Source organism: Podarcis tiliguerta (genome assembly GCF_965153285.1).
Source record: "Podarcis tiliguerta genome assembly, chromosome: 11".
Taxonomy (NCBI): Eukaryota; Metazoa; Chordata; class Lepidosauria; order Squamata; family Lacertidae; genus Podarcis; species Podarcis tiliguerta.
The window spans coordinates 9,381,216-9,444,199 of record NC_139544.1 but is presented as its reverse complement, the minus strand read 5'-3'; the positions used below and the strand labels follow the sequence as shown (position 1 = coordinate 9,444,199).

Here is a 62,984-nt window from a genome sequence, read left to right as displayed (position 1 = left end):
GCTTCATCTGCCATTCTTCTCAGGTGGGTAGATCTTGTGTCTTCCAATACTTTGCGATGAGTATTCTTGCTGCTGTTGTGGCATACATAAAAAGGTTCTATCCTTCTTTAACACCAATTGGCCGACCATGCCCAGGAGAAAGGCCTCTGGTTTCTTCAGGAAGGTATATTTAAATACCTTTTTCATTTCATTATATATCATTTCCCAGAAGGTCTTAATCCTTGGGCACGTCCACCAAAGGTGAAAGAAGGTACCTTCCGTCTCTTTACATTTCCAACATTTATTATCGGGCAAATGATAGATTTTTGCCAGCTTGACTGGTGTTATGTACCACCTGTAAATCATTTTCATTAAATTCTCCTTTAAGGCATTACATGCCGTAAACTTCATACCTGTGGTCCATAACTGTTCCCAGTCAACCATCATAATGTTATGCCCAACATCTTGTGCCCATTTGATCATAGCAGATTTCACCGTTTCATCTTGAGTATTCCATTTCAGCAGCAAGTTATACATTCTTGACAGATTCTTAACCTTAGGTTCTAACAATTCTGTTTCTAATTTTGATTTTTCCACCTGGAAGCCTAATTTTTTGTTCAAATTATATGCCTCCATTATTTGATAATAATGGAGCCAATCTCTCACTTTATTTTTCAATTTTTTAAAGCTCTGCAGTTTTAGCCTGTCTCCCTCTTGCTCCAGAATTTCCCAATACTTAGGCCATTTGGCCTCCATATTTAGTTTTTTTAATGCCTTCGCTTCCATTGGTGACAACCATCTTGGGGTTTTATTTTCTAGCAAGTCCTTATACCTTTTCCAAACATTAAACAATGCTTTTCTGATAATGTGATTCTTAAAGGCCCTATGAACTTTAACCTTGTCATACCACAAGTATGCATGCCAGCCAAATACATTATTAAAACCTTCCAAATCCAAAACACCAGTGTTTTCAATAAGCATCCATTCTTTCAGCCAGCAAAATGCTGCTGATTCATAATAGAGTTTAAGGTCTGGCAGGGCAAATCCACCTCTTTCTTTAGCATCTGTTAATATCTTGAATTTTATTCGAGGTTTCTTGCCCTGCCAGACAAATCTGGAGATATCTCTCTGCCACTTCTTGAAACAGTCCATTTTGTCCACTATTTGCAGTGTTTGAAACAAAAACAGCAACCTTGGCAATACATTCATCTTTATGACAGTGATTCTACCTAGCAGTGGTAATTTTAGATTTGACCATACATCTAAATCCTTTTTCATTTCAAACCAGCATTTTTCATAGTTGTCCTTAAACAAGTTCACATTTTTCGCAGTCATATTAACCCCCAAATATTTCACTTTCTTAGCCAATATTAATCCTGTCTCCTTTTGAAACTTTTCTCTCTCCATCGCAGTTAAGTTTTTCTCTAAAACCTTGGTTTTCATCTTATTTAACTTAAAGCCTGCTACCTGACCAAAATCTTGAATTAATTCCAATGCTCTTTTAGTATTGGCTTCTGGCTCCTGTAAAGTTAGTAGCAAATCATCAGCAAATGCTTTCAATTTGTACTGTTTAGCCCCAACTTGTATACCTTTAGCCAATTGGTCCCTTCTTATCTGCTTTTTTAGTAAGTTGTTCTAATGAGTCATTTATCTTCTTTGATGCAATAGTCACAGCTTCATCTGTTGCCATTTCTTTTAATTTGGGTTGAGATGGGACAGGTGGAGTAGAGGGCCCAGATGCCGAGGCTCTTCGCGGCCACAGTTTCCCAGACCTTGTTGTTGAAATATTTATTTTTTCTTTCCCATCTGCCATAACAATTCCACAGCTCAATGTTAGATTTCACAGTCCCAAAGTCAAAACATGCAGCTGGAAAATTCCAATACTTATAGCACTTGTAGCAGTTTCTAAAATTTCCTCTAGAGGGACAAAGTTACTAATTGAATTTATATTGAGTCAAGATATCCCTTTATTTTATTTTTTTAACTTAGCTGCAACAGTAGAATTAGTTTTGCAATTGTTTCTAGTCCCTTTGCCCTTTTTGTAGCAGAGAAAGACAGGTTAAAACAATGTATCACTCTTATTTAAGTAGCTGTCAGTGAACGTTTCCAATACAGCCAGTGCGCATTCCAATGGCAGCCCAATTCCAGGGTCTGAATGATGTCTCTTCGCAGGTCAATTCAGTCACAAGTTGTGGCCATATTTAGCCCATTAACCTTAAATATCTGTGTCGTGTGTCTTTATTTCCACTGGGGGGAGGCAGGAACTCACCACACAACCAGTTTCAACATCCACTCCCATAGAAGATTTGATTGTTATAACTCTTCCTTCTTGACTTGTACAGAAAGCAATCTTTCCAAAATGTGTTCATGAGAAATTGTGGGGAAACTGTCCTACTTCGAACAGTATTTGCATATCTTGTATTTGATCCACTGCAAGTAGATAGCTCCTTTTCATGAAGCTCCTCTTAGCTGTTCTGTGGAAGCAGATTTTCATCTTTCTTAAAACTATAATTAAGGAAAGAGCCCCTAAAATAAATAAGAAGAAAATGAGACTAGAAATGACTGGACATGTAGGTAAGTAAGTAAGTAAATAAAATTAATTTTATTATTTATACCCCACCCACCTGATTGGGTTTCCCCAGCTTCTCTGGGTGGCTTAGAGTACACTAAAAATTGTAAAACATTAGACATTAAAAATTTCCCAATAAAGGGTTGTCTTCTAAATTTGGTTAACCAAGGTGGTTCCCTTCAAATGTTGTTGGATTAACTGCCATCATACCTGACCATTGGCCATGATAACTGAGGCTGATAATCCAACATCATCTGGAGTGAACCACACTGGCTACCCCCATCCTATGTTGTATTTTGCTATGGTTATTGGGGGTGGGGGGAAAGGGCTGTTCTTATACCTTGAAATACTGTTAACTTTCACAATAGGTTTATACAGCTCTGGGATCTTCCTTTCAATCACTGGCCTAAGGTTCTCTTTCAACTTGTTATAGTTATTTTAGATAATCCCTTTGGTCAGCAGTAATCAGGCATTTATTTTTCACCACATCTGTTCCTAAAAAATGAAGAACAAAATTCATGTTGATTAATTTCACCACATAGTCTTGCACCATGTGCATCTTGTAATAAAGTTTCAGTTTTGGCTGGGACCGAGCTCTATAATCATCCCCATAAAGCCAAATTTAAAATTTTTAAATCATCCCCATAAAGCCAAATTTAGCACAAAACAGAAAACGTAGCAGAACAACTCAAAACAAATAAGAAACATCAGAATCATGAAAAACAATTGATGGGAAACAGAACCACCCTAAACCCTAACCATTGACCTCTTACCCATGACCCCTAATCAGTTGCCCATTACCCTTTACTCCAATCCCTTATCCCCAAGCACCCTTTACTCCAATCCCTTATCCCCAAGCATCCCTTATCCCCCAAGCACCCCATGTCTAACCCATAAGCACTTTCCCTTAACCCCATACCATTTACCACTAACTCCAATCCCTACCCATTTAACCTAAGCCCTTACCCTAACCCAGGCATAGGCGAACCTGGCCCTCCAGATGTTTTGAGGCTACAATTCCCATCATCCCTGACCACTGGTCCTGATGATGGGAGTTGTAGTCCCAAAACATCTGGAGGGCCAAGTTTGCCTATGCCTGCCCTAAACATTTACTCCAATCCCTTACCCCTTTTCCATAATCACTTACCCCAACCCTAAACCACTTACCCCTAATTGTCAGGAGTGCGTGCAGGAGCCAGGCCCTGTGACTGGTAGGGCCTCGCAGGACTGGGGCCTTCCTGAGTTTGGCCTGGAAGGGCAAGGTGCGGCGGCACAGGTGAGGCTTGACAGAAGATTTGTAGCATCTGGTGGCAAGCGCTGGGAGGGGTATATATGATCAGCATTTCCCTCTGGCTCTTTGCCACAGCAACACGCTACCCACCTAGTTGTGCTTTGGCTTCCTGACTCCTGGTTTCCTGATTTGTGGACTCTTGGCTTCCAGACCCCTGGACTGCTGATTCCTGCTTCCTGACCTCCACCCCGGTCCCGATGTACGGAGCCAGGACCCCGACTGCCTGTAACCCAGATTGTGACACTAATCACTTGCCCCTTACCCCTAATCACTTGCCCTTAATGCCTAAGCTCTTACCCCTTATCTCTTACCCCAACCCCTAAATGTGGTCACATACCCTCAATCCATTACCCCACACCACTTACCTCTAACCATTTGCCCTTCATTCCTATTCCCTAATTCCTAACCACTTACCCCTTACTTTAACACCTCACAGCTAATCCCCATTCCCTATACACTTACACCAAACCAATAATCGCTTACCCCAATCCCGTACCCATAAACCCTTAACACTTACCCCTGATCGCATACCCCTAACCCCAAATCCATAACCACTTACAGCTAAGAGAGATTTATTGCAAACAAACTGTGATAATAAATCTTGTGCCCACATGCTTCCTCTGGCGTGAGCTTTGCAGAATACGCAATGTTGTTGGAAGCTTATTGAAGTCTGAACGCTGTCCTTCTGGACAACGAAGGAAAGAATGGCTTGAAAGCTACAACTAGTGTTTATTGTAGTAAACAGTAATAAACACATAGGTTACTATATACAGATATAGAGTGTTAACAGCATGTACAGTCTCTCAGCAAACTGCCATTAACCAATCCCTCATACTCTAACCACCACAGACAGACAGAGGGACTCTCTCAGAACACAGGCATATATATATATATAAATATAATTTTTATTAAGTTTCATATTACCAAATTTTTGTGGGGGGTACCCATGCTTCTCGATCGGCAGGAGTCCAATCCTCAACTGTTTTCTGCTGCTTTCATATCAAGAATGATATTTCCAGTCCCCTCTTCTCAATCCTTGTCGTTACACATTTTCCTTTTCCTTCACCTCCGAATTACTCCACAAGTGGGTTGAAAAAAACAGTCTTATTTGTATTTCTGTGTGGACTTTATACTGCTCTCTCGTAAATCCCAATAATCCAGGCATTTCTGCTCGAGCAAGCAATCGCCATCTTGTTGTTCCGATGAAATACAGTCTAAAGCTTGCTGTCAGAGCTGGCTCCAGGTCCCAGCTCACAGAGGACCAACGCTAGCCGGCAGTAATGTACAAAAGTCTTTATTGAAGTACAGTTTCCATTTTCCAGCCGCAGCGCCCCAGCTCTACGTCTAGGGTTAGATCGGCGAAGCTCCATCTGAATCTCCGCCCCCTGTACACCAGTTTAAGACTCTAGCCTTACTCCACCTCTTCCGTCTCTCCTTTCTCCTCTGGGTCCTGTTACCCCCCGGGGTCCCTTCCTTCCTGGATTCTTCTGACGCTGACATTGACCCCCCTGACTCCTCCCGCTCTTTCCGGCGGGCTTTAGGACCTGGCTCCCTATCCGGGCTGCCAACTGTGCCGCCCTCCTGCACATTTGAACTTGGCGCGTGCGCGCAGCCTTCAACCTTCCTCTTGACCGTTTCCTCGCTCCCCGATGGAGGCGTGGCCAATCCTGCCTCATGTCCTCCCGCTGGCAGTGCGCCTCCTGATCCCGATGCCTGGGACTCCTCCCCCCTACTGCACTCTGGTGTGGATGCTGGTCCTGATTTCCAACTGCTGCTCTCTGAGTCCCCTCTGGCCCCTTCTTCCTGGGGTGTCCCCCTCGGCACCCCCCTTGCCCTGACCATGGGGGCCCCTTTCTGTGAATCTTCCGATTCGCTGGAAAGACTCGGAGACCTCGGACCGCTGTCATCGCTAACATTTCCTTCGGACTCCTCCCCCTCGCTCTCTATTTCCTCCCTTTCCTGTGCCTCTGCTCCTGAACCCCTGACACTTGCTCTTTAACTTTCCTGACCTGTTGCATCGTAAATTAGTCTTTTTCCAGGAGGGCTGCCCCTTCCAGTTCGCAATCTCATCGAAAGTAATAAATCTTCGGCTCGCCCTCCCCAAGACCAAACCTCCTGCAACACAGGTCTCGTAACCAATCTCCATTCTAACTGCATCGCAAAGAGAGCCCTTCTTCTTTCCAAATCCTTTACAGGAAATTTATATCATTCCCACACAGTTCATATTTAGTCCCATTTTCCAGTTGCTGTGACGGATCTTCTAAGAGGGAGGGTTATTAGTTAATCACATAGAGCAAAAAAAGATAAAAAGTCATTTCCACACACCCCCTTTGAGTTCCGTTGCACTCCAATCCACATACCAGCTTGTCTGTAGTACTTTGATGTAATCTTCCGTCTCAGTCTTCTTTATTTCGGTGGTAAAATTGTTAGCAGATAAAAACCTACTGCCTCTCTTGAAGCATGTGCGTTATCTTTCACCAATTTTTTTCTTTTAAGTAACGTAACTAGTTTCGCTCCTGGAAGTAGCTTCGGAGGAGTTCCGAGGCCCGCCGAGGGTTGTGCACCCAGTGCCTCACCCCCTCCTTATTCCGAACTTGGGGGTGATTTATGGCAACAGTGGGTGAAAACTGCATCTCTCCCCCCTGGAGAGATGTTAGGGAGACTGATTTACTCCCCATAATCAGCCTCTAATTACCTACTGTTAACCAACCAACAGGCTGTCTCTGGGCAGACTACTATCTCTGAGGCAGACTTATCTTTTCTGGGCAGGCTGCCAAGAATATCTCACACGGGCTTTTTGGGGGAAGGGGGCGAGTCTGTTGGTGCACCAACAGGCAGCTCCACAATCCAGACCCGGTCCTACAAATGCAAAGTGACGGCACCCCCCAAGGCAGGGTGGGGGCTCTGCTCCCTGGTGGCAGAAAGAATCCATTAGTATGTGCCTGTGTGTCTATGCATTGCAGGGGATTGGACTGGATGACCACCAGGGTCCCTTCTAGCTCTACCATTCTGGGTAGAGCTAGAAAGAAAAATTGGTATCATGATTATAATTATAATAACGATAGCAATTTTTCTTATTGTAATTTTGATTACTTTTCTTATTGTAATTGTAATTATTAAAATTAGAATATAGAATTAAATAATAATTATAATTATTATAATTATTGAGCCAGATAAAGCAGATAAATTTAATAAGTTATCTCTACTCTCAGGGTCACTTTTCTTTGCTCTGGCCGGAAAGAAGCTGTGCAAAAATACTGTCTCTCAAACCCCGGATCCACAAAGTCCTGGGCTTCTTATAGAATCATAGAATCATAGAGTTGGAATAGACCACAAGGGCCATCGAGTCCAACCCCCTGCCAAGCAGGAAACACCATCAGAGCACTCCTGACATATGGTTGTCAAGCCTCTGCTTAAAGACCTCCAAAGAAGGAGACTCCACCACACTCCTTGGCAGCAAATTCCACTGTCGAAGAGCTCTTACTGTCAGGAAGTTCTTCCTAATGTTTAGGTGGAATCTTCTTTCTTGTAGTTTGGATCCATTGCTCCGTGTCCGCTTCTCTGGAGCAGCAGAAAAAAACCTTTCTCCCTCCTCTATATGACATCCTTTTATATATTTGAACATGGCTATCATATCACCCCTTAACCTTCTTGAACTGTGGTGCCCAGAACTGGACACAGTACTCCAGGCGAGGTCTGACCAGAGCAGAATACAGTGGCACTATTACTTCCCTTGATCTAGATGCTATACTCCTATTGATGCAGCCCAGAATTGCATTGGCTTTTTTAGCTGCCGCGTCACACTGTTGGCTCATGTCAAGTTTGTGGTCAACCAAGACTCCTAGATCCTTTTCACATGCACTGCTCTCAAGCCAGGTGTCACCCATCTTGTATTTATGCTCTCATTTTTTTTGCCCAAGTGCAATACTTTACATTTCTCCCTGTTAAAGTTCATCTTGTTTGTTTTGGCCCAATTCTCTAATCTGTCAAGGTCGTTTTGAAGTGTGATCCTGTCCTCTGGGGTGTTAGCCACCCCTCCCAGTTTGGTGTCATCTGCAAATTTGATCAGGATGCCCTTGAGTCCATCATCCAAGTCATTGATAAAGATGTTGAATAAGACCGGGCCCAAGACAGAACCCTGTGGCACCCCACTAGTCACTCTTCTCCAGGATGAAGAGGAACCATTGATGAGCACCCTTTGGGTCCGGTCAGTCAGCCAGTTACAAATCCACTGAGTGGTAGCATAGTCAAGACCGCATTTTACCAGCTTCTTTACAAGAATATCATGGGGCACCTTGGCAAATGCCTTGCTGAAATCAAGGTAGGCTACATCCACTGCGTTCCCTTCATCTACCAGGCTTGTAATTCTGTCAAAAAACGAGATCAGGTTAGTCTGACATGACTTATTTTTCAGAAATCCATGCTGTGATCACAGCATTCCTTTCTAGGTGCTCACAGACTGTTTGCTTAATGATCTGCTCCAGAATCTTCCCTGGTATTGATGTCAGACTGACTGGGCGGTAATTATTTGGGTCCTCTCTTTTCCCCTTTTTGAAAATAGGGACAACATTTGCCCTCCTCCAGTCTGCCGGGACTTCGCCTGTTCTCCAGGAATTCTCAAAGATGACTGCCAGTGGTTCTGAGATCACATCTGCCAGTTCTTTTAATACTCTTGGATGCAGTTCATCTGGCCCTGGAGACTTGAATACATCTAAACTAGTCAAGTATTCTTGTACTATCTCCTTAGTTATTCTGGGCTGTGTTTCCTCTGCTGAATCATTTGCTCCAAATTCTTCAGGTCGGGCATTGTTTTCTTTATCGGAGAAGACTGAGGCAAAGAAGGCATTGAGGAATTAAGCCCTTTCTGTGTCCCCTGTTTGCATTTCACCATCTTCTCCTCTGAGTGACCCCACTGTTTCTTTGGTCTTCCTTTTGCTACGAACATACCCATAAAAGCCTTTTTTGTTGCTTTTAACCTCTCTAGCAAGCCCGAGTTCATTCTGTGCTTTAGCTTTTTCTGACTTTGTGTCTACACGTGCTGGCTATTTGTTTGAATTCCTCTTTGGTGGTTTCCCCCCTTTTCCATTTTTTGTACACATCCTTTTTTAATCTTAACTCAGTTAAAAGTTCTTTAGATAGCCACCCTGGCTTTTTTAGGCACCTTCCATGTTTCCGTCTCATTGGTATTGCCTGAAGTTGTGCTTTTACTATCTCCCTATTGGTATTGCCTGAAGTTTTGTTTTTACTATCTCCCTCTTAACAAACTCCCAGCCATCATGAACTCCCTTTCCTTTTAGTATTACTGTCCATGGGATCTCACCCAGCACTTCCCTAAGTTTTATGAAGTCGGCTTTCTTAAAGTCAAGAAATTGATGAGGAGATTTCACCCCTCCCATACCCAAGAATCTCCTCATCAGTCTCCTGACTCTGCAGAGAGGAAGAGGCGTGTTCTTATACCTACTTATTCCACTCCAGCACCAGACTCAGAGAGAGAGACTCAGAGAGTGAGTCGGCCAGAGAGAGAGAGAGTCGGTCAGGGAGTGAGTCAGTCAGCGTGTCGAAAAGACTGAGTGTTATCTCTGTGTAGATAAGGTTGCTGCATAAAGCAGCTGTAAGGCTCAGTGCACTCCAGCATCTCTATTTGTATATAGTGTATAGAACAGTAGCTGTTAGTGAATAAAAGAAGATATTCTTCAGCGCTGTCGTCCGAGTGATTTATGCTCTGCTGGACTCTGCTGTACAACGACTGTTTTCTTGGTGAAGTGGTTTGCGGTGCTCACAGCTCTGAGTTGTGAGTCCACGGCACTTGGACCTGTTCCACAGAGGAAGGTGGTCTCTGGAAGTGCCATCCAGCTCGCCTAGCCCAGTCGGGGCTGAGGTGGATGAGTCCAGTTGGTAACCCTGGCTCAAGGGCGATGCTGACATCGGTTATGGGCCCAGTCGTTGTTCCAGTCGCCTGACCAAGCGTTGTTCCAGTTGTACCAGTCATCCCAGTCATCCCAGTTGCCAGAGGTTTCTGTTGCTGATTGCCGGACGGTGGAACGGAGGCTGTATGCTGGACTGATTTGTGGTGCCCAGAAGCAGAGCTGTTTTGGAGCAGAGTGTTCAAGCTGCCGCTGTTGCTGTTGCTGCTGCTTGATTTATGGAGGTATGTTGCTGACTGCAAAAGAAAGAAGATAGCATCCCTGTTTGCCTGTTATTTGCGCTCTGAGTGGGAGAGAGAGTGGCTGAAGGAGTCAAGGCTTTATCTGTGTTGCACGAGGGAAGTGTCTTGCTCTAAGTAATAGCAGACATGGCCTGTGCACATTCTGGCCAGATGGCTCTGTCCTTTCCTCTCCTGACGCCTGAAACCTATGCAGTATGGCAAGTGAAGATGAAAGCGCTTTTACAGAGGGAAAAGCTATTTCACACGATAGAAGATGACCCTCCCAATAAGGATGATGATGAATGGCCTGAGTGGCACGCTGCAGACATGAGAGCCCGAGGGACAATTGTTTTGAGTGTTTCAGACCACTTGTTGGTAAACCTAGAGGGCCAAGAGACTGCACGAGCTGTTTGGCATAAGCTGAGAGATATGCATTTGAGGCAGAATGCTGGTTCCAGTGTGATTTTCTTCAAGAAGCTGTGCAGGCTGCAGTTGGAGAAAGGTGGTGATTTGCCTAGCCATCTATCTCAGTTAAAGCGTCTCAGACAAGACCTTGTTCAGCGAGACCTGGCTATTTCAGAGGCTGTGTTTGCAATGCTCATGATAAATAGCCTAGACGACTCTTACGATGGAGTAGCTGCCCAGATTTCTACCATGCCTTCTGACCGGCTAACCGAAGATTATGTTTCTAGCGTGCTCCTGAATGAGTGGGATCGCAGACAGGCTGTTAGAGAAAGCCGGGAAAATGGTGCTGTTAAAAATGTGCTTGAAAATGTGCCTAAGTCTCCAGCAGGGGAAAGTGAAAGTGAAACTGCTGCTGTTAAAGCACTAAAGGAGAAGCGGTGCTTTTCGTGTGGAGCACAAGGCCATTTGAGTTTTCAGTGCAGCAAGAAAACTTCAAAGAAGAAGGGAAACTTCAGAGGCAGAGGGGGAGGAGGACGAAACCCCCAAGCACCTGCTACTTCAAAGGCTTTGATCTCTCGCTGCTCCAATCAACGTGGGCGGAGTTTATTCGTGATCAACTCTGGCTGTACCAACCACGTAACCAAAGATAAGGATCTCTTTGTTCAGCTTGAGAAGCAAGAGAAAGAAATTAATCAAGCAGATGGGACTGTTCTCACGAGTGTGGCTAAGGGAACTGTGTTCTTAAAGAGCCTGAATGCAACAATTAAGAATGTCCTGTATGCGCCTGATATTCAGGACAATTTGTTAAGTGTTTCCCAGCTTGATCGTCAAGGGTTTAAGGTGGTGTTTGCTAAATCTCGCTGTGAAATTCGTCGAGATGGCAAGCTCATTCTGTATGCAAAATGTGTTAATGGTTTGTACCAATTGCCTTTTGTTTCAGGTACAGGTACTGCAGAAGCAACTAAGAAAGAGTGTTGCAATTTATCTGTTAATAAGAATGAGAAGTTGCATGACCAATGTATTCATTTTTACCACCATGTTTATGCTCATTTGAATTTCCAGGCTGTGGCAAAAATGCCTGATATGGTTCAGGGTATGAAGTTAAAAGAATGTCCCTACCACATGAAATGTGTTTCTTGTGCTGAGAGTAAGGCAAGGCAAGCTCCCAAAGGTACAAAGTCTGGGAAAGAGGCCAAGAAACCATATGAAGTCATTCATGCAGACTTAGTGGGGCCTCTAGCGCTTTCTAGAGGCAATTCAAGGTTTTTCATGGTTTTGATAGACTCCTATTCAAGATATGTTTGGGTCTATATGCTGCAGAAAAAGTCTGAAGCCTTTACCAAGTTTCGCCAGTTTTGTAAATGGCTCAGAAATGTACATAATGAGAACGTACATTGTCTTTTCACTGACAGGGGAGGTGAGTTTTGTTCAGAGGAGTTTGAGTGTTTTCTTTCTGAACAGGGCATTGAGCATAGGACAGCCACGCCCAGATCACCCTGGCAGAATGGTTTATGTGAGAGAGTAAACCAGACCCTGCAGCAAGGAATCAGAACACTGTTACATGATTCGGGGCTGCCCAATCCCTATTGGGCCGAAGCTCTTTCGTTTTTCTGTCACGTGTATAACAGGAGGTACCAGTCCGCAGTAAATTGCACCCCATATGAGATGTTTCACGGAAGGAAGCCATGTGTAAAGCATTTTAAAATTTTTGGATCAGAGGTTTGGGTGCACACCTCGCAGGGTGACAAACTGAGCAAGCGTGGAGAACATGGTGTTTTCCTAGGATATGAGAAAGGGTCTTATCGTGTCCTGATCACAGACACGTAAACCATCAGGCTGACCAGGAGTATTGAGGACAATCCACAATGGGACAGAGTTGGCGTTTTTCAGTGCCATCCCATTTGTGATGATGGTGCAAAAGGGGCAAAGACAGTTAAGAGGGAGGCAAGTTCTGATGTGATTGATAATCCTGATGCCAATGTAGTTCCGGGTAGTGGCACAGATTATCAGAGCCCAAAAGCCTCAGGAGAGTCTGACGCAGATGCAGACTTAGCAGCTTCATATACTTTAGCTCCCCATTCTCCCAAAGAGGAGGAAGCACCAGAACAAGAGGATCAGAGAGTTTTGCGCAGATCCGAGAGAACAACCAAGGGTGTACCACCGAAAAGGTTTGCTGAAGAGTTCGCCAAGACTGCGGTCACGAGCAACTCTGGTGCGGTTTTTAAACCAGGCATGAAGTGTGCTAAGAGTAATAGCACAAAACGCTTTATTTATTTCCTTACCTGACCTAAAATGGTTCATGTATAATATGCTGAAAGGATCAGGATTGAAGAAGCAAGCGTGTGTTTGAGTACAAAAAGTGGTTTGTTCAAATCTGCCTAAATGAGCAATGTTAATTTGCATGTGAGAAAGAGAAACGTGTATGAAGATTTTTCTAGAAGCTGCTTATTCATTTGAGTGTTCATAATGTGTGTTTTGTGTGAACTACAGATTGAGGTCTATGTTTTAACTCCTTCCTAATGGACACAGAGTGGTTACAGTTATTGTTTAATGGTATTGTTAAAGTGTCTTAAATAAAAGGGGGAGAGAGGTACCTGCAAATATGTTAACCAAGGTTGTAAGCAGAGAACAACTTTTGGTGTGTGTAAATTGCAGTTATGTTAAAGATTCTTGAGATGGTCGGATGAAATGGGGGAGGATGAGGAGATTTCACCCCTCCCATACCCAAGAATCTCCTCATCAGTCTCCTGACTCTGCAGAGAGGAGGAGGCGTGTTCTTATACCTACTTATTCCACTCCAGCACCAGACTCAGAGAGAGAGACTCAGAGAGTGAGTCGGCCAGAGAGAGAGAGAGTCGGTCAGGGAGTGAGTCAGTCAGCGTGTCGAAAAGACTGAGTGTTATCTCTGTGTAGATAAGGTTGCTGCAGAAAGCAGCTGTAAGGCTCAGTGCACTCCAGCATCTCCATTTGTATATAGTGTATAGAACAGTAGCTGTTAGTGAATAAAAGAAGATATTCTTCAGCGCTGTCGTCCGAGTGATTTATGCTCTGCTGGACTCTGCTGTACAACGACTGTTTTCTTGGTGAAGTGGTTTGCGGTGCTCACAGCTCTGAGTTGTGAGTCCACGGCACTTGGACCTGTTCCACAGAGGAAGGTGGTCTCTGGAAGTGCCATCCAGCTCGCCTAGCCCAGTCGGGGCTGAGGTGGATGAGTCCAGTTGGTAACACTGGCTCAAGGGCGATGCTGACAATTGAGTCCTAGTATGCTTGGCTGCTCCTTTCCGCTGTATAGTAAACTTCAGAAGAGCATGATCACTCGCGCCCAATGATCCTTCCACTTCTACCCCACTAACCAGGTCATCAACATTGGTTAGGACCAGATCTAAAATGGCTGTTCCTTTTGTTGCTTCTCCCACTTTCTGGACAATGAAGTTGTCTGCAAGGCCAGTGAGGAATCTGTTTGACCTTATACTCTTGGCTGAGTTTGACATCCAACAAATATCCGGGTAATTGAAGTCCCCCATTACTACTATCTCCCTTCCTTTTGCATGCTTGGCCATCTGTTCCAGGAAGGCATCATCTATGTCCTCCGTTTGGCTTGGGGATCTATAATAAACTCCCACAATGAGGTCACTGTTGTTCTTCTCTCCCTTAATTTTGACCCAAATGCTCTCACTTTGGCTTTGAGGTTCTAAATCTTGGATCTCTTCACAGGTATACACATCCCTGACATATAACACCACTCCTCCTCCTTTCTTGTCTGGTCTGTTTCTCTGAAATAGATTGTATCCCTCCATTATTACATTCCAATCATGGGACTTATCCCACCAGGTTTCAGTGATGCCTATTATGTCATATTTAGTTTGCTGAGCTCAAGCTCATCTTGTTTATTTCCCATGCTTTGCGCATTAGTGTACAGACATTGAAGTCCATTAATCATTTCCCTGTGTCTCCTATTTAAGGATTTTTTCCTCCCACCACTAGGTCTGCGTGCTGTTTGCTCCATTTGGTCTATGACATTTTGATGATCATCTTCATCAATTGATAGACTCCTACCTTCAGGAGCACTGTCTCCCTCCCCCACATTAGTCAGTTTAAAGCCCTCCTGATGAGGTTTCTGAGATTTTTGGCTAGAACATTCCTCCCAACCGTTGTGAGGTGCAGCCCATCACTTGCCAGAAGTCCATCTTCAAGAAACTGCAGTCCGTGATCTAAGAATCCAAACCGTTCCTGTTTACACCATTTGCGAAGCCAGCTGTTCACTTCCACTATTTTTCCCTCTCTCCCTGGGCCACGTCGTTCAACTGGGAGGACAGATGAGATAACAATTTGTGCATTTAATTGCTTCAATTTCCTGCCCAGAGCCTCGTAGTCTCTTTTGATCTTCTGGAGGCTATTGCTTGCAGTGTCATTGGTTCCCACATGAACCAAGAGGAAGGGGTATTTGTCAGTGGGTTTTATGATTCCTTGCAGTCGTTCAGTTACATCTTGGATCTTAGCCCCAGGGAGACAGCACACCTCCCGAGACATCTTGTCAGGCCCACAGATCACTGCTTCTGTTCCCCTCAGTAGGGAATCCCCTATCACCACTACACGCCTCCTCTTAGGTTTGGTCGGGGTTCTTCCGTGAGCTGTCCGTTCCAAGGTCGCCTGCACATTCCCTGAGGACTGACTTTGCTGCTTGTCTTCATATACCTGATTGAGTGTAATGAGGGAGAGATCCTCAAATGGAGTCTGTTCTTCATCTTCCATGCTAGGGGAAAGGACTTCAAAGTGATTGTGTATTTCTAAACAATCAGAGCGAACCCTGGGCCTCCTACTTCTTTGAGTCACGTTTCTCCATATGTCTGGCACCTGTGTTGGTGAACTAGCCTCCTTCTCAGGGGTGTCCCCTGTCTCCTCCTTGGTGGAGACGGTGTTCTCTGCTGCTTCCAAGAAGAGCTCCAGCTCTCTAATTCTTTGGAGCGTAGCTACACATTCCTCCAGTTGCTGGACTTTGTCTTCTAAGAGGGCAATCAACATACAATTGTTGCAGGTAAAGCTGCCTGCAACCTTTGGCAAGATGGCAAACATTGCGCAGGAACCGCAGGCGACTGCAGCTGTTCCCTCACCCTCCATCTTGAGAACGTGTCGTTGGGGGTGGCTACAGTGGTCCTCCATCTTAAAAAGCATGAAGACAGGGCAAATACCCCCCCCAAACCTAGGTCTCCCCCAACAAACGTTTGAGACTAGTTCCCCTAAATCTAAAAGATGGATTAAACTGCATGCGCCGCCAGGCGCGCGCCGCTGCCCTGCAAACTCTGATAAGCTCCTCCCACAGCTAATCACCTGACTCAACAGAAACCCTGCCCCCTCTGACCTTTGCACAGGGAGAGCAGCTAATCAGCCTTCTTCAGCTGCTGCCCTGCAAGCTTCTTCACCTTCCTTGCTGCTCCCCTGGCACTGCTCCTCGCACCCACCTCCGGCTGCGTACGCTATGTTGTCCACCACAAGACACGGGTTCAGACTAGAAGCTTTAAGTCTGCATTCCTGCCAGGGAGGAATTCGAACCCACCACCTGCTGAACGCCTCACCCAGAGAGGCATTCCAAAGTGGCAGGGAGTTCCAAAGCTCCCCGGCACTGTAGCAAGGAGTCCCAAAGGGGTCATTGGGATTTCTTTTTCATGCTGAAAAGCCCCATATCTTTATAGGGCATCCAGTGGCAGGCAGTCGCAAAAGTGGACGAACACTTCACCTTTAAAAGGAGTTTAACAGGAATAACATAAGCAAAATTCATTATTATAGCAACTCCAGTGGCAGTCAGTCATACACACCCCAAACTTTCTGAGAGGCTTGCCTGAAACTTGCCACCGCTGTCGACCAGAAGCTTCTCCTCTCGCCAGGCCCAACCAGAACTCGGTGCCGGCTGAGAGAAAAAGAAGAGTCAGGTGGGCAGTGGATTCAAGTGCCGGAGGCTCTTCCTTTGGCAGGGAGTTCCATTGGCCCAAGCAAACCCTGACTTGCCACTTTCTCCCTGGAAACCTGGTAGTGGTAGCGGAAGAGTCTCGCTTGCGAGGCGGGTGGCGCGGCGCCCGCCTGGACGGAGACTAGCACCCTAGAAAATTGAAAATACTAATTGGGAGAGAAAGAGAGGGCTGAATCAGCTCCTTTCACACCCAGCTTGGAGTAAATTGTTATTGGGATGATTCATTCCCATCCCCTCAGCCCACCACACAGGGTTGTGAGCTAGAGGCACTCAATGGTCATCCCTCCTGACCCGGACACTTAGGGGTGCCTTGTGTGAGCCCCACCTTCGGCACCTACCTCAGCCCAATCCCGGCTCCACCAATCGCCGTGGGGCAGATGCCAGATTCAGGTGCCAGATTCAAAATTGCACAAGCCTGAGCGGGGGGGACACAAGCCAGAGCAGTCTATTCTCCGTCCCCGTTTTGCACCTGGAACCCTTTGGTCTTGGGGTGGACACCCTCCATGGCTCTACAACTCCCAAGACTTACCTGCACCGAGGCAGCTCTCCGATGTCACCTTGAGGTTGTCGAGCACCATGTATGATGGCGCAGTCCCTGCCACCTGCACCGGGTGTGTGTGTGTGTCGGCATGCTGCAAACTCGAATCTGGTACTGTTGTCTGAACCTTGATGCGCACCAACACTTGCCACTGACCTCCACAGTGAAATTCCTTTAGTGCCAGCTCCCGCCCTGCCTCGAACCTGCCACCGGCACCTCAGCCTGCCGCTCACCTTCTTTCTCCACGCAAACATGCAGAGAGCCTGGCGAGGGAAAGCAGGGCATCATTTCACTGGGGTCCTCTAGCTTGGAGGCAAGAGGGAACTCTGTGGGCCATCCAGCCCACCCTGAGCTTTTACTGGAGTCTCCGCTGCTCAGGTAGTACCAGAAGCTGATGCAGTGGGTGCCCTCAAGTGGGTATATCCCCATCCACAGTGCCACTGCTTGACCTGCTGCCAGAGAGCCAGTGCTGGTGTCGGCAACCATGTAGTGCCCTGGGGAAAGGAAGAAATGTGTTCCAGTTGAATCTTCTTCTGGATTGGAAACCCTGGGGGTCATCCAGTCTAACCTGCCGCAAGGCGCCACTCACCCTCCAGGTGTGGTTGTCAAGCAGACCTTGTTCCAAGGCGCCACCCCGCCACGCCCACCTGGTGGGGCTGGCTCCTAGGAAAGGACAAGGGCTGATGGAATCTGGAGACGTTCCTTGCCTTGCAGCGCCCATCTGCAGGGTAGATGACCCAGGGTGTGCCCTCCAGCTCTACAATGCTATCATTCTGTGATGTTGTAAAGCAGGAAATGCTCAAAGCAGAGGGTGCTGGGTTTTAGTGCTGCACAGGGTGCTGCCCCTGGGTGGGCTCAGACCCAGCAGGGAATTTGGTTTCCGTGTAACATGGCCACCCCATTCCTGGCATGACAAGATACACGAGGAGAAAACACTTTCCTGTCTCCTGTGGCGGCCAGTTCCACAAGTTAACAAAGGCATGTGGCAAGCCTCAAATTCCCTGCAGATGCTCACCACACTGGCTCTCCTCTGTGCCGCCATGGCAGTCAGGCTCGAAATCGCACATTTGCTCTCTGCTGATGCAGAGCAAACTGGCCATCCTTGCGGGTGCCGGGGTGTGTGTGGCTTGCTGGGGGGAGCAGAGAACCGGCCTGGATGGGGAGGGAAGGAGGTGTCAATGTCCGGGACTGGTGGGAGGAATACCTATGAGATTCCTCATCTGTGGGTTTTGGATTCCAGCCAAAAAGATTGGGTTGGATGACCCTCAGTGTCCCTTCCCATTCTCCCATTCCCATAGGGCAGTTCACAAGACACACACTGTCAGGGCTGGCTCCGGGTCCCAGCTCACCAAGGACCAACGCTAGCCGATAGTACAGTATCAAAGTCTTTATTGAAGAATAGTCTCCATTTACAAGTCTCAGCGTCCCAGCCCTACGTCTGGACTTTAGACCGGCGAAGCTCTGTCTGGATCTCCACCCCCTGTGCACCAGTTCAAGACTCTAATCTTACTCCACCTCTTCCTTCTCTCTCTCTTCCTCTGGGTCTTACTACCCCCCGGGGTCTCATTCCTCCTGGACTCTTCCGACGCAGAGCTTGACCCCTCTGACTCCTCCCCCTCTCTTCGGCGGGCTTTAGGACCTGGCTCCCTACCCGGGCTGCCCACCTTGCCGCCCTCCTGTACATTTGAACTTGGCGCGCGCGCGCGTTTTACTTTCCGGATGACCGTTTCCTCGCTCCCTGACGAGGGTGTGGCCACTCCTGCCTCACGTTCTCCCTCTGCCTGCGCGCTCCCTGATCCCGATGCCTTGGACTCCTCCCCCCTACTGCACTCTGGGGGGGACGCTGGTCCGGATTTCCAGCTGCTACTCTCTGAGTCCCCTTCTTCCCGAGGTGTCCCCCTGGGCACTCCCCTTGCCCTGACCATGGGGGCCCCTTTCTGTGAATCCTCCGAGTCACTGGAGAGACTCAGAGACCTTGGACTACTGTCGCCGCTGACATTTCCTTCCGACTCCTCCCCCTCGCTCTCTGTTTCTTCCCTCTCCAGTGACTCTGCTCCTGAACCCCTGACACACACACAGAGAAACTCACTCACACATACATGGGTTCACACACATATACGACCCATGTAAAATATTTTTGAAGAAAGAACTGTTATAAAGAGAATTAGAGCCTTATTTCTACTCCTTTTTCCCTCGCTTTGTTGGATGCACCCGGGAGACAGGATCAGGTCATCCAGAGCTATGCTGCTTTGGGGATCCTTCCTGAAGGACAATCTCGAAGGAGGGAGCAAGGCAGATAGAAACCCATCACCAAAGGTATTAAGTAATAAATGTAAAATTTTATCGAAAATGTATAAATTACTGCTGGAATGGCATTTAAAGGATGAAGAGGTAAAGTCGGTTATGATTAATTGTGCTAAAGACTTTGGGTACAATATACAACTGAATGATTGGGGGAAATTATGGAAAGGAGGTTTAAAATTCACTGCATGCAATGCCTTAAAAGAAAATGTGATGAAAATGTTTTATAGATGGTATATTACGCCCGTTAAACTTGCAAAAATGTATAAGGTAACCAATAAATGTTGGAAATGCAAAGAAAAAGAAGGAACATTTTACCATATGTGGTGGGAATGTAAAAAGGTTAAAAACTTCTGGGAAATCATATAATGAAATGAAGAATATGTTGAAATATACATTTATCAAAAAACCAGAAGCATTTTTATTAGGCATTGTAGGAACTGATATAAATAGAAGTGATTGTAAGTTGTTTTTGTATGCAATGACAGCAGCACAAATTTTATTGGCACAAAAATGGAAGCAAGAAGAATTACCGGCGAAAGAAGAGTGGAGCATGAAACTGATGGACTATGCAGAACTGGACAAATTAATGGGAAGAATCCGAAACCGGCGGGACCAGAGATTCACAGAAGATTGGCGAAAATTTATGGACTATATGAAAAGTAATTGTGATGACTCGATTACATTTGTAGGTTTGCAGGAAGTTTTGTAAGGGGAATAATTTGAATTATTGCCTTATTGAATAAAAGGGATGATATCGGTTATGAGGTTAAAGGTAATATAAATTTAAGAAATGCAGGAGAAATATTAAAGACGGGAGATCATCAGAGGAGCTAGCGGAAGTCCAAAGATTGTATAAGAGAAAGGCAGGTGAGGACGAGGCGGGGGGCATCCTGGGAGAGCGGGGTCGAGAGAGAGTGGGCTGGAGAAAGGGAGAGGGCCAGCCTGGCTCGGCACGTCTCCGCTGGCCCAACGTCGCAGCGCCTCTTCCGCCCATTTCCCTCCCCTTCTTGTGCTCATGCCTCTCCTCCGGTGGCACGTCCTTCCGGTACCCCTGCCCTCGCCCAACATGGCGGCAGCACAGCCTCTTTTGCCCATTACCCTTCCCTTCCTGTGCTCATGCCTCTCCTCCGGTGGCACCTCCTTCCGGTACCCCTGCCCTCGCCCAACATGACGGCAGCACAGCCTCTTTTGCCCATTACCCTTCCCTTCCTGTGCTCATGCATCTCCTCCGGTGGCACGTCCTTCCGGTACCCCTGCCCTCGCCCAACATGGCGGCAGCACAGCCTCTTTTGCCCATTCCCCTACCCTTCCTGTGCTCATGCCTCTCCTCCGGTGGCACCTCCTTCCGGTACCCCTGCCCTCGCCCAACATGGCGGCAGCACAGCCTCTTCCGCCCATTACTCTACCCTTCCTGTGCTCATGCCTCTCCTCCGGTGGCACCTCCTTCCGGTACCCCTGCCCTCGCCCAACATGGCGGTAGCACAGCCTCTTCCGCCCTTCCGAGCTAGGAGTGCAGAAAAAGGCGAAACTGCCATGAAAAGGAGAGGAGGAGTGAGTGAGTGAGTGAGTGAGTGAGAAAGAGAGAGAGAGAGACAGGGAGCATCCTAGTAGAGAAGGAAGGGGAACCCAAGGGTCATCTAGTCCAACCCTCTGCAAAGAAGCTCAGAGCTACAATTCCCAGGTCTTCTTTGGGAATTCTATGGGAAGTAAGAATTTCTACAATCATGAGCATTCACTTAGATTGCGCTCATGTTTTTACCTTTTATTGAAAGCGGTCACAAGTGACTTGGGTGGAGTATAAATAATAAAATTATATTGCTCCTGCTGCTGTTCTTATCTTACCGTAACTCAACCCCAACTCTAACTCTAACTCCTAATCCTAATCCAACTCAAACTCAATTCTCACTGTAACCCTAACCTGTAACCAAACCTAATCCTAAACGCTTGGCTTCTTTTTGTGGTGTTTTGTGTTATTGCTTCATTTCGTAGGTTATGAGGCTTTCTTTGTTTCTTGTGGTGTTGCTTCATTTAGCAGTTTTTTAATTGGCTTTTGTGTTTCTTTTGGTATTGCATCATCTTCATAGGTTGTTTGGATTTCTGATTAATTTGCTTTGGATTTCTGGTAGCTCTGCTTCTTTATGATTTGTTTCTGTGTTTCTGGTGTTTTGGCTTGGTTATGTCATAAAATTGAAGAAATACCACCAGAAGCACAAAAACCAAGAAATATTCCCAAAATGAGGCAAAACCAGGAGACATGAAAACCAAGCCAAAAGAAACAATCTCACCCAAAACCGCAGAACCATTCAAAGTAAAAGAAGCAAAACAATTAAATTCAAAAAACAAGCAAAACCACTCCAAATTAAACAAATCAGCAGAAAACAAAAAAGAAGCAGTAAAGCCACCAATTACAAAGCAATGCCACAAGAAACTGGAAACCAGTTTTTAAAAAGCAAAACCAGAAACTCAACAAGCATGTGATACGGAAGGGGGGGGCATGTCTTCTTCACCTCCTTCTTCGCTACAATATATCCATTTATTTCCAACTGTCAATGACAGAAGGGACTAAAATCTATAAATCATAGAAAATCAACGTGCCAATTTGCTCAATTTCTCTAGAACTCCATGACACCTTCCCTGTCCTCCATAATCCCTCAAGCAAAGTGTTAAGACCCTAATCCTGTCAAATCACTCTGCCAAGCCTTGCCTCTGGGCAATGCCAGGTGGCAGACTATGCATACATGGACCATTGTCTTCTCATCACCTGGACTCAGGATGTGCTTATCTACGCATATCTCCAGCTCTGCATATTCCCCCCTCCCTCCTCCATATGTTAATCCTGTGGAACCCAACCTCTTCTTAATATATTCATGATGTAATCTGTGTAACCCAACCTCTTCTTAATGTATTCATGATGTAACTGGGATGTATTTTGCACTGTATTCTGGGACATGGAGGGAAATTTCAAAAGTTCATGTCACCCATTTCTCGCTGTTCAATCTCGCCTTGAACCTTATTGCGCAATAAACATGGATCTTCTGCAGTTTGCTCCTGTCTCCGGCTGAACTCATTTTCCTCTGCAGGGACCCGCGGACTTAGTCCGACGAGCTGGGTGGCAGAGCAGCCTCGCACCCAGATTTTGCCGTAACAGGATGGTGCCCAACGTGGGGCTGGAGGTTCTCCTGCGTTGCTGACCGGGGGCCCCGAAATCTTCAGCCGGCTCCAGGCCATTTTGCCTGGGAAGATCCTTTGGACCCCCGGCCATCTTCCAGGCGGTAATCGAAAGCCCCAGGAGCTCAGCCGGGGAGCAAAAAGGGATCCAGCCGGCTTATTCATCAATCCAGGGATCATAATTGAAGACGCGTGAGTATAAGGGAAATCAAGTGCACTGGTGGGAAGGGGGTGGAAGTCTCCTGGCAACCAAATTCTCTGCCCTCCTCTCTATCGTTCTTCTCACCTTTCTCTTGGTCCGGTTAGCGAGAGAGACCGTGGACCGCCGCTCAACCCGAAAAGGGGTTTCTGAGCTCTATCCCTTTTCCTTAAAATCTCCAGCCAGCCGCACCAATTGGGAGCCCGAACGTAAGACGGAGAGACCCGACTTGAAAGATAGGCGACTCTCCGCAACGGGTGTCCCCAGTTGAAAGCAAGGGGTTGGAGCTCTCTTTCCGATCTTCCCTAGCGTCCTAACAAGAGGCAGGAAGTGGTCTGGCTTTCTATCCCAATCCCAGCCGCACTGGTCGGTGCCACGTATCGTGCGTGAGCCCGCTTCCAAAAGCAAGGGGGATTTTCGGTTCGAAATTCTGTCCAGGGACCACCCGATCTGGCACCGCACGGCGCGGGCGTCCAGTAGGGCCCCTTTTCCTGAGATTGTGACGATAGGTAGGAGGTTGCCAGGAAGGATAGCCCAGAAGGATTGGGCGGGCAGAGTGGAAAGGAACCCCAGATTATGGAATAGTAAGTAAGGATAAGGAAAAGGAATAGAATAGTTAGAGCTCGTTAAAAAACCCCCATAGGAAGTTGCCAAGCAACAGGAGAAACCCCAGAATAAACCCCTATACAGGTTACCCCAAATCCTAATCAACCCCTCTCTTTCTCCCGTCCCTATCCCAGACACCCCCCCCCAAAAAAGGAGAAACAACAAAAAAGCAACAACAGCAACGCATGCATATATATAAAAAGGGGTACCCCAGACAACCAAGCGTTGTGAGCCCTGCCAGTTTGATTAACTGGTGGTGTGTTTGAAGAGGCAAGGAGGCTCATAAAACCATGTGGGACCTTCCTACTAATTTCACTTAATGAAGCCAAAGGAAGCGGCCCAACTCCTTGCAATAACCAACTAAAGGATGAGAATATATATGTTTACATGTTGTCTGTTATATGTGTTGTCTGTTAATTCATATATGAGAATATGTATGTTTACATGTTGTCTGTTACATGTTGTCTGTTACGTGTGTTGTCTGTTCCTCCTGTCTCTGACAGACTGCCTTTCTTAAGGCTGCATGGTTTAAACTACAAGTTTGCTCCAAAATTTTAAATCTAAGAAAGCCATTGTTGGGCCTTATCAATCTTAAACAAGACAAAAATGAGAATGAAGTGTGCAAATGTTTGTTATTTGAGAGAGGCTCTAAAAGAGAGTTTTCCTCCCAAGTGGTAAAATCCTGTATATGTGCTACTTGTGTTCTGAAAAGAGGATTACCCCACCTCCTTCCTAAGTGAGGAGGGTGATTTTAAGTCTAATGGTAAATTATGTTTTGTTGTAACTTTTGAGTTTGTGAGTACACCTGTGTTCCAGTCTATCTTGGAATGTGAAGTTAACCTAATGTTTCTGCTGCAAAAGCCTAGTTGAGCACAATTGCTCTCTCAAGTTAAAATGCAGTGTATGTATTAGATTAAGCATATTCCTATGAAAGTATGGTGTTCCTTCTAAGAAAATATCTGAGTCCAGTTTTAACTTTGATTTGGTTGGACAGAAGAGTTATTGTAAGGCTCCTGATATCAGTCTCTATAAGACTTCCTGGTCTCTTTTCTTAGAAAATGCCCCCCTTGTCTCATTCTATCTCTTTCGGGGTTTTTTCTTCTTACTTCTGTGCCAGGTAAATTTACTCCCAAGTAAGCTTCCTTTAAAGGAAACTGCAAAGGGGGGGGGTATAGATTAGGCTTACTATTCCTCTGCAAATTTAGGAAATCAAATCTATGGCTGTTTTAACTATGCTCTTCCTTAGTACATGATAGGCGCATGGCTTGTGGTCTCTTCCCCAGTTGTGTCTGTGTACATAAGTATGTGTGTGTGTGTGTGTGTGTGTGTGTGTGTGTTCTGATGGTACAAATCTTGCTATAAACCCTGTATTTTAGGGTTGGACTACATGACCCCAGGGTCCCTTTCAAGTTTCCCAATTTGTGGCTGTGTGGAGGGCCATGTGCCTACAAGCATGTGATGAGTTGAAATTCAGCCCAACTTTGCTCTTTGTTTTTTTTTAAAAAGATGAGAGGTGAAAGCCGTGATGTTTTGAAGCAGAACTGGTGAGGTCAGGCATTTAAGTGATTACAGTATTTATCATTTTGTCTATTATTTAAAAATCAGACTTAAAAAGTCTACTCAAAGTTTAAGCACATACAAATTCATAATCAAGCAGAATCAGCCTTTACCATCCTGTAAATAAAGGGCAGGAAAATTTGTCTGCAAATGGTAATGCTGAAATGAATGAGAATATTAAGATCTTATGAATTCTGACTCTCTGGCCATTTTTCCCATATATAAGGGCGTGGCATTGTTCCGCGAATGACCAGAGGGAAATCACACAAAATGATAGCCCTTTCCTGTAAATAAAGGAAGCAATCATTTGCTTGGGCTGAAGGAAACATGATCCCTTAGAAAACTGCTAGCTTTGGTGAATACTTGCATTGCTGAGGTTTTGTTTGTTTGTTTGTTTTAAAATCTAACCCTATTTTTTAAAAATCTACTCCTTACCCTTCCCTTCCTTTATTCTAATTTAGCCAAAAGATGCAACATTTCAATGGTGTAAAATTTTTGCTGAAATATGAACTCTGCACATGCACAGAGGTTAGGTCAGTTAAAAAAAAAAAAGGAGATAGAGAAAGAGGAAGGGGGGGGAGGAGGAGGAGTTGATTTTTGGGGGGGGGGAGAGCGTGGGCTGCAGGGAAAAACTCATCCAAATTTCCTTATGTAAAACTTGGAACCATTGAGGAAAATCACCCTTAATGTATCCTTTCCTCCAGGGGCTACGTAAGACAAAAGGGTTAAGTACTCGACCATCAAAAGTCAAGAGGTTTCCAAGTTTCAAATCTTAACATGCCAAATTCTTTTCACAGGTAAATATCAAAGCACTCCAACTGTGAGCTCCTCTCAGTAGTTTCCCCAATCTAACATGCAAAATTCTTTTCACAGTTTTCCCACTGAGTTTGTCTTTTATCTGGTTTTGTTTTGTGAGTACTATATACCTATGCATTATAGGAACAGCATTCCTGACAGAGATTTTCACAGGAAATAAAAATGTCCCTTTCAAACAGGATACTGAAGAGAATTCGGACCCACATAAGCAAAATGTTTAATAACTTGCCTATTGTGTTCAAATTAACAAAGGTTTTGTCCCTTCGTTTCTTCCACAGCCAAACTAAGTGAAGGAAATTAAATGTAAATGATTATAATATTTAAATGAATAAAAGGCTTAACTATGAGTTTGTATTCACAGCTTCCCAAGAAAGAAAATTTTAGAATATTCTCTCCCTTCTTGACTATTATCTTCCTCCTAAAACAAAACAAAACAAAAAACAACTAATTATGTCTTCAGATCCCAACCCCCCAACCCCTTTGCAGGCCTATTTCAAAGGATTTTTTTTTTCAAAGGATTTTTTTTTTAAGCCAAGGCCTCATAGTGGCCACAACAATTTCTTCCTATAAAAGACTTGAGAAACTGACTAACTGAATTTTGAAGAACATTTTATCTTTTGACTACCACCCAAGAAGGAAAGGACTTAGAAAGCTATAACATTTCAGCGACGTTTGGAAGGGCTGCTAACTTCCTCCCATTGACTCAAAGGCAGGCAAGAAATGCCCTTGTGCCCAAGTTTGGAAATACATGTAAAAGCAGCAAGAATTGTCTCAAGATCACATTATTGCCTCAAGATATGGTGTAGAATTAATAATTTGTATGTTTTGTGTATTATGTGTTATTGTGTTAGTGTGTTATCTCCACAAAGGGAGTGTGTTATCTCCACAAAGGGGGGACAAAATTTCTGTGTGTAATTGTTTCTGTATAATGTAGGGTACATAACTATGAACAACAGAGGGATATGGCTTACACCCCAAGTTTTTCATGGAGGATTCTCATATATTACATGCTTTCCGATAGAGCAGGCTATCTTTAGATTCCGGAAAGAGATTACCTTTTACTATTTCTTTCTTTCTGTTCCAGAAAACTATTTCAAATCTCTTCTATGACTTCTCTGTATCTCTTGCAGATTCAGTACTGTCTTTAAGTAGCAATTGTTCTGTATTTATTTATTAATCTTGGGTTTCCCATATACCCGTGAAATCTAACCACAACCAAGTATTATTCTTGGAACCATATTTTATCAGGTAGTTTTGAAGCAACACTCTTTATTACTATTTGAGATGTTTTGATTAGAATGCCAAATGAAAAGGGGTGTAGATCACGTCCCGAATTTTATTTATTTATTTGAGGACACGACTACCATATGTGGAATAAGGTCCCTTCACTTTCCTTACATCTCCAACATATTATTACTATTATTGATAACAAGAAACGTGTATATGCCTTGATGTAGCAGTAATGGTCCCTTATAGAGTTAAATTGACTCATTTGGAGAAGTGCCCCTTTTAAGAATGGTTTTGTTTAACATATTGGTTTTGAAAAGTTGAGAACCATGGGGCAAGATAAATTCAAATTAGACTCTGTTAGAATTGGGCATGTGTATCCAGGCTGCAACTAGCTTTTGGTCCTTAAGAGCAAGCGAACAACTTTCCATGAGTGCAAGACCAGAGCCTGCAATAATAAAACCCCATTGAATGGCCAAGGCAAAGACGTTTCCCTCACGATACGTCCGAAACCTGTGCCAGCTATGATGAGTGACAGGCGACATGGTTAAATGAAAGCCCTGAGGGGATTCAACAGGATGTGTTACTGTACCACTATGCCGGTGTGAGACCACAGAAGAGCTAGCTTGACACCTGAGAAACACACAAAAATGGCAAAGGGCAAAACACCAACTGTATTTTTCAGTCAGTAGTGGACCTTCCTGCTAAATGTAAAGCATAGGCACTATTGAGAAAATGTTTCTCCCAAGAGCTAGAATGGCACAAGTAATTTAGTAACAAAATACAACAGATGTTCCTTTTAAGTAATATCCTATATCCAGCTATCTGCACTGCTATACTTGCAAATGACCGTAAGAGGCATGGCTTGCAAGTCCCTTTCAGGTTTGCATAAACCCACACATCTGGTACGGTTGATACCAAGTCATTATTTAGCGCATATCTATATAACGCACGTACATTGTATTGCTCCGTGTTGTTCCCTCCTTCGCTGTCCTCTTCTACCTTCCCAGACTATGTACAAATGCGGCAAATGGGGGAAGGGTAGTACAAGATCACCAAAATCTAGGGTGCGGAGAAAAGATTTGCAAGTTCTTACAGAACTTTAATGCAAATCTATCTCCGAATGGGGGACTGATACGGAAGGGGGGGGCATGTCTTCTTCACCTCCTTCTTCGCTACAATATATCCATTTATTTCCAACTGTCAATGACAGAAGGGACTAAAATCTATAAATCATAGAAAATCAACGTGCCAATTTGCTCAATTTCTCTAGAACTCCATGACACCTTCCCTGTCCTCCATAATCCCTCAAGCAAAGTGTTAAGACCCTAATCCTGTCAAATCACTCTGCCAAGCCTTGCCTCTGGGCAATGCCAGGTGGCAGACTATGCATACATGGACCATTGTCTTCTCATCACCTGGACTCAGGATGTGCTTATCTACGCATATCTCCAGCTCTGCATATTCCCCCCTCCCTCCTCCATATGTTAATCCTGTGGAACCCAACCTCTTCTTAATATATTCATGATGTAATCTGTGTAACCCAACCTCTTCTTAATGTATTCATGATGTAACTGGGATGTATTTTGCACTGTATTCTGGGACATGGAGGGAAATTTCAAAAGTTCATGTCACCCATTTCTCGCTGTTCAATCTCGCCTTGAACCTTATTGCGCAATAAACATGGATCTTCTGCAGTTTGCTCCTGTCTCCGGCTGAACTCATTTTCCTCTGCAGGGACCCGCGGACTTAGTCCGACGAGCTGGGTGGCAGAGCAGCCTCGCACCCAGATTTTGCCGTAACACATGCAATTTATGGGAGTCCAAAAGCACTTCAAGCAACAGAAATTAACCAACACAGCAGCATACTAGTTTTCACTTAGTCTTGGGTTTCTGGTGAATGTGCTTCGTTTGCAGCTGGCTTCATTTCTTTTCCATTGGTTTAGCTTGTTTTTTGGACTTTTGCCTTATTGCGTCTTTTGAGAAGTTTTCTTGTTTTTGCATTGTGGTGATAATATTTTGAATGCTTTGGGGGTTTCTGGTGAATCTGCTTTGTTTGGGATTGGTTGGCTTCTTTGTCAGTTTCCATTAATGTTGCTTTTACATGGTTCTTCTGCTTCTTTTCAGTAGGTTTTTGTGTTTTTAGTGGTTGACTTCATTGTTGGAATGGGCATTAGACATTTCTGGTGGTTTTGCTTCATTTCTGGTGGTTTTCCTTTTTTTCTTGGGATTATCAGATCTCATACAAATAAATATTCTCAAAGGTGCAAAACCCAAAAAACCTAGAAATGAAGCAAACTCACCATAAATCCAGCACCTAATCTGTTATGTACTAACCTTGGATCCTAGAATGCAACAACTGATTGGTCTTTTCCTGCAGGCCAATCAGGCTCCAAGAGGGAAGCAGAGTTAGCCAGTCAGACGGGACTCATTGTGTAAATAATGTATATAAAAGCCTGAGGTTGGGGGGGGGGCAATAAAGAGCATGAAATACATACAAGTCTCTGAGTATATTTCACAATCGTAATTTATATAAAAGAATCTATGAAAAGAAAACCACAGAAAAAATTCAACATAATCCCCAAAACAAACCAGAAACAACAGAAACAAACCACATCCACCAAAGATGAGAAAACCAATTGAATAGAACCACAAGAAACCCACGCAGTAAACATCTCAGGGAAAAGTGAAATCACCCCCACACCATGCAAAACTAAGGTTTAACTGGCTTTGGGGTTTCTGCGCAATTTACTTTTCCCTCTTGTTGGGGGTTTCTGGTGGTATTTCTTCTGCTTCTCACATTTCTGCTTCTTTTCAATTGGTTTTGGGATTCTGGTGAATTTGGTAATGATTTGATTGAAGTCTCTGTCTGATTTTCCTTTTTCATGAATTCCTTCATTGTTGGGTTTCTGGTATCTCACTTTTGGTTTTCACATTTCTTTTTTTTTTTATCATGATATTTTTTATTTTAACAATCAACAAACATACAATACAAACAAACAAATACAAAAAAGAAAATAAAAACAACACATACAAACAATATAAAATACAGTGTACAAAAAGAAAAAAAAATAAAGGAAAAAGTTAAAAGCAATCATTGTGTCTTTGCATTATTTAACATTAACCTGGGTCTGCGACTTCCCCAAACCTTCCCACTCTGTATTCCAGATCTTATATTCTGACAGTAAATTCTTTCCCTCTATCTTATCTTTAGTTCATCTTAACCTTAATATCTTAACATAATTGCATTTCCATATATCTTAAAAACATTAGACTTTATTTATCCTTAAGTTTTTATGCTTATATTCCATTTAAATTTAGTCTGTTGTCATCAAACATTCATTATTTTATAGTGTTTCTGTAGATAGTCTTTGAACTTCCTCCAGTCTTCCTTCACCGTCTCTTCTCCCTGGTCTCTGATTCTGCCAGTCATTTCTGCTAGTTCCATATAGTCAATAACTTTCATCTGCCATTCTTCCAGCGTGCGTAATTCTTGTGTCTTCCAATACTGTGCGATGAGTATTCTTGCTGCTGTTGTAGCGTACATAAAGAATGTCCTGTCCTTCACCTGAACCTGTTGGTTGATGGTTTTCACATTTCTTAGTTTTGCTACGTTTCAGGTAGTTTGCTTACTTTTTGGAATTATCGAGTCTCATAAAAATGAAGCAATATCATTAGAAGCTTAAAAAGCATGAAAAAAAACCCCAGGCACTAACCCTAACCCTGAACATCCACCTATCCCCTGCCCTAACCCTAACCCTGATATTCTGCTCATCCATCTTGGGGATAACAATCTGGTGAGGTCACTAAATATCTCCATCAGCTGTGCTTCCTCATCCCTGAGCTTATCGTAGTTTGGTTTGGAATGTTGTAGAGGTGCTTATGGAGTGGGGGCAGCCTTCCTTAGAAGGTGGATGGGCAAGACATATTCTACAATGACGTTTGTGTCTGAAAATGTGGGTGCTTATATCCCTCATGGCAGAATTATGTTCTGGGCCCCACAGTTGTATAGACCTGGTGGTATGCATCTTTCTGATTTGGGTTGTGACATGATTCTTAAGGATCTGCAAAGAGCTCTGTTTGAGCACTTGTGTGTTTGTGGGTGGAGGTGAACAAGCACACCTGCCCAGACTTAATTTGATTTGGTTACATTGGTCGAATCTGACTAGTTTTGCCGATCCTCAAGTTGTTATATTTAATAAATACAACCTATTTATCCACTTTTGGTTGTCTTGCCTCTTCCTCCTGATGTGCTAGGAACCACTCCGTTTGGGGGGCACTGCAAAACATGCGGTTTTTACTGCAAACATTTTGCCAGACTTTGGCCTTGATTTGGAGTGAATCAGGCGATGTTGGGTTTTGGGGTGACCTTATGACCCCTGTCAGTTACTTGGTTTGTCGGGCAAAATGCTACAAAAATGCTACAATGTCTGGCAAAATGCTGCAAAACTTTTGCCAGACTTTGGCACCAGTTTGGAGTGAATCGGACAATGTTGGGTTTTGGATATTAATTATGAACCCCGGTTTGATGTATCAATTACTCTGCTTATGGGGTGTTACAAAATGTGAGGGTTTTGCTGCAAAACTTTTGCCAAACATCAGTTTTGATGGGATCCCAGATTTGGGGGTTTGTAGTTAAATGATGCATTCTTTCAGTGCTTCTCGGGAAATGTGCAGTTTCCGTCAGATCAAACTAATACTACTGGATAAAATTATATGGTTGTTGATTATCAGACAGTTCTCCCATTTATCAAGGAAAACATCTGTTATGGGTGGCTTTTGCTTGGTGTGTGTGACTGTTGACAGACAGATTTGAAAAGGAACACAGCTTCCTCTGTCTCACAGTAACTTACTGGCATTTTTGATTATGCAGTCAGTGCGTCTTGTGGTCTGGTGCGTCTTATAGAGCAAAAAATACGGTAATTCCAGTTGATTTGTTTTAATGGTCACATAAAGGCACTTTCTTTGGTTATAAAATGATGTTGTGAGTCTTATATCTGAGCAGTCAATAAACTCCCTCCCCCACAGAGACGCTTGTCTTACTTAGATTTTGTCAAAGATGTATAACTTGTTGTTGAAATGGAATACTCAGGATGAAACGGTGAAATCTGCTATGATTAAATGGGCATAAGATGTTGGACATAACATAATGATGGCTGACTGGGAACAGTTATGGACCGCAGGTATGAAGTTTACGGCATGTAATGCCTTAAGAGAGAATATTATGAAAATGATATACAAGTGGTACATGACACCAGTCAAGCTTGCAAAAATCTATCATCTGCCCGATAATAAATGTTGGAAATGTAAAGAAACTGAAGGCACATTTTTTCACCTTTGGTGGACGTGCCCAAGGATTAAGGCTTTCTGGGAGATGATTTATAATGAAATGAAAAAGGTATTTAAATATACCTTTCTGAAGAAACCAGAGGCATTTCTCCTGGGCATGGTTGGCCAATTGGTGTTAAAGAAGGATAGAACTTTCTTTATGTATGCTACAACAGCAGCAAGAATACTTATTGCAAAGTATTGGAAGACACAAGATTTACCCACTCTGGAAGAATGGCAGATGAAGGTGATGGACTATATGGAATTGGCGGAAATGACTGGCAGAATCCGAGACCAGGGAGAAGAGTCGGTGGAAGAAGATTGGAAGAAATTTAAAGACTACTTACAGAAATACTGCAAAATTAATGAATGTTAGAATGATGTTTTAGCAGCAATGTTACAAAGGAATATGTAAAAATGGACTGTTAACAGGTGATAATCTAAAGCTATAATATATTAAGATAAAAGATTAAGATAAAATCAAAGAGGGAAAGGATTTGCTGAATTAACTGAACTGGAATACAAGAGAGGGAGGTGTGAGGAGGTCAGGGAAACAAGCAAATGAAAGACAAGATATGGAAAGACTGATTTGTTTTTATATGCTTTAATTTTTGTATTTTCTTTTTCTTTTTACTTTTTTCTTATTTTTGTAACATGTTGAAATTTTAATAAATATCTTTAAAAAAGAAAAAAAAAGAAACGCTTGTCTTACTTCTTCTTCTTCTTGGCATCCATACTTACATGTTTGTTTAAAGAAAGACTAACCCCACCCCGAACTGTTGAACATTTTAATACTGTGTATGCCAATAAGGCGGTTTTTGAGCTAAAAAGCTACAATGATGTTCAAAATTTACCTAAGCACCAAGCTGTAAATTGGTATAAAGCTATGAACTCTGAGATAGCTTCTTTAAAAGAGCATAACACTTAGTCTCTTGTACCTCAAACCCCAGATATGAGACTTATAGATTCAAAATGGGTTTATAGAGCTAAGATGAATGACAAAAATGAAGTTGTAAGGTACAAGGCAAGATTAGTCGCTAGAGGTTTTCAACAAATATGTTCCAGGTGACAATGAAATTGCAGACATTTTTACTAAAGCACTTCCAAAGGTTACACATGAAAAACATGTACAAAGTATGCTTTATGTTTTTGTTCCACAATGATGAACCACAGGGGAAATGTTGAACTGTTTCTTTAAATCTAAAGGTTCATCATTGTTTCACCCAATGTGTATACCTTTAAGGGGCCAGAGCAAGGGCCAGAGTAAACTAATGAGATCCAGCCTTGCAGCTGTGAGGCATAGCAGGTGCTGCTGAGTTGCATTGATTAATCTGTGTTGGGAATTGGCCACAGTATATAAGGAGCAGCACCTAGCTCTGCCATTTCACCCTGGGGATGGGTTGGTGGTTGGGTCTGGTTTGTTTGTAGATGTATTTAGTGTTTAAGGAGTTTTTGTTTTTCTTATTAAAACCTTGTTTAAGTTATTTTTGAGTCCCTTCTTTTTAATGCAAGCTCTCCCCAGCAAGCTCTCTGCGCTACTATACTGCGAAAAAGCCAACACGAACCCCACCTCCAGCTTTCATCTTATTATTCTAGTGACTAGTCAGTGTTCATAGCAACAGTTGCTTTTGTTACTAGAAAAACTGCCCTGAAAGACAGTTACTATGAACTACATGTGTCTTCTTGATATATAAGGTTGTTGCTAGTTTCTGCAAAACACTTCTTTATCTTTCAACAAGAAATAAATGAATAGGAGGCTGCTCTAAGGAAGAAGTGTGATTGCATCTGGAATATCAGACTCTCTGTATTTTTATTTATTTACTTGATTTAGGGGTGGCCACTTCACCCCCTGGCTATGCCCATGTCCACAACTAACTGAGCTTCTTGGGATCATCCTGCCATGCTGTGAGCTACTACATTATCCTGCACTTTACAGAACCTTCCTTAGAGAATAAACAACTGAGGCAAATTTCCAGTCTAAACAGGCTACACAAAAAGAAACAGCAGCGATTCTTTATGTTTGACTTGTGCTTGAGTGCCTGATATCTCAGAAAATCAACATCAGTGTTGGGGTGGGTGGGTCAGGGCATTTCCAAAATGTTGTGATAGATGGAGCCATGGATGTGGCCAAGGGGGGCCAAATAAATAAAAATAAATAAAAATACTTAGCTAACTGAGGTTCTGACCCCCTAACAAAAGGCCTGCCCCCACTAACAAAAATCCTGGCTACGCCCATGAATGAAGCCAACTACAGTAACTCTGGTTTTGTCCCCATCCATTTGTGGCGGCACAAATTTGTAGCAGGGGGCACAAACAGGTGCCCCCAAAGCAGGCTCCCTCATTGGTGCCTGGCTCCGCGTGAGAAGGAGCTGACCTAAGCTGCTGTGCTTCTGCTGGCCACAGCTCTGTCCTTAGGTTAGGCCTGACCCAGGGAAGAGAGCAGGAGTGTTGGTGGCCGCAATGCACCTCGCTCCCAGTCACAGCAGCAGCTCCGTCTCCGGGTCACGTCTGACCTGGCGCACTCAAGGAGACTGAGCAGCAGCTTCCCTGCCCCTGGTCCATGGGGTCACGAAGAGTCGGACACGACTAAACCACTAAACAACACAATATTGGCATGGGAACTACAATAGCTCAATGTTGCAATTTGTCTACCCTACTTAATATTTACCATTAAGGAAAGTATAAAGTCATGGAGTAAATCCTTTCAGCTTGTTGATGTGAAGCAGCAGACCTCAATCTGATACTGCAAATGTTATAGAATTATTGAATATTCAGAAGTATACCTCTCCACCACTCCTTAGTCAGGCTAGTTTTGGGCATTTATGGCAAGATTATCCCAAGTGGAAAGGAATAATGTATTTTCACTGTTATGTATTCAGTGGTCTGTCTTTGCTTCCCATTGTCTCAGGAATTGGGTAATTACCATCTCAAAGGAATGGCCAGACTACCAGGAAAGGCAATCAGATAAGGCATTATCAGATAACCTGGCAGACAGGAAAAACAACGTTCAAATTTCTATTGTAGAAATTTCCCTTTTCTGTGATGTTTGTGGGGGTGGTCTTGAGCTCCAGGGCAGGGAATTTCAAAATGGCAAGCACACATTGTTTGCGGTCCTCCTCCTCTCTCCTGCGTGTGGGTGGAGCACCCTGTTGCAACAGTTTAATAAAGATCAGGCTTACTAGCTGCTTTGCTTCTCAATATTCTCTGGTTGGCCTCTGTTATTTTCTCCTACCGATGGAGAACCTACAAGGTTCTCCAATAAAGGAATAAGGGCAGATTTTGTTTACAACAACACAAAGCCATCTGAAACTGTCAAATAAACTGCAAGAGCAGCAATGGAAAATTGCTTTCACACACTAAAAGTTCCCTGCAACTAGAAAGCCAGCAAAGCAGAGGAAAGGCTAGCTTTTTTAATTGACAAGTACCTTCTCTATGATGTGCTAGGCTTTGGTTTTTACGCATAGAAGTGTTATTCCCCACCTGTAGCTTGAGGTAGTATGGTCCATTTGGCCACCTCATTCTGCTGCATATGGAGAGTGCTGGAATTTTTAATTCTTAAGGAAACATTGTGTCTATTTTTCCCACATGAGATGTTTCTTTACGTATATCAATAATGTTATGAAAGACTTGTAGCATGCTTCAAGCTGATTAGCACTTGGTGGCTGTGAAGCTTTAAATACAAAACAGACACATAGTGAAAGGATTTCTACACACTGAATTTTTTATTTATTTCACAGAGCAATTGCTTTCAACTTTGCAGAGGAGCCCGTAGTATCCAAACTACAGTACTTCCGGGAGAGCTGTGAAGCAGAGCTCCCTCCACTGGCTCTGCTGTGACAGGACAGCTCCCTCAGGCCTCCTCTTCCCACAACTGTTATCTGGGGCAGCCATCAGTGGGAGAGCTTTGCTGGAGGCCCAGCTCCTTCAGGCACCTCCAGCCCCGGAACTGTGCCAGCTGGTCAACATAGGAACAACTGTTTAGTGATTTGTGACTTCCCTCCCTGCCCCCTTTGCCTGTGGGTAGGGACCATCTTGCTTTGATTGCATTTAAGTTGTCTGGTGGCCTTGTTGGCTGAACAGCGAGGCACAAATGTTCCAAATAAATAAATCTCTATACACAGTATAGAAAATTAGTGATCTTTGTAATGTGTGATTTTGTAGTACTACTTTGTACTACAAATACGAGATGGCCAGATACCACATAGTATTTGAGCAAGAAGAGAAGACCAAATAAGTGAATAAGGCTAAAACCGGGGTAGGGGGTGGGGGTGTTGGCTTTTCGCAGTATAGTAGCGCAGAGAGCTTGCTGGGGAGAGCTTGCATTAAAAAGAAGGGACTCAAAAATAACAAACAAGGTTTTAATAAGAAAAACAAAAACTCCTTATACACCAAATACAACTACAAACAAACACGACCCAAACACCAACCCATCCCCCAGGGTAAAATGGCAGAGCTAGGTGCTGCTCCTTATATACTGTGGCCAATTCCCAACACAGCTTAATCAATGCAACTCAGCAGCACCTGCTATGCCTCACAGCTGCAAGGCTGGATCTCATTAGTTTACTCTGGCCCTTGCTCTGGCCCCTTAAAGGTATACACATTGGGTGAAACAATGATGAACCTTTAGATTTAAAGAAACAGTTCAACATTTCCCCTGCGGTTCATCATTGTGGAACAAAAACATAAAGCATACTTTGTACATGTTTTTCATGTGTAACCTTTGGCAGTGCTTTAGTAAAAATGTCTGCAATTTGATTGTTACCTGGAACATATTTAAATACAACCATTTCATCAGCAATTAGTTCCTTTACAAACTGCAAACGTAATCTTAAGACTCTAGTGCGCTGCGTATTGGTTTCTGAACATAGAATAGCGAGTCCACTCTGGGAATCAAGGTAAACTTTCACTGGTAGTGTTACTTGCATCTGTAGGTCTGCAAATACTTGCATATACCATTCTATATCACGAGTGGCCTGAACGCATGCACATAATTCACTCTCTGTTGTGGAGAGACAAATAATGGTTTGTGTCTGGGACTTCCATTCAAAAGGACAACCGTTATAACAAAATACCATACCAGACACACCCCTGCAATTATTTTGTTCCACTGCATGAGATGCATCGCAGAAAATTTCAAAACCTTTGTCAATACTTGATGTAAACTGCAACCTATAATGTTTAGTATGTTTAAGGTACATTACCACTCTCTTAAGAGCAGAGAAACATTGTGTAGTGGGCTTTTCCACAAATTTTGCCAGAAAGTGAAAAGCATAAGTGTCAGAGCTGGCTCCGGGTCCCAGCTCACCAAGGACCAACGCTAGCCGATCGTACAGTAACAAAGTCTTTATTGAAGAATAGTCTCCATTTACAAGTCTTAGCGTCCCAGCCCTACGTCTGGACTTTAGACCGGCGAAGCTCTGTCTGGATCTCCGCCCCCTGTGCACCAGTTTAATACTCTAATCTTACTCCACCTCTTCCTTCTCTCTCTCTTCCTCTGGGTCTTACTACCCCCCGGGGTCTCATTCCTCCTGGACTCTTCCGACGCAGAGCTTGACCCCTCTGACTCCTCCCCCTCTCTTCGGTGGGCTTTAGGACCTGGCTCCCTACCCGGGCTGCCCACCTTGCCGCCCTCCTGTACATTTGAACTTGGCGCGCGCGCGCGTTTTACTTTCCGGATGACCGTTTCCTCGCTCCCTGACGAGGGTGTGGTCAGTCCTGCCTCACGTTCTCCCTCTGCCTGCGCGCTCCCTGATCCCGATGCCTTGGACTCCTCCCCCCTACTGCACTCTGGGGGGGACGCTGGCCCGGATTTCCAGCTGCTACTCCCTGAGTCCCCTCCTTCCCGAGGTGTCCCCCTGGGCTCTCCCCTTGCCCTGACCATGGGGGCCCCTTTCTGTGAATCCTCCGAGTCACTGGAGAGACTCAGAGACCTCGGACTACTGTCGCCGCTGACATTTCCTTCCGACTCCTCCCCCTCGCTCTCCGTTTCTTCCCTCTCCTGTGACTCTGCTCCTGAACCCCTGACATCCATCCCCCCCTCGAAGCCCCCCCTTCCCCCCTCCCCTTCCTCCGGCGGGGGTGCTGGGTGCTCCGTCGTTGTGGGGGTGAATGGTGGATACAGTTCGTCCCCCGTGGCGTGCATCCAGTTAGAGAAATCCGGCTCGTCCTCCATGTCTTCGCCGACCTCGTTCTCCTCTGCTTCCATCTCCGTGCCGCCATGCTCGAACCCAACGTCCTCCCCCATCACGTCCATGTCCCTCTCACCCTCGTTCCCCTCTGGGTCCGTTGCCTGCCAAGGGCCCCTCAGCCACCTCTCCTCTCCTCGATTGTCCCACCAAAAGGAGCGGTCTGAGGCAAACCCCGAGGGCGAGCCCTCCGGTGAACGTGTTTCTAATGCTGGTTCTTCGTCCGAGGTGAATCCCTGGAACGTGCTGGTAGAAAGCGTGGGTGTGAAAAGCCAGTCGTCGAAATACTCGGCTGGCATGGGCCTGTGTGGGAACAAGGCATGAAACTCCTCTTTGAGGAGAGGCTCGTCCAGGGCATAGTCCGGCACCCAACTGTTGGCGCTGGCCGGGGTACCTTCCCTTGCGAGAAAATATTCGACTCCCTCTTCCCCCCATCTCGAGTCCAAAATCTCCGTGACCTGGTTGATGGGTTCCCTTCTTGGCGACTCCCTCCTTGGGGGGATCTCCTTATACTGGTCTGGTGCCGTGCCCTGCGCCTGAAATCGGTGAGGTGCTTTGTAGGGCGTGAGCACCGACCTATGGAATACTGGGTGCATTCTGGATCCTTCCGGAAGTGTCAACCGGAAGGCCACCGGATTGATCTGTGCCTCAACTAGGTAAGGTCCTAGCTGCTTATGTCCGAGTTTCTTCTTAGCTAAGGATCTTGTCGGCACTGCGTGGGCCGCTAACCACACCCAGTCTCCCACCTGTATGTCCTCACCAACCCTCCTGTGCTTGTCAGCCTGCAGTTTGTATGCGTGCTTTGCCAGCTCTAACTGCCTCCGAAGCTGCTCGTGAACTTCCTGCAATTCCGCCGCCAAGACTTCCGCTGCCTGTGGCTCCCCCTCCCCCAGTCTCTCTAATCCCGGGAAGGTTCTGGGATGCCTCCCGTTGTTGGCGAAGAACGGCGTCACCCCTGTGGACACGTGCTTCGTGTTGTTGTAAGCGAACTCAGCGAGCGGCAGGTAGTCCACCCATGTCGTCGGCTGTTGATTTGCATAGCATCTCAGGTACTGCTGCATGACGGCGTTGACGCGTTCCGCTTGTCCGTTGGTCTGCGGGTGTCTCGCCGACGCTAGGTTGATCTTGACATTCAGGAAACCCATCAGCTTCTGCCAGAAGCTCGAAATGAACTGGCGCCCCCTGTCGGACAAAATAGACCGTGGCAGTCCATGCACTCTGAAGACGTGGTCTATGAACAGCTTGGCGGTCTGTTCTGCCGTGGCCACCTTCGCGCACGGAATGAAGTGGGCCATTTTAGTGAACATGTCCACCACCACTAGCACTGCCGTTTTACCCCTTGAGCTGGGTAAATCCGTGACAAAGTCCAGGGCCACCCTCTCCCACGGTTCGCTCGGAGTCTGCAGCGGTTCGAGCAGTCCCGCCGGAGGTTTGTGCACTGATTTGGCCCTTTGGCAGGTGTCGCACCTCGAGACGTACTCCGCGACTTCCCCCCGCATCTTGGGCCACCAAAAATCTCTGGCAACTAATTCTGCCGTCTTCTCCTTGCCAAAGTGCCCGGCGGTGGGTGCGTCGTGTAACTGCTGCAGTACCTTCGCCCGGAGGTCGTCTCCCGGTACATAGAGAGCTCCTCTGCGGATGAGCAATCCGTCTCGTACTTGGAACTCGTCGTCCTTCACCGTGCCCTTGTGCACCTCCTCCATCTTGGCTTGTGCAAAGGGGTCCCCCTGCAGTGCTCGACGGACCGCCTCCAAGTCCACGGTTGCTGCAGCGCACGCCCACGCTGTCGGAGCGAAAATGTGCTTGGCCGCTGCTGGTGCCGCCTCTTCAAGGTATTGCGGCTTCCTGGACAGTGCATCCGCCATGATGTTGTTGTCGCCTGGGATGTATTCTATCCTGAAGTCGAAATCCGCGAAAAATTCCGCCCATCTGATGTGCCGCTGGTTTAGGAATCTTGCCGTGCGCCAGTACTCCAGGTTCTTATGATCCGTGCGAACCTGCACGGTGTGCTTGGCCCCGACGAGGAAGTGCCGCCACGCCTTGAATGCTGCATGAATGGCCAGCAACTCCCTGTCCCAGATGGTGTAGTTTTGCTCCGACTTGCTGAGCTTCCTAGAGTAGAAGGCACACGGTCTCCAGTCCCCATGCGGGTCCTCTTGCAACAGTACGGCGCCCACGGCTCTGTCTGAGGCGTCTGTTTCAACCCTCAGCGGTTTGTTGGGATTCACATGCAGTAGCTGCCCTTCGGACGAGAAGAGACGCTTAAGGTTCTGAAAGGACTGCTCCGCTTGCTCCGTCCAGATGAACTTCTTCTTCTTAGAGCTGAGCGTGTCCGTAATGGCCGCCGTCTGCATCGCGAACCCCTTGATGAACTTGCGGTAAAAGTTGGCGAACCCCACAAACCGCTGGACCTCCTTCCGATTGCGCGGGCTCTTCCAGTCCAACACTGCGCGAACCTTGGCGCTGTCCATGGCAAGCCCCTTGTCCGACAGCTTGTAGCCCAGGAAATCCACCTCCTTCCTGTCGAACTGGCACTTCTCCAGCTTGGCATACAGTCGATGCTCCTGCAGTCTCTGCAGAACTTCCTTGACGTCTCTCTCGTGGGTCTCCTCAGATTCTGAGAATATCAGGATGTCGTCCAAGAAGCAGACGCATGTCTTGTAGAGGAGACCCGCCAGGACGTGATGCATGAAAGCTTGAAAACAGTGGGCGCCATTTTGTAAACCGAAGGGCATAACTCTGTATTCATATGTGCCCAGGGGCGTGAACATGGCAGTCTTCCACTCGTCTCCTTCCCGTATGCGAATCAGGTTGTACGCCCCTCGCAGATCCAACTTTGTAAAAACGCGTCCTTTCCTCGCCGTCGCCAGCAGGTCATCTATCTTGGGCATGGGAAAGGCCGCGGGCTTGGTCTTTGAATTTAAGAGCCTGAAGTCTACCACAAGTCTTTTTTGGGGCGTGTCCCTTTTCTTCACAAAGAATACAGGACTGCCCCCCGCTGCCTTCGACTCCCGGATGAAACCGCGCTTCAAGTTGAGGTCTATGAACTCCTTGAGCTCCTGCAGCTCGTCCTCAGACATGGAATACAGTTTCCCGGCTGGCAGCGTCGCTCCTGGCAGGAGGTCAATCTTGCAGTCATAGGGCCTGTGGGGAGGCAGCTTGTCCGCTTCCTTCTCGCAGAAAACCTCCAAAAACGCTGCGTACTTGCGCGGCACTGCTTGCAGCGTGCCTAATTGTAGCTGCGGGTCGTCCCCTCCTTCTTCCGGGCTAGGAAGGATGCAATGTTCCGCGCAATAGGAGGAGCCGAAGGTCAGTTGGCGTTGGTACCACGCCAATGCTGGGCTGTGCCTGTGCAGCCAACTCATGCCCAGGACTACAGGAGTGTCCGACAGGTGGGTGACGTTAAAGCTGATGACTTCTCGGTGATTTCCAATCCGCATCACCATTGGTTGCGTTTGTTGCACCACCTGCCCCCCTAACAAGTCTCTGCCATCCACCGTGACAACGTTCAGGGGCAGTGTGGCTGGTAGCAGTGGTATATTGTGCTGCTGAATGAATTCCAGTCCTATAAAGTCAGCGTTGCTGCCGGAGTCAATGGTGATCGGCACCTCCACAGTGCGTCCATTGGGCAGTTGGAGAGACGCTGTAAGCTGCACGACTGGTTTGGGTGGGAGGGGGTCTGTGGGTTGCAAAAGTGCTGGGGATTGTTTCATTGACTTGTCTGGCTGGACCCCAGTGCCTCTTCTTCCAGCCAGACTCCGTCGTTTAACTGTTGCTGCGTTTTCAATTGAGCTGCTTCAGCGACTGTTGCCGAGGCTGCAGTGTGCTTGTGGAGCCTCTGGGGACACTCTTTCGCCATGTGTTGAGCACTGTCGCAGATGTAGCACTTCCTGTTCCCTCTAGGAGGCTTCGTTTTGGCTGCTCCCGGCGTTAGGGCTCTGTTAGCTGACTGAGCCCTGGCACCTCCTATCTCCATCGGCTCTTCTCCCCCTCCCTGCGAGGGTGTGGAGTGCGCACGCGCTGCTTCTCTGGGAAAGAAGGGAGGTGCTCTGGCTGGTGCCCTTCCCCAACGCCCTTCTTCCCTGTTCCAAGGACGTTCTTCCAGATGCACCCCGATCTCCAGAGCCCTCTGGACTACCTGCTGGGTGCTCTTTGGTCTCTCCCCTCTTCCAATCTCCGCTTTTACATCTGCATTCAACCCCTCCCAAAAGAGGTCTCTGACTGGCGCAGAATCTTTTTCCCACCCCAGGGCATGAACCAGTCCGAAAAATCGAGTATGGTACTGCCGCACGCTGGCTTTGCCTTGTTTAAGTCCATGTATGTCCCTCCTGGCAATATCGACGTCTACCTTTGATAAAAAGCATGAGTCCATTGCTTTAATAAAAGCCTTCGCATCTTGGAGCGCTGGATCATTGTCCCTCCATAGATTCCGCAGCCACGTTTTGGCTTCCCCATGCAAATGGGACAGGATAAACCCCACTCTCTCTCTCTCATCTCTAAAGTCTTTGTCAAGGAGATCCAGCGCAAACAGCAGGTCTGCTCTGAAGTTGGGGTACTGCTGCAAACTCCCGTCGAAATGCGATACAAGGCTGCCTCCCCTCCTCCCCAAGCCAATGCCTTCTGCCTTGGATCCCGTTTGCCCCTGTTTAGAAAGCACGTCCAACCTGGCCTGGAGATCCCGGCAGGAGGTAACCATTTCCTCCTCTCTCTTCCTGGATGCAATTACCTCCGTGCTGAGGTGCGTCACCGCTTCTTGCAGGGCTTTTATCTGCTCTTCCGTCGTCATCTTGCCTGAGTTTTGTGAGCTCTGTAAGCACCCCTCCTCTGTCCTCGCTGCGTCGACTCACGTGGCGAGGTTCTTGGTGCCAAACTTTTAAAATTGAGACAGAGCTTACTGTCAGAGCTGGCTCCGGGTCCCAGCTCACCAAGGACCAACGCTAGCCGATCGTACAGTAACAAAGTCTTTATTGAAGAATAGTCTCCATTTACAAGTCTTAGCGTCCCAGCCCTACGTCTGGACTTTAGACCGGCGAAGCTCTGTCTGGATCTCCGCCCCCTGTGCACCAGTTTAATACTCTAATCTTACTCCACCTCTTCCTTCTCTCTCTCTTCCTCTGGGTCTTACTACCCCCCGGGGTCTCATTCCTCCTGGACTCTTCCGACGCAGAGCTTGACCCCTCTGACTCCTCCCCCTCTCTTCGGCGGGCTTTAGGACCTGGCTCCCTACCCGGGCTGCCCACCTTGCCGCCCTCCTGTACATTTGAACTTGGGGCGCGCGCGCGTTTTACTTTCCGGATGACCGTTTCCTCGCTCCCTGACGAGGGTGTGGTCAGTCCTGCCTCACGTTCTCCCTCTGCCTGCGCGCTCCCTGATCCCGATGCCTTGGACTCCTCCCCCCTACTGCACTCTGGGGGGGACGCTGGCCCGGATTTCCAGCTGCTACTCCCTGAGTCCCCTCCTTCCCGAGGTGTCCCCCTGGGCTCTCCCCTTGCCCTGACCATGGGGGCCCCTTTCTGTGAATCCTCCGAGTCACTGGAGAGACTCAGAGACCTCGGACTACTGTCGCCGCTGACATTTCCTTCCGACTCCTCCCCCTCGCTCTCCGTTTCTTCCCTCTCCTGTGACTCTGCTCCTGAACCCCTGACAATAAGTTATATCTGGTCTTGAGATTCTTTGAATGAAATTTAGCTTGCCTATAGCAGAACGATACAAAGTTTTGTTAGGAAATGGCTTATCTTCACCTGTAAAGGTGAAACCACACACCATAGGCGTTTCCTTCCCATTTGCATTTTCTAAACATAGCATTTCAACAAGATCATCAATTTTTGCAGTTTGGTGAACCAGAAAAGATCCATTTTTGCCTTTCTCAATTTGCATGGATAAGTAATTTTTAGCTATGCCTAATTCCACCACATCAAATTTCTTCTGTAACTGTGATACTACTTGTTCATATTCCTGTTTAGTTTTTGTAGAAACTAACACGTCATCTACATACACACATATCTTAGTTACAGAGTTTGCCCTTTCCTTTATGAACACACAATTGTCTGCCTTTCCTTGTGAAAAACCAATATCCAGCAATTCTTTTGCTAAAGTTTGGTGCCAGTTTCTCCCACTTTGGTGCAGACCATAAAGGGATTTATTTAATTTGCATACCAAACCCTCAGCGGCGTCTGTGCCTTCAGGAACTTGCATAAAAATTTGTTCTTTTAAATCTGCAAACAGATATGCAGTTTTTATATCTAGGTGGTAAACAGAATGTCCACGTTGTGATGCATCTTTTAACAAGAGCTTAACTGTTTCATATTTTACACTTGGTGAATAACACAAATCATAATCTTCACCTGGAATTTGTTGAAAACCTCTAGCAACTAATCTTGCCTTGTACCTTACAACTTCATTTTTGTCATTCATTTTAGCTCTATAAACCCATTTTGAGTCAATAAGTCTCATATCTGGGGTTTGAGGTACAAGAGACTAAGTGTTATGCTCTTTTAAAGAAGCTATCTCAGAGTTCATAGCTTTATACCAATTTACAGCTTGGTGCTTAGGTAAATTCTGAACATCATTGTAGCTTTTTGGCTCAAAAACCGCCTTATTGGCATACACAGTATTAAAATGTTCATCTGCAAATCGTTGTGGCTTCTGCCTCTTTCTATCTGAACGTCTCAGTCCGGAAGGAGAGTCAGACTCCTCAGACTTAATAGGACTAAGTGAACTACTAGTTTCAGGTAGTAAACCATCATTGTCAGACTAAAGAGATGCCTGTAGGCTAAGCTCACGGTCAGAAAACTCAAGAGAATCTAACCTCCCCTCGGGTGCCTGTAACTTTAAATCATCAAACAAATTATCAGATTCAACAGGCTTTTTGTCTTCTCCCATTAATTCAGAAGCACCATTTCCTCCTGCTGCTGCTCCTGCTTCCTCTTCTTCCTCAGTTTCATTTATACCATCAGTATCTTGGAAAATAGCAACTCCATTCCAATTTACAGTTTGTATCATGCTTCTGGTAATATGAAATTTGCCAGTTGCTGGTATGTAAATTCTGTACGCCCCCTGCTGGTAGCCCATTAATTTTCCCTGAACACTACGCTCACCCAATTTCTGCTTAGCGGGATAATGCATAATTACATCTGAACCCCAAATGCGTAGGTATTTCAGATTAGGGCGTTTTTTAAACAACTTCTCATAGGGGGTGACATCTAAACCAGAATGATAACTTCGATTTTTAACATAACAAAACGCATTAAGCGCTTCAGCCCAAAAGTCTTTGGGCAGATTAGCATCATGCCGATAAGTTTTAACCCCTGCCTGCAGGTCACGCTGCGCAACTTCAACAAGCCCATTTTGCCAGGGACTTCGGGGGCAAGATAACTCATGAGTAGTCCCCTGCGCTTCCAGGAATTTCTCAAAATCCTCAGAAACAAATTCCCCACCCCGGTCAGAAAACAGGTTCTTAATTGGTTTGTTAAAGTGCGTTTTTACCCAGTTGCAAAAAACTTTGTACTTCTCAAATGCTTGGGACTTTTCAGCTATTGCATAAGTCCAACAATATCTACTATACTGGTCTATCAGGGTAAGCCAGTACTTAGAACCTCCTAATGATGGTGGGAGTGGCCCAACTAAATCACAATGTACACGCTCAAATGGCTCAGTTACTTTCCTATCTGAGCACCTACCCTTGCGTGCAACCTTGATCTTATTTTTGCAACAGGATAGACATTGCATAAAGAATTTACATGGTTTTAAGTTGAGGCCATTAACAATATTCTTTGTCTTAATTACATCAGCAAAATTCAGGTGTCCTAAAAGTCTGTGCGCCTCATGGACACACCCGGAATGTGGCCTTACATTCCTCAACCCCTGGCTTGACTGTGCTGCTCTGCAATTTATAGGCGATTGGGAATAGGTGCGAAAATACAGTCTATATAAACCATCAGATTCCCGGGCATACAATAGACGTTTGTTCCCCTCAAAAAACTCACACATTGAATTTAAGAAACGCACAGTTATGCCTTGACGAGCAAAACACCTTACTGATAATAAATTGTCCACTGATGGGCAGTAAATGCAGTTTGCTATCATAATGTTTAAAGAGTCAAGTTTAACAGTACCCCTGCCAAGTGACTGCAAGACTTGTGAATTGGCTAAATGTACATTACCAATTTCCTCTTCGAAAGAAATAAACAAGCTTCGATCGTTGCAGAAATGCTGAGAAGCTCCTGAGTCGACAATAAAAGAATTCCACTTGGCACCTTCAATTCTTTTACGATCTGTTGTCCGAGCATGAAAAACTTGCGGCTCGTTTCTGTCTTTACTGTACGATGTCTGCTTCTGGGCTGACGACCGTGACTGACGAACAGAAACAGACTTGGGAGTACCTTGCTTTCTTTTGGCTCTGCAGTCCTTTGCAAAATGTCCTTGCTTATTGCAGAACCAACAACGCTTTGCAGCTTTAAATGCAGTCGTATCACTACAAGTTTGCATATGGCGTTCCTCATTCTTTCTGGAAATAGGAGTTGTCAGGGGTTCAGGAGCAGAGGCACAGGATAAGGAGGAAATGGAGAGTGAAGGGGAGGAGTCCGAAGGAAATGTCAGCGATGACAGCGATCCGAGGTCTCTGAGTATTTCCAGTGAATCGGACGATTCACAGAAAGGAGCTCCCATGGTCAGGGCAAGGGGAGTGCCCAGGGGTACACCTCGGGAAGAAGGGGGCAGAGGGGACTCAGAGAGTAGCAGTTGGAAATCAGGGCCCACGTCCCCACCAGAGTGCAGTAGGGGGGAGGAGTCCCAGGCATCGGGATCAGGTGGAGCGCTGCCAGCAGGAGAACGTGAGGCAGGATTGACCACACCTCCGTCGGGGAGTGAGGAAACGGTCATCAGGAAAGTTAAACGCGCGCGCGCGCCAAGTTCAAATGTACAGGAGGGAGGCACAGTGGGCAGCCCGGGAAGAGAGCCAGGTCCTAAAGCCCGCCGAAGAGAGCGGGAGGAGTCAGGCGGGTCATCGTCAGCCTCAGAGGAATCCAGGGAGACAGGGGCTCCGGAGGGCAGCAGGACCCAGAGGAGAAAGAAGAGGTGGAGTAAAGCTAGAGTCTTAAACTGGTGTACAGGGGGCGGAGACTCAGATGGAGCTTCGCCGGTCTAAAGTTTAGACGTAGGGCGGGAGCGCTGCGGCGTGGAAATGGAAACTGTACTTCAATAAAGACTTTTGTACATAAATACCAGCCAGCGTTGGTCCTCTGTGAGCTGGGACCAGGAGCCAGCCCTGACAGTAAGCTCCATCTCTTGAAAGATTTTCCACCAAGGACCTCGCAACGTGAGTCTACGTAGCGAGGGGAGAGAAGTGGTGCTTTGCGAGCTCACAAGAATCAGACAAGATGACTACAGAACAGGAATGGACAGACCTGCGAAATGCTGTGGTTCAACTCAACGCAGAGGTGCGTGCCTCCAGAAAAAGGGAAGAGGAAATGGATGCAGTCTGCAAGGATCTCCAAGCCAGGTTGGACATGCTTACTAGACAAGGGCAACCGGGACCCAAACCAGAGGGCATAGGGCTGGGGAAAAGGGGAGGCAGTCTGGTATCCCATTTTGACGGGAGTCTACCACAGTACCCTAATTTCCGAGCAGACTTGCTCTTTGCGCTGAATCTGCTGGAAAAGGACTTTAGAGATGAAAGAGAAAAAGTGGGGTTTATCCTATCCCATTTGCATGGGGAAGCCAAAGCGTGGCTGAGAAATTTATGGAGAGATAATGATCCGGCGCTCCAAGATGCGGATGCGTTCATTAAAGCGATGGATTCATGTTTTTTATCAAAGATAGACATCGATATTGCCAGAAGAGACATACATGGTCTCAAACAAGGCAAAGCCAGTGTAAGGCAGTATCATGCCCGCTTTTTTGCATTAGTCCACGCGCTGGGGTGGGAGAAGAATTCTGCTCCAGTCAGAGACCTTTTCTGGGAAGGATTGAATGCAAATGTGAAAGATGAGATTGCAAGGGGAGAGAGACCTAAAACCACTCAACAAGTAGTTCAGAGGGCGCTGGAGATCGGCGTGCGTTTGGAAGAACGTCCATGGAACAGAGACGAAGGGCGTTGGGGACGTACACCAGCGAAAGCACCTCCCCTTTTCCCCAAAGATGCAGCGCGTGCGCAATCCACACCCCCCCAAGGAGGGGGGGAAGAACCGATGGAGATTGGAGGGGCCAGGGCTCAGTCAGCTACCAGAGCCTTACCACCGGGAGCAGCCAAAGCGAAGCTTCCTAGAGGGAACAGGAAGTGCTACATCTGTGACAGTGCCCAGCACATGGCGAAAGAGTGTCCCCAGAGGCTCCACAAGCACACTGCAGCCTCTGCAACAGTATCAAACCCAGCTTACCAGGGAGAACCACTGCAGGGAAACGGCAGAGTCTGGCTGGAGGAAGAAGCACTGGGGTCCAGCCAGACAAGTCAGTGAAGCAATCCCCAGAGATTTTGCAGCCCACAGACCCCCTCCCACCCAAACCAGTGGTGCAGCTTACAGCGTTGCTTCAACTGCCCAATGGACTCACTATGGAAGTGCCAATTACCATTGACTCTGGGAGTAACGCGGACTTTATAGGACTGGATTTCATTCAAAAGCACAAAGTAGCACTACTGCCGGCCACGCTGCCTTTGCAGGTGGTCACGGTGGATGGCAGGGAATTGCTGGGGGGGCAAGTGGTGCACCAAACGCCTCCCATGGTGATGCAAATTGGCAATAACCGAGAAGTCATCAGCTTCAATGTCACTCACCTGTCAGACACGCCTGTAGTATTGGGCATGAGTTGGCTGCACAGGCACAGTCCAGCGCTGGCGTGGTACCAGCGCCAACTGACCTTCGGCTCCTCCTACTGTGCGGAAAACTGCATTCTGTCTGACCAGGAAGGGGGAGAAGATGACCCGCAGCTACAATTAGGAACGCTGCAAGCAGTGCCACTCAAGTATGCAGCGTTTTTGGAGGTTTTCTGCGAGAAAGAAGCGGACAAGCTGCCTCCCCACAGGCCCTATGACTGCAAGATTGACCTCCTGCCTGGGGCGACGCTGCCAACAGGGAAACTGTATTCCATGTCTGAAGACGAGATGCAGGAACTCAGGGAGTTCATAGACCTCAACTTGAAGCGCGGTTTCATCCGGGAGTCGAAGGCAGTGGGGGGCAGTCCTGTATTCTTTGTGAAGAAGAAGGACACGCCCCAAAAAAGACTTGTGGTAGACTTCAGAATTTTAAATTCCAGAACCAAGCCCACGGCCTTTCCCATGCCCAAAATAGACGACCTGCTGGCAACGGTGAGGAAAGGACGCGTTTTCACAAAGTTGGATCTGCGAGGGGCGTACAACTTGATCCGCATACGGGAGGGCGACGAGTGGAAGACTGCCATGTTCACGCCCCTGGGCACCTATGAATACAGAGTTATGCCCTTTGGATTACAAAATGGCTCTCACTGTTTTCAAGCCTTCATGCATCACGTACTGGCGGGTCTCCTCTACAAGAAATGCGTCTGCTTCCTGGACGACATCCTGATATTCCCAGAATCGGAGGAGACCCACGAGGGAGACGTCAAGGAAGTTCTGCAGCGACTGCAGGAGCATAGGCTGTACGCCAAGCTGGAGAAGTGCCAGTTCGACAGGAAGGAAGTAGATTTCCTGGGCTACAAGTTGTCGGACAAGGGGCTAGCCATGGACAGCGCCAAGGTTCGAGCAGTGTTGGATTGGAAGAGCCCGCGCAACCGGAAGGAGGTCCAGCGCTTTGTGGGTTTCGCCAACTTTTACCGCAAGTTCATCAAGGGGTTCGCGATGCAGACAGCGGCCATTACAGACACGCTCAGCTCCAAGAAGAAGAAATTCATCTGGACGGAGCAAGCGGAGCAGTCCTTTCAGAACCTCAAGCGTCTCTTCTCCTCCGAAGAGCAGCTACTGCACGTGAATCCCAGCAGACCGATGAGGGTTGAAACGGACGCCTCGGACAGAGCCGTGGGAGCTGTACTGTTGCAGCAGGACCCGCAGGGGAACTGGAGACCGTGCGCCTTCTACTCTCGAAAGCTCAGCAAGTCAGAGCAGAACTACACCATCTGGGACAGGGAGTTGCTGGCCATTCATGCAGCATTCAAGGCGTGGCGGCACTTCCTTATCGGAGCCAAACACACAGTGCAGGTTCGCACGGACCATAAGAACCTGGAGTACTGGCGCACGGCGGCACATACGGTGGGCGGAGTTCTTTGCAGATTTCGACTTCCGGATAGAGTACATCCCAGGCGACAACAACATCATGGCAGATGCACTGTCCAGGAAGCCGCAATACCTTGAGGAGGCGGCACCGGCAGCGGCCAAGCACATTTTCGCACCGGAAGCGTGGGCGTGCGCTTCAGCAACTGTGGACCTGGAAGCTGTACGTCGAGCGCTGCAGGAAGACCCCTTTGCACAAGCCAAGATGGAGGAGGTGCACAAGGGCACGGCGAAGGACGATGAGTTCCAGATACGCGACGGGTTGCTCATCCGCAGAGGGGCCCTCTACGTACCGGGAGACGACCTCCGCGCGAAAGTACTGCAGCAGTTGCACGACGCACCCACCGCTGGGCACTTTGGCAAGGAGAAGACGGCAGAATTAGTTGCCAGAGATTTTTGGTGGCCCAAGATGAGGGTGGAAGTCGCGGAGTACGTCGCGAGGTGCGACACCTGCCAAAGGGCCAAGTCAGTGCACAAACCTCCGGCGGGGCTGCTCGAACCGCTGCAAACCCCGAGTGCACCATGGGAGAGGGTGGCCCTGGACTTTGTCACGGATTTACCCAGCTCAAGGGGCAAGACGGCAGTGCTAGTGGTGGTGGACATGTTCACCAAAATGGCCCACTTCATTCCGTGCGCGAAGGTGGCCACGGCGGAACAGACCGCCAAACTGTTCATAGACCACGTCTTCCGGGTGCACGGTCTGCCACGGTCTATCTTGTCCGACAGGGGGCGGCAGTTCATCTCGAACTTCTGGCAGAAGCTGATGGGTTTCCTAAACGTCAAGATCAACCTAGCGTCGGCGAGACACCCGCAGACCAACGGACAAGCGGAGCGAGTCAACGCCATCATGCAGCAGTACCTGAGATGCTATGCAAATCAGCAGCCGGCAACATGGGTGGACTACCTGCCGCTCGCTGAGTTCGCCTACAACAACACGAAGCACGTGTCCACGGGCGTGACACCGTTCTTCGCCAACAACGGGAGACATCCCAGAACCTTCCCGGGATTAGAGAGACTGGGGGAGGGGGAGCCACAGGCAGCGGAAGTCTTAGCGTCAGAATTGCAGGAGGTTCATGAACAGCTTCGGAGGCAGTTAGAATTAGCAAAGCACGCATACAAACTGCAGGCTGATAAGCACAGACGGGTTGGGGAGGACATACAAGTGGGAGACTGGGTTTGGTTAGCAGCCCAGGCAGTACCGACCAGATCGTTAGCGAAGAAGAAGCTCGGACATAAGCAGCTAGGACCTTACCAAGTCGAGGCACAGATCAATCCAGTGGCCTTCCGGTTGACACTTCCGGAGGGGTCCAGAATGCACCCAGTGTTCCATAGGTCAGTGCTCACGCCCTACAAAGCACCTCACAGATTTCAGGCGCAGGGCACGGCACCAGACCAGTATAGGGAGACGCACACAAGGAGGGGGTCGCCACGGGGGGAACCCATCAACCAGGTCACAGAGATTTTAGACTCGAGATGGGGGGAAGAGGGAGTAGAATATTTCCTCGCCAAAGAAGGTACCCCGGCCAGCGCCAACAGTTGGGTGCCGGACTATGCCTTGGACGAGCCCCTTCTCAAGGAAGAGTTTCATGCCTTGTTCCCGCACAGACCCATGCCAGCCGAGTATTTCGACGACTGGCTTTTCACACCCACGCTTTCAGCCAGCACGTTCCAGGGGTTCACCTCGGACGACGAACCGGCACTGGACACACGCTCCCCGGAGGGATCGCCCTCAGGGTCTGCCTCAGGCCAATCTTTGTGGTGGGACGATCGACCAGAGGAGCGGTGGAGCAGGAGGTGGATGGGGGGTCCCTGGCAGGCAGAGGCCCCAGAGGTCAACGGGGGAGAGATGGACACGGACGTGCTGGGGGAGGACCTTGGGTTCGAGCACGGCGGCACAGAGATGGAAGCAGAGGAAATCGAGGTCGGCGAGAGCACGGAGGACGAGCTGGACTTATCCGGTTGGATGCACGCCAAGGGGGACGAACTGTATCCGCCAACCACCCCCACAACGACGGAGCACCCGGCACCCGCGCCTGAAGGAGGGGAGGGGGGAAGGGGGGGCTTCGAGGGGGGGATGGATGTCAGGGGTTCAGGAGCAGAGGCACAGGATAAGGAGGAAATGGAGAGTGAAGGGGAGGAGTCCGAAGGAAATGTCAGCGATGACAGCGATCCGAGGTCTCTGAGTCTTTCCAGTGAATCGGACGATTCACAGAAAGGAGCTCCCATGGTCAGGGCAAGGGGAGTGCCCAGGGGGACACCTCGGGAAGAAGGGGGCAGAGGGGACTCAGAGAGTAGCAGTTGGAAATCAGGGCCCACGTCCCCACCAGAGTGCAGTAGGGGGGAGGAGTCCCAGGCATCGGGATCAGGTGGAGCGCTGCCAGCGGGAGAACGTGAGGCAGGATTGACCACACCTCCGTCGGGGAGTGAGGAAACGGTCATCAGGAAAGTTAAACGCGCGCGCGCGCCAAGTTCAAATGTACAGGAGGGAGGCACAGTGGGCAGCCCGGGAAGAGAGCCAGGTCCTAAAGCCCGCCGAAGAGAGCGGGAGGAGTCAGGCGGGTCATCGTCAGCCTCAGAGGAATCCAGGGAGACAGGGGCTCCGGAGGGCAGCAGGACCCAGAGGAGAAAGAAGAGGTGGAGTAAAGCTAGAGTCTTAAACTGGTGTACAGGGGGCGGAGACTCAGATGGAGCTTCGCCGGTCTAAAGTTTAGACGTAGGGCGGGAGCGCTGCGGCGTGGAAATGGAAACTGTACTTCAATAAAGACTTTTGTACATAAATACCAGCCAGCGTTGGTCCTCTGTGAGCTGGGACCAGGAGCCAGCCCTGACAGGAGTGCTTATGGCACAAGCCTCCCTTCTGTCCAGCTCGCCCATTAATCTTGCCGTTACCCCTTCCACAGTTAATTGTGCTGGTGGAACGGCAGATATCTGGCTAGCTATACCATCAAAGTCTTCATTAAGGGAACAAAGGATGATAAAAACATACTGAATATCGGGTATCTCCATGTCCCTTCGAATTAATTCGCAGCGTATTGCCTCCAGCCGTCTCAAGTGTGCTGCCAAATCACCACCAGGCTGCAACTTCGTCTGGTACAACTGCTTGAAATACGTCAATGCAGACGCTGACTCTTTTCTAACATGCACTGCTGCAAGACTGTCCCACATTTCTTTGGCAGTTTTCTTATTCCTTATATAGACTACTTGCTGGTCGCTGACTGCCAAATTAATTATCGCCCTGGCTTTTGCATCTCCTTTCGACCAAGCATCAGTTACAGGGTCAGGAGGGTCATTAGTTACATAGGTCCATACATCTCTAGAGGTCAAAAGCGCCTCCACCCGAAAAGACCATAAACTATAGTTCTCATCTGTTAGCTGTGGGAAGACTAGAGCCTTCTCCGCTTCAGGAACCCGGTCAACCATTCTGGAACTCTTCCAGACCCACAGAACTACGCTAACAGGAGAAGGAGTTTTCAAACCTTTCTCAGAGTCCAAAAATATGCAGTCATCCACTCAGCAGCTGGGCCCATAACCAAAGATGTTGGCTTTTCGCAGTATAGTAGCGCAGAGAGCTTGCTGGGGAGAGCTTGCATTAAAAAGAAGGGACTCAAAAATAACAAACAAGGTTTTAATAAGAAAAACAAAAACTCCTTATACACCAAATACAACTACAAACAAACACGACCCAAACACCAACCCATCCCCCAGGGTAAAATGGCAGAGCTAGGTGCTGCTCCTTATATACTGTGGCCAATTCCCAACACAGCTTAATCAATGCAACTCAGCAGCACCTGCTATGCCTCACAGCTGCAAGGCTGGATCTCATTAGTTTACTCTGGCCCTTGCTCTGGCCCCTTAAAGGTATACACATTGGGTGAAACAATGATGAACCTTTAGATTTAAAGAAACAGTTCAACAGGGGGGTGCAAATGTGATTTACAAATTGTGTGCTATAAGAAACCAAGAAACCTCCTGCTGGGTCAGACCAAAAGCCAAGAGCCTTTCTTCCTCCAGTAGCCAATCAGATGCCTCCAGGAAAGCCAGCAACAGCCCTCCCCAATTGTTGTTGCCCAGCAACTAGACTTCAGAGACATACTGCCTTTGTACAAGGATCTATCACTTCTCCTTTGGGCAGACCACTCCTCCATGATTTTGTCTGATTCCCCTATAAGCCAGTGACCATGAGCACATCCTGTGGCTTTTTAGTACCATGCATTCATTATGCACAGCATGAATAAATACTTTGTCCTATTCTGCTGCCCACTTTGTACATTTGTCCAATCCAAATTACTTTGTCCAATCCAAATTGTACATTTAAAAAACTTCTCTATAAGTTAAGAATGCACATGATTTGCAGTGCATGTTTACTCAGGAGTAAAACTTAAGTTTAGAAGGACTTGCCTAGGAGTGTATATAAGACGACAGCCATATTCTGCTTTTGTTGGTCATGGGGAAATGCACTGAACTATTGATTCTATATAGATGCTTCAGTTGCGAATCCTGCACTGCACTACCTGACCCTTGGGGTGCCTTCCAACTCTACAATTCTATGATTCTATGAGTCCCTCCCCATGGTTGCTGAACCACTTTCTGGTGCCTGAGATTTCATCAGTTATTTTGCACACACTTTGAAGGCTCTTCTTTTGCTAGAATCCTTTTGTTGAAATGAAACCTGAGGTTACCCAGATGCTGAATTCCACATCCACCCTATAAATTTTGATGGCTTTTCCTTCACTTGCCCCACCTAAGTCACGCTTGGTAACAGACAAAAACAAAACTTTATGGTCCAATACTGTGGTGAAATTTATCAGTGTGAATTGTTTTCTTCATTTTTTGGGAACAAATGTGGTGAAGCAGTGGGGAAAAATAAGTGCCTGCTTACTGCTGACCAAAGGGAATATCAACAAGAATTGAAAAAGAACTACAAGAAGTTGAAAGAGAACCTCAGACCAATGATCGAGAGGAAGATCCCAGAGCTGTATAAACCTATTGTGAAAGTTAACAGTATTTCAAGGTATAAGAATAGCCCTTTCCCCCCCACGCCCAATAACCATAGCAAAATACAACATAGGATGGGTGTAAGCAATATGGTTCACTCCAGATGATCAGCCTCAGTTATCATGGCCAATGGTCATTTTCTTCTTATTTATTTTAGGGGCTTATTCTAGTTTTAGGAAATATGAAAATCTGCCTCCACAGAACAGTTAAGAGCAGCTTCATGAAAAGGAGCTATCTACTTGCAGTGGATCAAATACTAGAGGATATGCAAATGTTGTTTGAAGTCGAAAGATTTCCCTTCTTTCTGTACTCAACAATCACATCTTCTAAGGGAGGGGATATTGAAACTACTTGCAGAAAAACAGATATTTTATTATAAATTGACATAGATATTTGCACGCACAGAGAAAACAGCTTTGTGTTTTCTCTAAATTCTAAAGGCCTGTTCATAATATTGCATTGTCAACACAATGTTCACAATGTTCACAATGGGTATCTATGAAACTTCATCTGTGGATGTTTGACCATACCAAGCTCAAGGAAATGTTCCTGAATGCAACCGAAAGCCCCTTCTGCGCAATCATGAATTTGCATCAATGTTACATATAAGCACATTCACCAAGCAGCAGATACGAACAGTTAACCAAAACAAATCAACCCATTTTTAAGCACATTTCTATTGCATTTATTGTGATAAGAAACTTACAGACATTTGTATCTAGATTCCAACTTATATAAAATTATTGTTGTTTGAATGGGAATAATCTTATTGCTTGATGGAAAGCAATGGATCTGGTAATAACTTTTCTCATGGAAGTGGATGCCATTATGCTTTTTAACAAGTAAGATAAATTTGCATGAGGATAAAACAATGCTCTGTAATATTTAAATCTCATTGGATGGAGGCCACACAAATGCAAAATGGAGACCACTCAAGTGAGAACAATAAAACTCCATTTACTGCAGAAGTTATATTTCTTCCTATGGGCTACAGGGATTCATTCTAGTTAGAATATTTTATTATTGTAATTATAATTGTTATTTAAAAGTAGCACTATATTTCTTCTAATACTTGAAGTACAGTGTTGGTTCCTGACTTTTATTTTTGCTTCATGTGGGGTGGGACTCATTTCCCTTCAGTTCAGTGTTCACAAGAGGCAAGGTAAAAACGTTGCAAATTTGTATACATATAGGGACGCGGGTGGTGCTGTGGTCTAAGCCACTGAGCCTCTTGGGCTTGCTGATCAGAAGGTCGGTAATTCGAATCCCTGTGATAGGGTGAGCTCCCATTGCTCGGTTCGAGCAGTTCGAAAGCACGCCAAAAAGTGCAAGTAGATAAATAGGTACCGCTCCGGCGGGAAGGTAAACGGCGTTTCCGTGAGTTGCTCTGGTTTCGCCAGAAGTGACTTAGTCATGCTGGCCACATGACCCGGAAAAACTGTCTGCATACAAACACCGGCTCCCTCGGCCTATAAAGCGAGATGAGTTCCACAACCCCAGAGTCGTCTGTGACTGGACTTAACTGTCAGGGGTCCTTTACCTTTTTTATGTATATGGTACTGTGAAATGGTACTGTTTTGGAGAGTATTGTGGGAACTTTTAACACTTAGCAGTTCTTTTGTTCTTAAATGGCCTAAAATTAATCTATGAAATTAAAAAATGTAAATAAAATACTGTATTAACAGGGGAAAGAACATTTTATTTAGAGTTCAAACATCACTGTTTTTCTCTCTTCCAAACACCATGCTAGAAAAAGTTAGAATTAAAAATTAATCTGCAAAGCATTGTTTTAAGTGATCCTGATTGTACATTATGGAGATTACCCAGTGTTAAATAGATTTATAATTGTTAGGAAGCTGATATTCCTATTAACATCAAGTATATTTAATTGCTTCTTGGAGTTAGTTGTAAAAATTGATTCTTTATTTTTGTGGTGTGTGCACAGGAAGTTTTAAGAAAAGGCAAGGCTTGTGTGCACCATTTGCTTTAATTGCCTAAGACCCTGAGACCTCCATTGGTCTTGGGACAATATAAAGTCTGACATGTCACTCTGCTTCTCCTTCCAAAAATAAAATTGTTAAGTAAGTGATGCCAGTGAGACAGTTGGGAAAGGGGGATAAGTACAGGTAAGGTCTGAAACAAGAACAGGAATTGGGGGAGTATGGACATCTTTATGGCTGCTATATAACCTAGCCAGCTTAAGTTTAGGTTAGGGTTGCCATATTTAGAAGAGCAAATAAAGGACAATTTGCTAGTGGGGTGGGTGGGTGGAAAAGTGCATGTGCTGGGCTCACCAGGCGCTGGAGTGACATTGGAGGGAAGAACGCAGCAAAATTTGCATGCAAATTGGGGGGGGGGGCATATAGAAAGAAAGAAAGCTGCCAGTTTAATAGTTTTGTTCAATATTAATAAGTTGTTTATTTTAAGAGTGGGGGAAGGATCACTACCATAGTGAGGATTTGAAGGCATATGTAAAAGAGGGGGAAGTGTTGCAGCTCACTACTTCTGCAAGCAAAAGATCCCAGATTCAATCCGCAGCATCTCTTGGTAGGACTGGTAATGATTTTTGCCTGGAAAGCTTCTGCCAGTAAGTGTTGGCAATTTTGATCTAGATGGACTAATGGTTCTGATATGCTTCCTATATTCTAAGAACCAGCAATGGATTACAAAGCTGTGGCATGTGCTGTTGTTGCAGAATCCTAGTTTTGTAATTTGAATGACTGCTAAAAATACCAGAAAATTAAAGTTTGGTTCAATTGCTGGCCTTATCCTTTCCCCTTACTTAAGATGGGCTGTTCACTTTTTTTAAAAATAATGCTTTTAAAGCTCTGTATGTTTATCTTTTAAACCATTAATTCATCAAATACCTTTCTTAAATGTCTGGAAAAGAATAGCTTTCCATTTGCAAAACAGCTTTCAGATTAGCCCCACTATAAGATTATGCTTTGCCAAAACTGGGTGTGCCTACTTGGGACACCTGTTCTCGCTGCTTCATCAATTTTGTTCAGATTTTATTTTTAGGGTCTCAAACCCACCTCTAACGGGGGGAACAAGTGTATTGGAGGAAAGGCTGTAGCCAGGGTTGCCAACTTGAATAAAATTTGAGGGGCAGGTCAGCCCCCCCCCTACTTTATCATTGATGACATGACATGGTGCATGCACATAGTTGTGGAATCTAGACTGTAATGTTTTAATTCACCCCGCCTCTTGTTCAGATCAGATATGAAACAAAAAGCCCTCTCCATGAGAAGACTTGATTAGTCAAACAAAGCAGGGAGAAATCCTTTACTGGGCAATTAAATTCACTTAAAACCAAGAATTGAGAAGAATGGCCTCTGGTTTCATCTATCAATCTTTCAGGATGATGGATTTATCATGCAAGGAATGTGCAGTTTTCATTCATTTGTTGACTTTAAAATAGTCAGCATTTAAATGAGCATTTCCCCTAATATAGGTAATTTCTGCAAGGAATTTCCCCTAATATAATGCATTTCTGTAAGTTATTTTCACAAACACCTTTGTTTTCAGAATACACATTTGTGTATTTTCACAACTTTGTGAAACACATTTTTGTTTGGAGAGTTGCATCTCAAAATTTTGCATCTCAAAAATTAGAGAAGTGTGAATTTTGAAGGATAGTGACATGTTAATTCACTTTTTGCTGGCACCACATGGAGCTTGTTCAGAGCCCTGAAAAATAAAGCAAGGGCTTCTTCTGGTTGCTTGGGGGGCATCTATTTTGGAGGGGGAGGGCAGACACTGCTTTGTGGTGGGGGGCATAGGTATTTTGCTAGCTTTTTTTGCGGGGTGGGTGGGTCTAAGTTAGGAAGGAACTGGCGGTGGCTGTCTTCTGGGTTCTGCACCTGCTAGGCATGATTCAGAGTGGGCCCCTTCCCACCCCATGATGGAGCTTGAGTCCCACTTCAACTGTCAGGTAAGGCTGATTTGATCCCCCTCCTCTTGTTCTCAATCTAGATATTCACTCATTCCTTCTTCCCTGGGGCAGGGGTGCACCATTTTGTGGTTCACTTCAGCTGCCAAAATGTCTTGGGACAGCCCTGCCACAAACCATCTACACAAACCACATGCAGTGCATGTATGTCTCCAGTTCATTAAAGCAACAGACTTACTGCTTTCCCTACAATGCTGGATTCCAAGTAGTTCGTCAAAGGTGTGCAGTGTGGTGCTTTGTGCTGCACTCGCCCCAGAGTACACCAGAGGCTTGTCCGAGATACCCTCATAGATCAGTCCTTCTGGCAGGGCAGGATTGTCCTTCCATCTAAAAGGAAGTAAAGGCAGTGAGAGATTGCGTCTCAAGGAGCTGCATTGTAGATCCAATAAGCAGTAGTAATAATACTAGATTGTAATTATAGTAGTAGTAATAATAATAAATTTTATTTGTATCCCTCCCTCCCCAGCCGAGGCCGGGCTCAGAGCGGCTAACATCATAAAAACAACACAATATGCATAAAAATAGACATCAATTAATTAAAATACACCTTATAATTAATTCAGACAAGTTAAAATCTGAGCAGGTGGAATCAGGTTGGAATTGAGAGTAGTTAATACTTGCCAGGACCAACTGTTTCCACTGATCATACCTGTGAGCGGGTTGGGGGCCTCTTTCAGGCGTGTTTTATACAAAGGAAAGTACCTAAGTTAAACTGCATCCTGCCCAAAGGCCTGGCGGAACAGCTCCATCTTGCAGGCCCTGTGGAAAGATGTCAAATCCCACAGGGCCCTAGTCTCTTGTGGGAGAGCTTTCCACCAGGCCGGGGCCATGGCTGAAAAGGCCCTGGCTCTAGTCAAGGCCAGTGTAATTTCCCTGGGGCCCGGGATCTTCAAAGTGTTGTTGTTAACAGACCGTTAGCAGAAGAGGCGGTCGCATAGGTACAATTGTCCTAGGCCATATAGGGCTTTAAAGGTTTAAACCTGATCCTGTACTCCACTGGGAGCCAGTGCAGCTGGTATAGCACCAGATGAATGTGCTCCCGCGGCGAGAACCCCGTAAGGAGTCTCACCGTGGCATTCTGCACACACTGGAGTTTCAAGGGCAGCCCCATGTAGAGTGAGTTACAATAATCAAGCCTGGAGATGACAGTCAGAGTCACAGTGGTGAGGTCAAGGCGAGAGAGACTTAGCTTGACGGAGATGGAAAAATGCTGCCTTTGTTATAGCTGCAACCTGCGCCTCCATATAAAGGGAGGCATCGAAGATTACACCCAAACTCTTGATGGAAGGCGCTGGCACTAATTGCACCCCACAAGGGATGGGAGTTGCCCCCCCAATCCCATATCCCATATCGTCCCGACCCAGGCAAGGGACTTCTGTCTTCAAAGGATTTAACTTCAACCACAACCACATGTAGCCACAACTTCCAAACATCTGATCAGTGTTGCATCTTCTCCCATAAATGAAATAACAACAGCAATATTAATAATAACATCCACTATATCTGCAAAGGAGCCAGCCCCTAGTTGCAACCCTGATTAGCAGAGTTTCAGAGCATTCTCTGGCTGCAACAGATGTGAATTGCAAAGCTTTCATACCTCTCTGCTTGGTGACACATTGCAGGAAATGTGCTTTAGATAGAAATGAGGATTGGGCTCACTTAGGACTCAAGCTGTATGCAGGCTCATTAGCCATCCTTTGCCACCTGCCCCTGCCAGATGTTAGGTGCGACTCTGGAGATCAGCAAGGAAGACCTTGCAGCATTCTGAGAATTTTTGCCAAGCAATGTGAAACTGTCGCTGGGAGACAGTTCTGTTTCTCTTAAAGGCAGAGGGCTGAGGCCCAATGGTAGAGCACTGGCTGAGTGTGCAAAAGGTCATGGGCTCCATTTCCAGCAAGAGTTGGGAATGTCTCCTTTCTGGAACCCTGGAGAGATGCTGCCAGTTAATGTAGATGGAGTCTCCTTCTTTGGAAGTCTTTAAGCAGAGGCTTGACAACCTGACATATGTCAGGAGTGCTCTGATGGTGTTTCCTGCTTGGCAGGGGGTTGGACTCGATGGCCATTGTGGTCTCTTCCAATTCTATGATTCTATGATTCTATAATGTAGATGATACTGAGCACTATTGGGGAAGAGTAAGAATAAAAGAGCATAGGATCCTTACACAAAGTCAGACCATTGGCACACCTTCCTCATTATTTATCCACACTGACTGACAGTGGCTCTCTAAGGTTTCAGACAGAAGTCATAGAATCATAGAATCATAGAGTTGGATGACCACAAGGGCCATCGAGTCCAACCCCCTGCCAAGCAGGAAACACCATCAGAGCACTCCTGACATATGGTTGTCAAGCCTCTGCTTAAAGACCTCCAAAGAAGGAGACTCCACCACACTCCTTGGCAGTAAATTCCACTGTCGAACGGCTCTTACTGTCAGGAAGTTCTTCCTAATGTTTAGGTGGAATCTTCTTTCTTGTAGTTTGGATCCATTGCTCCGTGTCCGCTTCTCTGGAGCAGCAGAAAACAACCTTTCTCCCTCCTCTATGTGACATCCTTTTATATATTTGAACATGGCTATCATATCACCCCTTAACCTCCTCTTCTCCAGGCTAAACATGCCCAGCTCCCTTAGCCGTTCCTCATAAGGCATCGTTTCCAGGCCTTTGACCATTTTGGTTGCCCTCCTCTGGACACGTTCCAGTTTGTCAGTGTCCTTCTTGAACTGTGGTGCCCAGAACTGGACACAGTACTCCAGGTGAGGTCTGACCAGAGCAGAATACAGTGGCACTATTACTTCCCTTGATCTAGATGCTATACTCCTATTGATGCAGCCCAGAATTGCATTGGCTTTTTTAGCTGCCGCGTCACACTGTTGGCTCGTGTCAAGTTTGTGGTCAACCAAGACTCCTAGATCCTTTTCACATGTACTGCTCTCAAGCCAGGTGTCACCCATCTTGTATTTGTGCCTCTCATTTTTTTTGCCCAAGTGCAATACTTTACATTTCTCCCTGTTAAAATTCATCTTGTTTGTTTTGGCCCAGTTCTCTAATCTGTCAAGGTCGTTTTGAAGTGTGATCCTGTCGTCTGGGGTGTTAGCCACCCCTCCCAGTTTGGTGTCATCTGCAAATTTGATCAGGATGCCCTTGAGTCCATCATCCAAGTCATTGATAAAGATGTTGAATAAGACCGGGCCCAAGACAGAACCCTGTGGCACCCCACTAGTCACTCTTCTCCAGGATGAAGAGGAACCATTGATGAGCACCCTTTGGGTCCGGTCAGTCAGCCAGTTACAAATCCAGCCAGTCTTTCTTAGCCCTACCTGGGATTGAACCTGGGACCATCTGCAGGCAAAGTAGATGCTCTATCACTGAGAAACAGTTCTTCCTCAACAGCTTCCTCTGCTTCTCCACCCTTAGCCAACCCCCTTCTTGGCAGCTGCAGCTATCATTGGATGTGTCATTTTCTCCAGCAGGGCTAATGGGGCACTGTCCCAATAATTTCTGTCAGCCCCCACCTGCCT

General features: G+C 46.3%; 3 long non-coding RNA genes across 3 annotated transcripts in view; 2 read left to right on the top strand and 1 right to left on the bottom strand.

Moving 5' to 3' along the window:
• Nucleotides 1-2,562: 2,562 nt before the first annotated feature.
• On the bottom strand, nt 2,563-4,132 carry LOC310660266. Its single transcript, XR_014503330.1, has 2 exons — nt 3,716-4,132; nt 2,563-3,037 (listed from the first exon to the last, which is right to left on the bottom strand). It is a non-coding gene; the product is annotated as an uncharacterized lncRNA (long non-coding RNA).
• A 16,370-nt stretch (nt 4,133-20,502) lies between these two features.
• On the top strand, nt 20,503-36,229 carry LOC310660135. Its single transcript, XR_014503228.1, has 2 exons — nt 20,503-20,751; nt 35,834-36,229. It is a non-coding gene; the product is annotated as an uncharacterized lncRNA (long non-coding RNA).
• Nucleotides 36,230-59,399: 23,170 nt separating this feature from the next.
• Nucleotides 59,400-62,984, top strand: part of LOC310660188 — a 4,792-nt gene continuing 1,207 nt past the window's right edge. The window contains exon 1 of the long non-coding RNA XR_014503286.1: nt 59,400-59,783. This is a non-coding gene — a long non-coding RNA (uncharacterized lncRNA). The remainder of the gene's footprint in view (nt 59,784-62,984) is intronic.